Genomic DNA, 69,873 nt, shown 5'->3' on the forward strand with positions numbered 1-69,873 from the left:
CACATTTGGTTTCACCTGGACTTTAGCATCTCACCTGAAGACACTTAACATGTGTCCTGGAAGATTTGAATTAGACCTGAGTTCAGCCTTGGTCTGAGTAAGATCAGAGTAAGGTTTTGGCTAGGACAATTAAAACAAGGCAGTGTTACATAAGAGCCAGTGGCATGTTTGCCTAACAAGAAAACTATTCCTGGTTTGAGCTCAGGCAGAGGCACAGATACCCTAGAGGTTGTAAGAGGAAGAGCATCTGATGTAAAACTGCCACAGCTCCCTGCTGTGGTGAAATCTTGTGAATAGGTGAGCAAGAATGTGATGTCCTCTGATGCTGCTGTATGTTGTCATGCTACATGCTCGATAATCCAGGGTAAGGAAGGTTGGTTCTGTTGTGTTTTTAGTGGGGGAAACTTTTCATCATTTATCCAAGTATCTTGTTTAGTCTAAACTGACTGCATGTTTCCCAGCCTTATAAACAGTTGCATAAAGACCGAAACTAGCCCCACTGCCTAACAATGAGCCATGAGCTCAGTTTCATCATCGTTGTTACGCAAACTGGCAGCATGGTTACCCCAGCGCGGTATTCGTCAAACCTGCAAAACCCTTAAAACATGCTCCAGGCAATCCAGGGAAGAAAAACAACAGCCGCTGGCAAACTTTAAAAATACACTGATGGTACCTTAGGTGTAAGGCGTATAGGAACAGCTGAGACACATTTTTTCAAAACATTGCACCTGTGTGGCTCTAAAACCCCAAAACACGCTACACCAAAGATTGGCCGACCAAAAGGATCCGGCTCGCTCTGCACAAACAGCGGAATATAGTTTTCGGAATATTTGTTTTCTGACAAAAAACATGACGATAACTAAATAAACGAATGCACGAGGACAAAAACTGTGAATAAATGATAAAAATATAATACACGAGATCTAATCAGAACGAATTAAAATGTGTAGAAAAGCAGGACAAATTTGGAAGTCATCCAATCAGAAGAAACCTCGTGCTCTTTGTTTCTCTTTGACAAAATGTCAAAGCTCAGGACAAAGAGAAAAGAAGACATACGGACACATTTCGCATTCAATATTAAGAAGCTTTATAAACTTAGGCGCAACTGTCACCGGTAAACATACATCAGAACTTGCTGTTGACATTAACACTGATATAGTGTACACAGTTAAATGCCACAATGGTGCCATTGGGAAAACCAAACAACCTGGCTAAGCGGTTGGCTCAACACAGAAAAGCTGTCTGGTCAGGCCAGGATTTCACAGTCTAGTTACACCTGAGGCCATGGGACACTCTTTCTGAGGATGCACACTTCCAGGACAAGGAAGAGATTGTTTGAGGGGGGAGTCAAGGGAGGCCATTTATGTGGAAATGAAATAGCCAACGCTGACCCGAAGAGAGAGCCTAAAGGTACATCTTTCACCAACTTACAATGCTACCACTCACAAACTGAAGAGTAGCCATTGATCAACAATCATTAGAGTCTGAATGTTAACAATCATGAAACTGAGCTTGTGGTTCAATATTAGGAAAGAGTGCAAGTTTCTGCCGTTGTGCAACTGTACTGTTTATAAGGGTGGACAAACATACCGTCAGCTGAGACTGAAAATGCTACGTCAAGTGAACAGAATCAGCTTTCTGGGGAGTATATGCAACACCACGTAGATTAAACATTCATGATAGAGGAGATTTATACTGATGAGTTAAATCTACGTCATACGTACATCACAACCAAAAGTTTTAGTTATCGTTATGATGATTTTTATGATCATCTGATGTCTCAATTTTCCCCAAATGTGACACCCAAAATTTCAACTCTGGGTGAAATGTGTCAACATTCAACACAAAAAAAGACCCAAATTTGCCACAAACCTTAATGTTTTCCACCGGATGAGGACAAATGTCACAAATTGTTGCACAAAAAACTTTCACAAATTCACGTCATTTGCAAATTGTTTAAATATGTTACAAAATCTCTCTTCTGACACCACCGTCTGGCCAGTTTATACATTCATCCTATTTTACAATGAGTGTTTTTGTCACAATAAACAGTGCGGCCTCACGGGGTTGTCACTGTGACTCATCAATCTGTAACTATTATTACCTGTCTGCTATTTCTGGAGATACATACACACACACACACACGCATATACATATATATCTATATATATACATATATATAGATATATATATATATATATATATATATATATATAGATAGATATGCAGAAACACACACACTTTAATGCCTAACATTGGCATGAGTCCCCGTGGGTCAGTCCACTCTGGGATCATGAAACACCGGCACAGCAATGTTTTACCAAGGTGTGGCCGCACCGCTTTTAGAGCAAACCACAGGCAGTACCAGCCTCCACCTCCACCTAAACCTCCACCCTCGCCAGTTTTTCCACGTTTCACTCTGCTCTCTCTCTTGGTGACTAAAGTAGAAAGGTGAGGTGCTGTTATCAGTATCACTTGAACAACGTTATAACCACTGTGCGATAAAATTGCTACGGAACAAAACAGCAGCGATCAGATGAGCTGTGGCCCTCCACAGAGAACAAAAGCAGCTGGAAGACAAGTCCAGGGAGGATTCTTTGGTCACATAACAGAAAAGTAGCTTATGTCACACAAAAAAAGGGATCATGTCATCTGCTTCATTCAGTCTTCATCCAACAAACACATGTAACAACAAGCAAATAATAGGATTATGTGTTATTTTTACTGAGCTCAGTCTGCAAGTAGCCGCTGTTTTTCAGGTGTTCACTTGTTTATTTGCTCTGTGAGTCAGCTGGTGGGAGTGCTGTGCTGATGCAGGGTTTATTTTTTGACAGAGAGAGGATAACAGATTAATCAACGCTGAGTGTTTGCAGAGCTTAAAAGAAGAAGAAGAAAAAAACAAACAGACAAAGACAGCCTGACTCACCAAGAACATAATCTGATGGGTTTGTTTGAGGATACAGGGGGGAGGGGGCTACAGTAGTTCTGCAAACTTCTGGCTCCATTCAGTATTTCACACGCTGAAATACTACAAACAACATCAAGAAGACAAGCGAGCTTTTAACGTGTGCCACATTTATTTTTAACGCTTTCTTTCTGGCCGAGTTTTCTCAATAGTGTGTCTTATAGACCATGAAACAGCAGCTACCGTAAGTACAACACTATATCTACACCGATCAGGCAGAACGTTATGACCACTGACAGGTGGAGTGAATAACACTGATTATGTCTTCATCATAGCACCTGTTAGCGGGCAGGATGTATTAGGGAGCAAGTGAACATTTTATCCTCAAGTTGATGTGCTAGAAGCAAGAAAAATAGGCAAGCGTACGGATTTGAGCGAGTTTGACAAGAGCCAAAGTGTAATGGCTAGATGGCTGGGTCAGAGCATTTCCAAAACTGCAGCTCTTATGAGGTGTTTCCAGTCTGCAGTGCTCAATATCTATCAAAAGTCATCCAAGGAAGGAAAAGTGATGAAACAGCGACATGGTCATGGGAGGCCAAGGCTCACTGATATACACTTTGAGCAAAGGCTGGACTGTGGGGTCCAATTCAATAGACGAGACACTTTAATTGACAAAAAAAGTAACACTGGTTCTGATAAAAGGCTGTCAGACTACACAGTGTATGACAGTTTGTTGTTTGGGAGCAGTCAGGGTGCCCATGCTGACCCCTGTGCACCAACTATGGGCACATGAGCAATGAAAGAAGGTGGCCTGGTCTGATGAATCACATTTTTTTTTCTTCTGCATAACGTGATGGTTGGGTGGGTGTGCATTGGTTACCTGGTGAACACCTGGCACCAGGATTCACATGGAGGCAGTGTGATGCTTTGGGCAATGTACTGTTGGGAGACCTTGGGAATGGTTTGAGGAGCACAAACTCAAATGAGTTTGAATATTGACTTGGCCTCCAAATTCCCCAGATCTAAATCCAATCTAGCATCTGTGGGATGTGCTGGACAAACAAGTCTTTGGAGCCCCCACCTCACAACTTACAGGACTTAAAGGATCTCTTGTTAACAGCTTGGTACCAGAAACAACAGTACAGCTTCGGGGGGCTATTGGAGTCAATGCCTCTGGGAGTCAGGGCTGTTTTAGTAGCAAAAAGGGGACCAACACAATATTAGGCAGGTGATGCGTGGTCAGCGTATTACTGTCCGCAATAAATCCCATTCAGTAAGACAGTTTCTCCATGGAGACAGGCAACTTCCTGCTTTGGTTTCCATCAGCTTACTTTTATTGACATAAAGCTATAAAGGCACACAACAAAACACGAGGCTGATTTGGCAACAATGTCTAAAAGTAACTGAGTTATTTAACTCGGTATTAAATGGAATAATATTGCATATTATCATTTCCCCGTGATTAAAAAAAGAAGAATAAAGCAGCTTTTAATTAGTTGAAGAAACAACACCACATCCCAAGCAAAGAAAAGCCAGCATCTCTTTGATTTAATACTGTGTATATTGTGATAGACCAATTTCATTATTCAGGCCTGTAGTGAAATTGCATCATTGCTCCGTCCTTAATATGAGTGCACTGTAATCATCTTGGCTTTTCCCTAACATCCAATCAAGTTGTAAAATTTAATCAGTGTGATGATTTAAGCTGATAACCATTCTGTTAATGAATGCGCTAAATCTGCATCCCAATTCTACAGAGAAGACCTTCATTTAAGAGATTTTGACGCTGTAAACCGCTGGCAAACGTTTATTCATGAGAACCAATCAAAAAGCACACTTATTGGGTTTCTGATAGCGTCCTACTTCTCAATTTCTGCTCCCAGGTCACTAGGTCTTCAGCAAGAGAGGATAGGCAGATGCTACATAGACACTGAGGCCTTTAAAGTTATCTTACGAATCTTTGAACAAATGCATCATCACAAAATCCATGATTTGGACACTCACCACAGTGTCTCATTACAAACAGATCAATATCTGTTTTTAATGTCATCACTTCACACTTGATAAGTACTCAGTGTTTTACTTGTTGTTCAAGGTCTAACCAAAAATAATCCTTAGAGGTTTACAGTACAGCAGGACAGGGATGTTTAATGTTTAACTCTCTAAATGTTATTGTGGAAACAATGCCTGCACGTAATTAAGGAGGAAATGCAGCACCTTGACTAGTGATACAGGTGATACAGGTTTAACTTCTGCTAGCTGCCTTACGCGCACGTGTCTGTGTGTGTGTGTGTGTGTGTGTGTGTGTGTGTGTGTGTGTGTGTGTGTGTGTGTGTGTGTGTGGTTCTCTTCCATCACTGAAGACAGATGGAGGACAGTTGGCAAATCAGGAAGTGAAGAGGATTAATAAGGAGGAAGTGAGGGCAGCTATGAAGAGAATGAAGAGTGGAAAGGCCAGGTGGCATACCTGTGGAGGTATGGAGATATCTAGGGGAGAGCGCAGTGAAGTTTTGAATCAGACTGTTTAACACAGGGAGACGTGTAGGAGCTGCACTGTCTTTGCAAATGAGAGGGAAACAGGTGTAAGGTGGATGAGTTTAAATACCAACAATTCAAAGAAAGACAGCACAAGAGAGCTAAAGAAGAGAGTGCAGGGGGGGTGGAGCAGGTGGAGATGAGTGATGGGTCATTTGTGACAGAAGGGTAGCAGAAACTCATTGTCAGTGTTTACATGTGGACAAGGATATCAACGATTTTGTCTTGGAACATCAAAGGTGTGCACCTTTAACCCCTATTTTGACATCAGACTGTGCTCCATGTCACTGTTTGTTGTTGTTACACCGAGGCTTGTGATTGGTCAGCGGGGTTATATCAGCACTTGCTATTTTTAGCATGCTCTTGACATAATTTTTTGGCGTTTTCATGTGGACAGAGATATTTTTAAAAACATTGCTTTGCGTATGGGACCTTTTTATGAATGTGGAAAATCCCGCTTTTAAAAAATACTCATGTTCGTGTGAATAAAGACTTATTTTTCTTCCATGTTTTGCATTAGTTTTACTTCCTCCTTGTTTGTGTTGATTTTCAAACGTGTCCCATCGATTACTACCCAATCAGTTCTCAGTGTATAAATAGCCCAGCTTGTCTTTGTCAAAGCACCTGTGTATGTTGCTGAATGTGGTTCCTTACAATATTTGTGCTCCGAGTCCTCCGGTTTTATCTGGTTCTCTTTGTTATTGGACTCTATTTAAGTTTTCAACAGTTACTGAAGCTCGCTTTTTAAATTTTAATTTCTATCGTAGTGAAAAACATCAACTTTCTGTCATTTAACTGTTTATCTATTGCTTAATTTCTCCACTTTAGTATGATTGGCCACAGGGGAGGTTTTCAGGAAAAGCTGTAAAACATATGACAATACAGTTAAAAGTCAAAAATCTTTGCCCTCCACATTTTACAAAGCAGTCTAGTGGGCCAGACTGGAGTCTTTGGCGGAACGATTCGAGGCCCCGGTCTGTATATTTGACATTCCTGCTCTACACCATAACCTGATAAACAATTCAAATGTTGTTAAGACATCTCACTGAAAACCACAAATTTTAATCTGTAACTGGTGCTCATGCCATGAGTTCATAATTTTTCCCATGATGACTGTGGCGTGTTGGATCAGTTTTCGAAAATCTACATGACGTAACACCTCCATCAGATTTTGGAGTTCCTGGAGGTGTTACGTCTTCATCAGGACTTTAAAGGAAATCAGTGGGAAAAATTGTGTTTTCATTACAAATCTGTTTAGAAATTCTGTTTTCTCTATATTTCACCGCTTCCATCTTCTCCTGTGCACTGGCTACAGGTAAACATTGCTTGTGCACATTGTTCACATAAACACAAAGAAATGCATTTCTTCACTCGTGTTCTCACGGCCAAAATGCCAATATTGTTCCACACAAAAGACTTGGGCGCACACACACAGGGAGAAAAGACATGCGAGATGATTCACTCGATACAACCACGAGTGCAGGATGACAAATTCTGTTTCACAAGAACTCAATATTTGTGTCACCGCCTACTCGATCGTTGGCAACACTTTCCACGCTTAAAAACAAAAGGACATGCCAACACACATGTAACTGCTGTCACAAAGACAATTTCATACACACATACATGTGTGTTTTAGAGCAGTACCGATAGATTTGTCTCCCACTGTGAAAATCCTTCACATACTCACATAGTTCTTTTCTTTGGGGTTCAGTGGGATGACACACATAGTTTTATCTCAGTCTGAACTATAGAAATAAAGAAAATAAAACATTTAACACAAAAGTAATGGCTGATCTTTTATTTTTCTGGAAACCCTTTCTCAAAAAAAGGGGAAAAAATCAGATAAGAATAACGTTTTGTTTGTTTTTTTCAATAGGGTTCTAAAATTAAAACATTTGTTACCAAACGTTAGTTTCTTTGTTTAGATGTTTGTGTGCCTCTAATGCTTGCTGTGACCGCCACATTTATTCATCGCCCAGTTGTAATTTCCTGGCATTGTGCTTTTAGCATGTATCGGATCATTTCAGGAAAAAAACTATAGAGCAAAAACGTGTCTGGGGAGTGCTTTGATGATAACTTTGGTTTTCTCACTTTGTGGAGGCAGTGCAGAGATGTATCGCAAGTGATTTCATGGGATAGATGTGAAACTGGCAGCGCTGTAGCCTACAGTGACAAAGGATTCAGAGGGGAAAGAAGACCAAAAAGAAAACCATAGAGTGAGAAATTACACTGAGATCTTTTATTCTTCTGATGTGTTATTCATACAGAAAACAAGAAGGCTGGGACGAAAGGAAATTCAAAAATTACACACCTTTGCAATAGCGCCACCAAGTGGAGATAGAGTTTATAACTAGACACTGTTTGAGTGAGAAGATCGTGACAGAATCAAAGTTAGTTCCTTTTAAGCAGTTCACTACAAATATACTGGAATATACCACAATATCCAAATGTCTTCAGCCCTCCTTTGCTTATATTTTGCTTTCAAGGAGCCACACTTGAAATGTTTTAACATGCTCTTGAGCAATAGTTCTCCAGGCCTTCTGAAGGTGTTTGGACATTCCCTGCTTTCTCACTCACTTTTCAGTCCAGTCCAGTGTGCCTGACTATTTTCAGAGGAATGGGCTTTTTTGTTTACTTTTATTTTGTTTATTTGTTAAGTCCCTTAACACTGACCTATAACTCATTCAAGCATAAAAAGGCACCTAATTCTAAACATTAATCACACATAACAGTAAACTTAGCAAAGAAACAATTTGACAGACATAAAATAGCATTTTGGTACCAACAAGGTGATTCCAAACAAGCCATTTACTGAAGACTTTCTATAAATCAGCATGGTAAATGGACTGGTTTTTATATAGCACTTTTCTACTCTGAGTACTCAAAGCATTTTATACAACTTGGCTCATTCACTCATTTATACAAGCACTTTTTTCTGCCTAAGTGGGTTTTTTTTTTTATTTAACATTCACACACATTCATTCTCTGGTGCATCAAAGAGCAACTTGGAGTTAATATCTTGACCAAGGATAGCTTCCAGCTAGGGATCGAACCACCAACCTTCATGGGTGAATAGATGACTTGCCCTGCCTCCTAAGCTACAGCCACTCCAGCATGCAGATTAAGTACATGGTGTCCAGTGTGTCCTTAGAAATCTGACAAAACTGGACAAGTGGAGTACACAAGAAGAAGTGACAGGCCAGAAAATATCTATTAAAAATCTGCTCTTTATGGAATAGTAAAAAAAAGTCAAGAAAACATCTGACACAGGACCTGAGAGATGCATCTGGCTCTTCAGATGATCCATCTACTGTTCACTGGAGCCTCATCAAGAATGTTCAGTTGAAGGGTGGCTGTCAAGAAGCCATTCATAAGGAAAAGAAATCAAAAGAAAAGGCTTAGGTATTCAAAATGACACAAGAACAGAAGTGAAAATCAGTGGCAACGGGTCTGATTGATTGATGAAATATGGAGAAGGTCAGGAGAGATGTGCAAGAGTGAGTTTCTACAGTTTCTACAAAACAAGGTGGAGGTTCTGTCATATTTTGGAGACGCATGTTAGCCATCCTTTTAATCCTTTTGCACAGCAACTCATCTAAGCATGTAAACATGGTCAAGACAGCCTGCTGAAGTTCAAACCAAGCATCAGAATGGGAAAAAGGTGACTGTGAATTTCACAAACTGCAGATCTACTGGGATTTTCCCCAGAGAATGGTCCAGCAGTTATCTGAGTGAAAAATGTCTTGTTTTTGTCAGAGCTCAGAGGAGAATGGCCAGACTATTTTGAGCTTGATAAGTAGTAACTCATATAACCACTTGTTACAACCAAGGTATGCAGAAGAACATCTCTAAACACCTTAAAGCAGTGCTATAGCAGCAGAAGACTACACTCCTGTCAGCAAAGAATAGGAAACTGAGTACCACAATGAGCATCATTTAAAGTCAACACACGAAAACAAACCATGTCACAAATTTCGAATGATCTCAAGCTGGTTTCATGAACACGACAATTAGTTCACTGTAGACAAACGACCTCTACAGTCACCAGATCTCAATACAGTAGGGCAGCTTCTGGATATGAAGGAATTAAGGTAGTTCTGAAGGCAAAAAGGGTTCAACCTGATACTTGCAAAGCGTACCTAATAAAGCAACCGGTGTGTGTGTGTGTGTACATAACACGCAAACTAAACTAATAAGTACAACTGGTTTCTAAGGAAACATCAATGAATGCATGCATGCTGAATCCTACCATGGCAATGTCCTTCTATAAAGTTTCCCCTCAGTTACATTCTGAACTTTACACATTGATAATATTAATAATTCTAATAACACACAAATTCACTGTTTTAATTTGCTCTTACAACACAGCACCTAATCTAACATCCATGGTATTCTGTGATTAAAAAGTACACAGTGTTATGAGAACATCCCAGTAATGGAAAAAGAAAAGTGAGTTTTTAAGAAAGCAAGAAAAAGTAGCCTGATCATAATATTTAGGTGGTCTCTTCTTTTACCCAGAGGAACAAGCAGTTTTTGAAAATGTTGTGTTAATCTTCTGCAGAGCCCCATATGCAAACTTCAGGTTTCTGACTGTGCAGAGTGACTGTAGAGAACAGAGTTACTGTCGAGGAGAAACTATTATTAGGACCAGATCTTACATCAGCAGATGACTGCTACTTGCTACTTAAAAGTGACGCTTTTGTGCTTTTTGTTGCAACATTCCTCATCGCTGGAAGCCTGATTGATGTCTGATTGAAGTCTGATTCGGATGTAAAGGTCTGAAATGAGGCAATCAAAATCTTCTAAACACACACACGAGGGATCAAAACAGAAGCAATGCAAAATAAGTAATGGTAGTAATAAATACTTTTATTTATAGGATTGGTTCAATAAGTGAAAAGGACAGGTGGTTCACATATACAGACTGGAAAATAAACAGCTTTGAAATCCAACAGCTTCATCTGCAGTGACGAATGATGGCTATGCTTCAGTTTTTATAATACTGTCACAAAATACAGGATTGAGGATCCAAACGAGCACAAGCTGAGGAAGGAAACACAAAACACACATTTAACAGAATACACAGAAGAACATAAATCTGTTACACTGAGAGTATAACAAATGTTGTGCCAAAGGAAAGACAGCAATACACACACATACTGTGAGGGATAATAAGGGGAATGGAAACACCTGTGTAGCATAGCACAGCTGACAACAATCCCGACAATGAAGCAAAGGAATTCAAACTAGACATGAAACACAGACGATAACCAGCTGTCAAAATAAAACGGGAACTCAGAGTAACATATTCAAACTTGACAAAGAAGCACAGAAATGGGGTTGAAAACAACACAAAATAACAAACTCAGAGGTTACGACAATCATAATGCATGACACAAAGCTGGGAACAGGTGTAGTCGTTTTGAGGGGAATGTGTCAGTTACAGCTTTACTTTACTTGTAATTACAGAGAAAAATAAAATCCGTAATCACATTATCTTCGGGTTATCTTCTTCTGAGATGGAAGAGAAACAGAAATTAAGCTTATCTTACATTGCAATTACTATTGAAGCAGCTTGTCTGTGCCTAGACTTCCTATATATGGTAAATTTATACTCACCCCCATGATGACAACAATAAAATGCAACAGGCAGAGAGATTAGCAGGTGTATGTGTCTTTAATATTGGTGTTCAGTAGATCCTGGCAGTCAGCAGCTTGCTGATAATCAGTATATGATATGGCTCCGGGACTGAAACCTAAAATGTAAACTCACTGTGGACAAAAACGATGACTGTGAAGAATCCAGCCACAGTGCTACTAATTTGTGGAATTAAAAATATTGACAATTATGCAGTGCTCTAGGTAAACTAAGCTATTCCCCTCCCAAAACAGTGATGAGCAATATTTCTGGTGTCACTCTGTAAAAATCCCTAATGGTCTTCTGTGCATCTTCAAATTGGAGTGACCAGGCAGCCAGCTGCAAACCTTTTCACGTGATAGTATATCTGTACTGTACTGTGGCAAAGTACCAATATATAAACTATATAATGTGCAAACATACATGCTAATGCAGTACACAAATGAACAACAGGAATTCTAGGAAGCTTGAATGTCAATATTTGGTACAACCACCTTTGTTCTTCACCATAGCCTAAAACTCTCTTAGGCAAGCTTTCTTGTAATGTCTTTAAGTAGTCTTCAGGAATAGTTCTCCAGGCTTCTTGAAGGACATTCAAAGCTCTTCTTGTTGGTTGTTGTTGGATGGCGGCTCTCTTTTGTCCTGTTTTCATCTTGATGACCCCACGCTGCTTCAATAATGTTGAGGTCCGGACTCTGGGGAGGCCAGTCCATGAATGGACTGAAAATCACCACCACTCTTGCTGCTATCCTCCTGTCACTCATCTTGACACTCCTCTTGTCACTCATACACCCTGCCTACACTCGCTTCATCACCTCTCTTGTGAGCTGTCTGTTGCATTGGATGATTGAGCCCAAGTGCTTAAACTCATCTACCTCTACTACCTCTGCTCCTTACATCTTCACTGTTGCCTCTAATTACTGTATAATGAAAAGCATTTGCGTGCTGTGCCATAGATGCCGGTGCTGGCAGCACGGTGGCATGGTGGCCAAGAAGGTCCTGAGTTCAATTCCACCATCAGGCCAGAGTCTTTCTGTGTGGAGTTTGCATGTTCTCCCCGTGTTTGCGTGGGTTCTCTCTGGGAACTCCGGCTTCCTCCCACAGTCCAAAGGCATGCACTTAATGGGGATAGGTTAATTAATCAGTCTAAATTGCCCATAGGAGTGAATGTGAGTGCGAATGGTTGTTTATCTCTGTGTGTTAGCCCTGTGACAGACTGGCGACCTGTCCAGGGTGTACCCCGCTTCTCGCCCTAAGACACCTGGGTCAGGCTCCAGCCCTACCGCGACCCTGAGAAAGGATAAGCGGAAGCGAATGGATGGATGGATGCCAACCCAGCTGCATAATCTGTCACGATCAAGCTCATTAGAGGACATAAGGAAGGCGTGAGCTTTTTTAGATTTCTTCCAGCTAAGGCTTTAAGCTTCTACACAAGTTCATATCCGATAATAAAGTCCACATTAACATTGAACCAGCGGCTTTCAGCTTTAAATCAATATGTAATCCAAGGACTTTTAATGTTTACCCCAAAGTTAAGTATTTATTGACTGGTTTAAACTATAATCGTGAGATTTCATCACCAGTTTGGATGCAAGTGCACAACCTGACCACTAGGTGTCGCCCGGAGCCCGCTGATGGAGCCCAGAGCGTGCCCAGAGAACACCAGGTGGCTGGGATTAGCGGGCTTTTAAGATCCAGCAGTGGCGCTGTGTGGCTAAAGCCTGCTGTACTGTATGCGCACTTCAGGCCTGGAAAAAAAAAAGAAAGAAAGAAAGAAATGAAAAAAGGGCCCACACAGAAACTGATCAACAGCTGAGTGCAACTGCAACTGTTTCTGCATAGTTTCCTTCTTCCTGCCACTCACCACCACACAATCCGCTCCAGTTGGCCCGTTCAGTGGATGTTGAGTGTAAACATTCACCGTTTTAACCGCTTCCCACAGTCTGCTGTACACTGAGAGCAGACCATAGTGGCACAGTGAGCACAGAGACAGCGGGGAAATACCCAGCAGCGCGAGGAGTGTGCAGCTGTCAAATATTTGGTAAGTGGGTTTGCCTCAAGTCAGCTTTGTGCAGTTTTGAGGAACAATGGGAGATAAAAACAAAACAGGAAAGGATTTTTTTTTTTTTTAAGCAGCTGGATTCAGAATTAAGGCAGTCATCTCTAGGCTTCAGAGTGGAGAGGTGACTGGGCTTTATCAAAGCAGTGCAGAGGTCAGCTGCTGCTCTGTGTCTGCCTGTCCTCTGGCCCACTTCATACTAAAGCTCATACAGAAGGCCAAGGCTGACCTTAGTGCATAGACTGAGGACTGATATAGCCCAGTGGAAGACATATCCTAGTAATTTACACCACAGCCCAGCTCCTGGTCTGTGCAGACTTGTGTATACGCTCAGACTGGGAGTTGGTAAGCCCCTTCTTCCTCAATGAGCACTCTCACACAGGGAAAGGGAGTGCTGCCGAGGCCTCGATGCACAGCCCAAGTGTGGCTTTTAGGTTTGACTGCACCAGCCATATTCTTATGTCACTGGGTTTTTCAAAGCACATAATCCTTCTTATATAAATGTCCCTCTTTTTTTTTTTTTATACCCTAGATGAGACCAAGAGAGTACAGGAGATGAAGCAGCTGGATCTAAATAAAACAGGAAGAGTCAGTGATGCATGTTGGTATGAAGAGAAGGCAGCAAAGCTACAACTTTCAGTGGACCTCCTAGTGTGGCAAGGAGCCTAGCAGCTTTTTTTGCACGCAGCCACAGTAGACTTAAAAACACAGGATACAAACAGTTGTGGGTGATGAGTCATACTTCATAGGAACGGCTTATCAAGGCCAGAGTTGTTAGACGCTTTCCCGCTCTATTTAATTGCGTCCGGGTCTCATAATGTGGAGTCACTTTAACTTAACCGAGGCAGCAGTGCGAGTTAATATACGTCTCACCTTCCAGAAAGATAACTATTGATCCTCAGGTCTCGAAAGAGAATGATCTGTTATGGCGCTAGTTTTAATTGCGCACACTGATTTTTTTTTCCCCACATAGAGCTCCCATTTAATCCAACTCCTGCTCTACCAGCTTAAATCTCACACACGTTTTTTTGTTTGTTTGTTTTTTAAACACGTAACCTGTACACAATACAAAACCAATTTATTAAAAAAAAAAATGTTTATTGACATCAGAAGCAATTTAATTTTCAACAATAAACAAGGCTTTTTTTTGTCTTATTTTGCTATTACAGTGGTACATAAAGATCAGTAAAACAACTGTGATACGTCAATTTTGATAACATGTAATTTAAAATAAAAACACACAGGTGAAGGAGGAAAAAAAAAAAAAGGAGAAGAAGAAGAAACACTCAGATCTAACTCAGAACATTTTTATGTGCTGTGCACCTCTAGCTAAGGTAAATACTGTAAAGCCCACCCCTTTACACTGTACCAGGCAGGATAGTGGTCTAGTAACTACCACTGGGAAAAAAAATAAGACTGGCAGAAAGATACAGACACGATACTTGTGTAGTGTTAACTATACAAAAAGGAGAAAAAAACTGTACAGCATAAAAACAACTGATATACACAGCCTTTTTTGTCGTTTTATTCATTTTTTTTTATTTTTTACCCCTTGGATACTAATGAATTTTCTTTCAGTAAGTGAAGTGTGTACAAGGGGGTTAAATGCTTTATAAACAAGAAAATGACCACTTTATGTCACCTGCCACCTACTAATCATCATCCTCATCGTCATCATCCTCTTCCTCCTCCTCGTCTTCGTCATCGTCGTCATCATCATCGTCTTTCTTCTCTGCCTTGGCTGGGGCTTTCGCTGGCGCACCGCTGCCTGGTTTGCCCTTTGCGCGATACGCCGCGATGTCCTGCGAGGGAGGAGCGAAAACGTGGTGAACCAGCGTCGAGACACAAAAACAGACAGCTGTCACCGAAGAGCTCCGTCGGCGTTCACATTTTACTCTTACCTTCTCATACTTCTCCTTCAGTTTGGCCGCCTTCTTCTCGTAGGGCTGCTTGTCCTCGGCTGCGGTGCTGTTCCACATCTCGCCCAGCCTCTTGGCGACATCCCCGATTGACAGGCCGGGGCTCTCGCCTTTCACCTTAGGGCGGAACTCTGAGCAGAAGATGAAGAAGGCAGATCTGAGGGGGGAGAAAAAAAAAACAAAAAACAGAAAAACATTTATTTACACGACTCACTCACCATACATCTCAAAAATCCTCAAATGTGGTTTTGCAGTACTTACGGAGGTCTCTTGGGGGCATTAGGGTCCTTGTACTTCTTCTTCTTCTTTCCCCCCCTCGCCGGAACGTAGTTCATCATCTCCCTTTCATAGCGTGCCTTGTCCTGCCTGGCCATGTCCTCAAATTTGCCCTTCTCCTTGGCCGACATTGTCTGAGAACAAAAACAGGCATGTCACCAACTGCACGTTCTGAGGCGTCACCCTCTGTACGCAAGCTTATTTATTTCTTGTTTTGGGCAGTGTTAACCCATTACACAACACCTGCACCTGTTCAGCTAAAGTCAAAAGGTGTAACCAACAACATCCTGCTTCTCATATATCCTTGACCCCTCAGCAGGAATACAAATTCACTTTCAAAAAAAAAAAAAAAAAAAAGACAACCCAAAACAAAACCTCAAGCTGAACTCTACTACCTTCCATCGCTCGGAGCACTTCTTGGAAAACTCTGCAAAGTTAACCGAAGCCTCGGGGTGTTTCTTCTTGTGCTCCTCCCGACAGGTCTGCACAAAATATGCATAGGAGGACATCTTCCCCCTCGGCTTGGTTGGATCCTTCCCCATCCTGGTGACAGTATCTAAAAACAATTTACAAAAATAATAAAATAAAGTATATCAACTATTTAATGACGCAGTATTCAAAATTAAATGTTACTATCAGCTGCAATATAATATTAAAATTTAATAAATAATGCTATGTGTCATTTAAATTATTAACTATATTAAGAAAATCATAAATAAAAGCGACCTACAATGTTTGTCCAACCCACACAATCATGTCTCTCTACTGACCACACGCACTATACAAGTCACCCGCCCTCCCCGCTGTCAAACTGCACTAAGTTAATATCACTTAAAGCAGTCCTGAGAAATAACACCGCCCAACACGGACGGAGCTGATGTAAAAAAAGAAAAAAGAAAAAAAAGTGTTTTATTGATATTGATATCATTTATTTATTTATTACAGTGGCCTTAACATAAAATCCGCGGTCAGCTCCTCATTATGGTGTTTCACCAAATGACTAAACACCGCTGCGTATTAAAGAAGGAAATCCCATCATCGCAGCCAGCAGCGATCATTAATGTGCGTTTGGTTTGCAGAGATAAATGTCCCGGAATCGCTCTCAAACGCCGAACTGCAAAAGTTCAACTGCATGGTATAAACCTGAACCATCCGTGGGGCTATATGAGTGGATTGGGCGTTAAAAAAAAACAAACAATATTTTTCCTTGCCCCCCTTCTTCTTCTTCTTTTTGCAACATAAATATCCTCAAACCCTAACCTGCAGCAGTAATAAATCACCCGAAAACCCTTCGTTTTACTCGTGTTCGTGTTTTTAATCGAAAGAAATAACTTTGACACAAAGAGACACAAATTGGAGAAAAACACGTATTTATTGCAAATAAAACACTCCAAACTGCGCTTCCGTGACATAAACACTCATCTCTCATAACTCTTCTTTGTCTCTTATTCGGGAAATAATGTGAAAAGCTTTCGAAAAATGTTTAAAAAACTGTTATTTTTCTCCCCCTCCCCTTTACATTTTCCTATTAAATGCTACTGTAAGTCCCAAGTAAGCTGCGTCGAGCGAAGTAGTAATGGCGCAAAGGCTCTCGTTGAGGAAAAGGAGGTCAACAACGACAGCAATATTTCTTCTTCCATTTTGTGAGAATGCCTTCTTCATGAAAGAAAGTCCCCCTCAAATGTCTCCTCCCGCCTCCCAGTTCGCTTTGCTACGCGACAAATATGTCTAGAAAGCCGGCGATCTTGACTAAATATTTCCCCGATTGATTCCTATTGCACTAGCCGCCTTGTATAGTAATACATTGGGTCTGTACTGTGTCTATGAGCGGGCTGTGCTACTGACTTGGTTTCTATGAGCTCCTAATGGCCGCTCGTCTTCATCCACTAACATGGAGAATATGGCTCCTTCTCTTTGTGTCAACGCTCAGCCATTGCACTGCACGCAATAGAGGGCAGAGCGACCGCGGCCACCACTTCATTTCAAGCCCCGATTTAAACGTTTTCCGAGCATCGGAAAAATCTCTCCTTGGTGTCGTTCGAATCACGAAAGATTGAATTTTCTTTTGCCGTCGTCACATCTCATAGTTACGAGTTTGTTTCTCGAGAAAACACGGTTAGAAAAAGTTGAACTGAACTGCGCCCCTGTCACTGGCTTCCCATTTGCCTCGCTGCCTTGTTTCCTATGCGAATACAGTCAGCCATTACAGTAAAGCGCAGATCGTGAGGTAATTTTTTTCGTTGTCTTCTCGGGTGAAGTGTGGCAAACAAACATTTGCCCGGGTGTATTTTGAAATGCTCTCTCTTTTTCTTAGGTTTTTATAAATTTTGATGCTCGTCTCCAGACTCCGCACGCTCCTCCGGTCTTCGCATGACAGCCGTTCAGCTTTGCAATGCACTGCAATGCCAATGGCTAGCTAACGGTGAGTCTTCTACCATTGTCGCTAACCGTGTTGTCCGCTAGACATTCCTGATTTTTTTCGCGATAACTACCATTTGATTCGACTCCATTTTGCGAAAACGACACGATTGTATTATACAAAATTATTCGTATTTAACGAAATCGACGTTTTGCGTCGAATTTCGTCAAGGTTAATTTTCAATTCTTCTTTTTTACTGAGCGTCTGGTCCTCACTCCCAGGCAGAGTAATGTAACGTTACCTGCTTAGCACCGGCAATTTTGTTGTTTTTTTAAGGGTTCCCCGCAATAAAATTATTTGCAACCAGTAAAAGGCTTCGCGTTTAACCGTGGCAGACATATAAGTAAGATATTTTTGAATGTTACCGTCATTTTCATCCTTACGGACACTTAAAATGTTCGTGTGTGTGATACTTACCCAGTGACTATCGCTGGATCTCAATGGTCTGCAATGGCTGTGTATGAGGGAGCACAGGCGATACGCAGTGTCTTCAGTCTTCAGCTCTCTAACATTACTCTCGGCGGGGCTCGCACGCCATTGGACAGCGCCCAGTCTGGCGCCCCTGCGATTGGTCGAAGGCTTTTCATTGTCCTAATAGAAGACGAGGTTCCATTGGTTGTCTTTTGTGAAACGTCACCGAAGTTTTGTGAGGCGCGTGGATACAAAAATATTTCTGTCCGAGCATGCTGGAGCTGGTAGTAGTGTAGTGTGTTTGCCATAGTATTGAATTCACTACGTTGAGCTCAGTGTACAGTAGGCAAGCTAAATGAATGAGACATCGAGGAGCGCTTGTAGCCAGCGAACGAGGCGGCCGTAAAATGTTGTCAGATTGTGTTGGATGGGTTGTACGTCTCCTTATCAACAGGCTCCATTGTGCATTCTGCACAATACACGTGAGCTTATTTGCAAATTATATCTTTAAAAATGTATAGGTAGAACATCGCAAATTCCTGTGTAAGAGGCATAAAGAGCGATTACCCGTCCCATGCGTGATAGTTACGTCCAGATATGAAATTTAAAAAAAAGATTTAGCTCTTAGTATGAATGAAAACCATAGGAATTCAATGACTGGCCTCCCTTGTGATCAGTGTAATAACCATGATTATCATTTAGGCCCATGATCGACAGAAGGTCCCTGCACTGACTCTACTAAACAGTGTTTTCTTATTCTCTCTGACAAGTATCCATAATTATTAGTTTTGTAAGCACTCATTCTGTGCTTTTGACTATGTTTACTTACGACCCAATATTAATAGTAGGATAAAAATGGAGCTGGAGATAATAAATTATGGTAAATATATTTAATGGGAAATTAATATGCAGATCTGTCTGTTAATGTTTTTCTACACAGTATGTTTTTTATCCTGATATTTTGAGGTCTCATTACCTGATTAGAAGATGGTCATGTGCTTATTGTTAATTAAGACTTATGAAGATCAAAGGGGGGCTGCTCAGTTTAAAGCAAAGGCAGTAAATGTGTATTTTTGACTGACTTTATTCATTCAATTATTTATTTATTTTTGCCCTAAAAGATAGTGAGCTTTTACTTGGAATTTTAGATATAGTCCAACAGGTCTGTATGATAGCCTCATAGCAGAGGGCTTCTTACTCCCAACACTTGGCGCATTGTTATAATAAACATAATACAATTGTCATAGACTCAAATTCCAGTACATCCAAAATGGGGAAAAAACAAACAAACAATCCCAGGAGTCTGTTTATTTTGTCTATTCATGAGTGCTTTTCAGTCTAACCCACTCTACACAGCAGGTATAGTACATATAGTGCATATGCATGTACAGTGTATATATATTTTCTATATTAATTTTGCAAGCTGTTTTGTTCAAGATTATCCAATATTGTACTGACAGTACATTCCTAATTTATCATTTATTACTGATTGCCTTACAAAATATAGCATATAACTTATTGTATATGAGGTTTTAAAGGTTTTTGTCACTTTTCCCTGTACAATATGCATCTGTTACACATTTTCTTTGTACTACTCTTATGCAGCTGAGTAATGTGGCTGATTAGTAAAGCCAAGAGGTGACACAAATACATTTGCTTGTGTGTCTGATTAACAGACTGGGAAATATTAGTTTCTGAACGCAGTGTGCATGGGGTAACCTAATGAGTTTTAGTGCCAAGTGGTGTTGCTCTACCACTACCATCAGATGAGGAGTAGATTAATTTATTGAGTGTGCCTGTTTAGCATGGCCTGCCTTATAACATATACAGACATGAAAATTGCTATTATCCTTGATAATAAAATATAATATGCAGTTATACTGCATTATATTCAGTATAACAGTGTGTAACTTAGAGTTATAAATAATTACCCATTACACTACCAGCACAGAATAACTGCGCAGAAGAATGAGCTGTATAGATTCAGATCTATAAAATGCACATTTTTCCACTTTGGGACCTCAGCTCTAGCGCCACCATTAGGCAGAGTTATATGGAAAGTTATATGGAAATAAAGACAAAAAGAGCCTCCACTGAATAGAAAAGACATTCCAGGAGTGTGATCTTAGTCTGTGACAGAGGCCCTTCCTAAAACGACTTGTTTTGCACTGAGTGGATTCAAGCCAGTAATGTAATTTGACTTGAAAGGTTTGTTTGTGTGTTTGAATGTGGCTGGTGAAGGGGGGGAGGGGGGGGGGGTGCTTAAATAAAGAACGTGCCCACAGTCTCTCATGATTTCAAATATAACCACATCCCTACAGTAAATATTCCTTTAATTGCGCATGTTTAAAAATGAATGAATTGTTTCTTTATACGTTTAAAGAGAATAAATAAACGGCTCTTTTTCTTAGCAGCTAACATAGAAACAAAGAAAAATGGCTGACAGAGTTTATTCTTATCCTTGAATTAAGAACAGGAAGGGTGAAGTGATTCCAAATGCCAATCACAACCCAGACTCAGGCCACATGTCTGCCAGTGATGCTGCCTGTCTGTGTCTCATTTTGCATCAGGAGATGCCACGGCGGAAAGCTATAGCCTGCTCGTGAGGCTAGGAGGCGGCCGGTTTATGCATTCTAATGAACGCTCCCTGGGAAAAATATGCAAATTCATTTTGTCATCAAGAGGAAAATAGAGGACAGGAGAGCAGCAGATACAGGAGGGGCTTAAAGGGTGGGGTGGGGGGGGGCACATGCTATGCAAGAGGCGGGATTGGGTGGAGGGAGGTGTGTGTGCATATGTGTGTGGGTGGGTTGGGCGTCTGTGTGTGTATTGGGGGGGGGGGGGGGGGGGGGGTACAGGAGCCTGCAAGGGCTGGTATTATGAACTGAAATGGGGGACATATGTAAAATCCATCCCACCCCCACCCAATAATCAGCAAAATTCAGCATAAAGTGGGCTGGCAAAAAAACAAATCACCAGAGAAATAGTCGCCCTTATTTACAAAATATGCTAAGTGAAAAAAGAGGGGTCAATAAAGGCTGTTTTTTCAAATCAGCAGATATTTTATCTGCTTAAAATAGTCAGTTCTGTTGATTATGGTTAATTCAGACAAGAAAAACCCACTTTGTGTGTGTGTGTGTGTGTGTGTTCAGATAGAGTGAAGGGGAATGACAGAATAAAATAATAAAAATAACAAAGTGCTGTTTAAGAACAACTAAAACAACAGCACATATTCTTCCCTTCCTTGATGATAACTAGGCAACTTTTTTTGGAGGTGAGCAAACGGAGCTCTCGGTGTGTCTTTATCCTATCCTGGGCGTCCCTGGTTACTCACTCAGTAAGTATTTCAGTATTTTGGCGGGTAACAATTTAAAATAAATGTATAAATAATAGTAACATAATAACAGAAAAGAAAGAGAAGATATCACTGTTATCATTGTATTGATTACTGTGATAATAATATTAATTACAGTGAACAGTAATAACAGTAAATAAATAAATACACTGTGAAATAGACATCCCCTATCTCATCCTACCAAAATAATATACGTAAATAAAATATTATTAGTATCATTAGTCGCGCAGTGTTGGTGATAGTATTGTGTCAATCTAACTTCAGCCCAAGTTATTGCTGTTCACTTGAACAGCCGAGTGGCGGCCGGCGGAACCATCAGTGATAGAGGGGGGGAAGACAAAGGCCGCTGCACAAACCGGCGGTTGGGAAAACGTTTGTAACACGAATCGATAGAAAGATGCACATGGACTCATTACACCGGCGGGACTTAAAAACTACAGCATAATGTGCACCGACTTCAGTGTAACAGCAAATATAATTTAACATCTGTTTGGGTACGTATGATTTTTTTTTTTTTTACTAAAAATATTTTTTAGCCGCGAGTTAAGCGGTTGCCCGGCCTTAGGCTAAGCGTTTAGCATGCTAGCTTCCAGGCTCAAGCTGTCTGATAGTTCAGTCAGGGCATGCAGACTGGTTAACAGAACTGATTTTAACTTATTTTTTTAATTTCCCAAATTATATCGGTATATCCTTACAGCATTAACAAGGTAATGGTAACTAAGCATTTTATTACAGAAGTGTTTTTTAAGTGAGGTTTCTTTTTTGGCTTGCTTATGTTAGTGCTAAATAGCTATCAAAGCTAGTTTTGCTGGGAAACTAATTGGTTCCTGGTTTGTGTCGTGTACTATTATTGATCTAAATACCTTTGGAGAAAAATGTGGAGAAAACATGTGGGCAACCTGGGTAAAGCCTTGCCAATTAAGGTGTATACTTTATATACTGTACCCTGTGAATGTTCAAGAAAGATGAATGAGACGCTCATAATGAATACATTTAACTAATTTGGAAACTAATATATTGACTTTAGGTGTAAACACAAGCATGCTGCAGTCATTGCCGTGACCATCTTAGAAAAGTAGAGTCCTTTATTGTAGTTAGAACCTCGTGGGGGTTCTTTTATAAATTTCAGAGAAGATCAATCTTTATACACTGTTGGTTTGGTCAATTAAATGTGAAGTATATATTTAAAAATGTATCCAAACCCTCTGTAAGAACTTATAGGAAAGAAGGGCAGCTTTCTTATCTGTTTGAAAGATAAGTTCTGAATTAATTTAAATTCCACTCAGTGATCATCATCTGTGCTCAAGAGTCTATTGTTCTGCCTTCAGGCTGGCTGTAGATTGACAAAGATTAAGCGTAAACATTAGGCCAGTGAAAAGATTAAAGAGTCACATTTGAGCATTTGCAAGATTTTTCTTTTTTGGGGGTGTTTTAATGTATTTATTGTGTACATTTATTCCTTTAGTAGGGATGCCGCAGTATCGTGCCTGAACATCGTTATCTGCTAATATCATCCTTGTTGACTGCCATCGTCCTATTGGTAAATACAGATGGCAGTAGTTGATGTTTTTCCTTTGTCAAATCATTTTGTTTCAGGTAAATGTTTAAATATGGTTGAAGTAACGTAAAATAGTTGAACTATATTTTTTTATGAGTACGCTATTTCCCTGCATAAGAATAAATAAATAACATAGTATACTGATGGTGAGCAAATTCCTGTTTAAATTCCTGATTAAACACAGATTAATGTACCTCTAATGTTATGCATTAGCATCACTGTTTCAAGCCTATGAGATATAAAGTGATCTTTTTTTTTCTCTTTTTTTTTTGCAACACAACCAAATTTATTAAAAGGAACAAAACCACTTTCAAAGCAACCTGTACCTTGATAACTTCATAACATACCTGTTTTCTTTTTCTTCCTTAGTGTCCTCGGAGGTGAGAGAGTTTGTGGTGACATGGTTATATATTGTGGATGGCACCGGACAGCCATGGACCTGAATAGCCGCAGCAGCTGTTTGCCAATAACTGGTGAAGACACTGGTTTGGAGGCTTTGGCCTCACCACTGGCGGGGTATTTGGGAAAAGTCAGTAGAGCTCTTGTTCTCCTCTCATTGTCACTTGCGCAAAGCTGAATTGTATTTGAAACTGGACTGTGACTGGACAGTACCAAAGCAAATTCAAAAAGCAAACAAAAACGGAAATCTTTGGTTGTAAAAGGCGAAAGTTGGTACGTTACTTGTCTTGACAGGCTTGAAATTGGTAAATCTGTCATACTGTAACATGGGAAACTGTGTACTACTTATGATTTTATTACAAGTATGCATCTGCTTTCAAGCACTTGACTCCCCCTGTCCTGCCTCACTTGAACTGCTCCTCACTACAAGCATTAAAACATAAATCTTGATCGGTCTTGTAAGGTAAATCAAGTAAAGTATTTCAAGTTTTGATTCATGTGTACATAATGTGTAAATATATAAAAGTAAGGCTGCTGACAGATAAAAGAAATGGTTGATTTAAAAAAAAAAAAAAAAGTAATCAGTTGAAAATATAAGCAGTCTAAAATCTAAAATGTTAATGAATGTCATCAGTTAGATCTTTTTCTAGATTTGTGTTTTCTTTTAAGCTGTTGTCTTCAGTTCACCTGTGAACTTGGTAAACTTGGTAGACATCTGGGGCTTTAACATACACCATGTTTTGTCCCCAGGTGCAGGGAAGAGCTGCTTCACTGGACTATTGCCCTTGGTGTACATCGAAGGGGCTGAGCTATGCTCTACGCTCGTACCGAATCAGCCTCCAGGATTCGATCACTGTCTGCACAAACCCACAGGTAAGTCCAACCACTCAAGTCACAGTTTCATGTATTTGTTTTGCCGTCATCTTCGGTAACCTCTTTGTATCCATTCCCTCACAGTGCCTTTTCCCACTGGTCAGCCGCTCCTTGGAGGATGTTTTGGCTAGCTTGGATGCTGTGGAGCCAGTTGTTGGGAACAAAAGAAAAAATGCCTCCACACAGGAAAAGGAAGAGTTGATTAAACCTTCATTCAAACGTCTTCGATCAAGTGAATTTGGCGGTCTCGAGCCACAAGGTGTAACTGCCACACCTGTTAGCCCAGCAGAGGATGGTGCTGTAAACACTGTCAGAAGTGACCAATATGCAGAACCCACGACAGATGAGGAAAAGCTGAATGGATACCACAGGGATTATCGAGTTGCAGAAGTGACAAATAGGGAATCTGTGGAAGAAAATGATCCAGACTGTGCTGCTTATGCAGATGGTCTTGCCCCCTCTATACTCTCAGCCTCAGCTGAAAGCTCCCTGCAACTTTCTTTGACTACTGATGAAAATGAGGCTGTGCTCAGTTCTCATTGCAGTGCCCACGGTATATCAGGGATTGAGTTAAACCACGAGAGGAGTCTTCCTGGGATCCAAAACGGCTTTAAACAGGAAATTCATTTAAATGAAATCGATATTTCACAGAGTCCTCAAAGTGAGCAGACAATGTGTACAGAAATATCATGGACTGAAATCTGTAAGAATACAGAGGGCGTTAAGTCAGAGAGTGAGGATCTGTCTGGTTCACCATTAAAGGAGTCAGAAGATCTTGTACCTATTCCAGATCAGCTTCTCTGGAGGAACAGTGACAACCTGTGTTGGCTGGACTCGCTGCTTGCTGCTCTGTTCAACTGTAAGAGTTTGCAAAGGTGTAAACCTAAAGACGAATCTCAGCAGTCATCTCTGTGGCAGCTCTTAAAAGGATATGAAGACATATGTGCGGCCATTCAAGTCCACCAACAGACTGGCAGTGGTAAGTTGAAGTGAATTTCAATCTTTGCACGAGTGTGATGTCTAACTTTTATTCATTAATGTCTGTTTTCATCTGTTGATTGTTACAGTGAACAACAGGCTAATAAGATGCATTAGTATTTATAGCTGTTGTCTAAGGAAAACAAAGTTCTTAACAGAAAGTGGCTGTGACTTTAGCTCCATAGACCTCCATGAATAGACTTGTGGAAACCCAGCATTTGTTGTATTTGTTTTGCTTATCTGAAAATTGTTTCTGACTAGATGGCATTGTGCGGGTTCCAAGTCATGTGCTGCAAAAGGCCACTGCAGACCTTCAGAGTCTAAGAATGTCAGTCTTCAGACTACTGCAACCCAAACTGCACTGCAAACTCGGTAAGCTCAAGAGTTTTACACTTACTGAAGGTTCATGACAGGTTGGTAAGTGTTTTCAGGCAGTCTTAAGTCATGTCTTTAAGAGACAAGTTTTTCAGGGAATGCTATTTAAAAGTGTAAGCAAAGTGGTGTTTATCAGCATCTCTATGTTCAGTGAGAACATTGAAAATAAAGGTGCAGCTGTGCTGAGATCCCCATGAGGAATTTCTGTCTCTAAGGAATGTTGTCCTGTTTCTGTGTATTACTGCTACTGGTTTAATCCACACACATTATCTGCTCAGTCACACTAAAACCAGAGTCAGCCAAAGGCTTAATTATAAGGCAACTAGTGCTGGAGGGGTCGCGTTTGCCCAAACAGTACAGGAAGTAGGGTGGGGCAACTAACCAGATTTTATTTTCATTTATGAGTTTGACATTCAGAGATTATGTAAACAAGATAATAGAGATAAAGCAATTATTGTATTTGTTTCACTTTCACTGCTTCTTTTTGTCTGGTGTTATAAAATCCAACATTCATTAACAATGCCAGGTTTTTCTGGTTAGTGCTGTTGCCTTACAACAAGAAGGTCCTGGGACTGAATCTACCAACTGGCCGAGCATTTCTGTGCAGAGTTCTCCCTGTTTCCGTGTGGCTTCTCTCCGGCTTTCTCCCACAGTCCAAAGACATGCGCTTAGTTGGATTAGGTTAATTGGTGATTCTAAATTACACCATAGGTGTGAAAGTGAGTATGAATGTCTGTGTTAATCCTTCGACAGACTGGCAACCTGTCCAGTATGTACCCTGTCTCATACCTTATGGCAGCTGGGATGTGCTTCCCGCCCCCGAATTGGATAAGTGGAAGAGATGACAGATTTTTCTCTTTTCTTAATAGACCACCCTCTGCCACTGTGTGTTATATTTTGTTCAGTTCAGCCAAGAAAAAGTTCAGTAAATGTGTCTTGTCTCTGATGTCAGACTTGTTCTTAATATTGACCAAAATAGTCATTGTAATAGTTTTTGTCATAATTGAGCAGCCTGGTGGGAAGGTCATTCTATAAAAATCTGCATTTGTTTTCAGTGAATGCATGCAAAAAATTGCCTTCATAATATGAAAACTGTGCTATTTGCAGAATTTTTAAATGCACAGGTGTTGCTTGATATTTAGCACTTATAATTTACATTGTTCCTGGGCTGATGAACGCATTAAAACGTAATCTATTTTACACCCAGTCCAAGCGTCACAATCTAAAGCCAAAATCTTTTGTTCAGCACAATCTGTGATCAATTTTGAGCACCAATATCAAGGTATACATATCATTGCTTCAGTATCAACACTGGCCCAATTTAATGTCTGTTATGTAGAGTAAGCGAAACAGTCAGTGGTATCCTCAATGTTTATCTTTTTGTGTGTGTGTTTGTTTTTGTGAACAGATAAGAGTGTATTTTGGGTAAACTTACAAGGTTCATATCACCATTTGGGAAGAGGGCCTGTAAGAGCCACAGTCTTAAGAAGATTTAGTTTAAATTTTGCGCAGACTTCAAAGTTAATTTCTAATTTTTGCATAAGAAAGGCGTAATGTATAAAGATAAGTGCATGTGCATTTGATTGTTAATGTTGCTGTCTTTATAATAATGAGTGACAGCGTACAGTGGAGTCAGACAGGGAGCTTCATTAGGTATCGTGGGTGTAGTTTTTATACCGTGTGACACTATTTTAATAATATAAAGTAAACATCTTAAATCAGAATTACGTGTCCTGTCGCACGCCTCAGACCTAAGTTACAGCTCATTAGTGTCTTGTTTAGATACTCTGAAGCAATATCATTACATCGGCCGTTCAAAACAACTTGTAGCATCTGAAAGGTCTTTTTACTAGAGGTGGGAATCACTGGACATCCTACGATATGTTATTACAGTACTTCACCCACAATACAGTATTATTGGAATGTGTTTATTTATTTATTATCAGATTTTGCAATATGCTTTTATTGTTGTTGTAATAGTTATTAGTTTAGAATTATTGCATCAAATGTGAGTTCTCAGCGCCAAGTTATTTCCTTAATATTAGACTTTGTCAATATCTGTTTTAGCCAATAAGATGAAGTTATCTCATTTCAGTTTTTCATTTTTATTTTTTGCTTCCAAAGGAGATGTCAAGCACAGCAACGCCGTCACTAAAATCTGCCATAAATGTTACCACAACACGAGAGTCGGCCTGTGATTGAATGTGGTCATACTGTTTTTGATAATATGGGAATACATTTTATGATACATTTTAAAAACCACATATAAAACGCACATTTTAAATACAACATTTCTAAACTGAGATTTTATAGAATAGGAACCATCAACCTGATTTTAGGTATTTGTTAAAAACGACTTCAGATTTCAGATAACCTTCATATTATACTCAAACTCCTGGACCACCAGGAATTGAGCAGCCAAACTTGAAGCACAACTGGATCTTGGGTCCCTGAAGGTTCTTATCTATATCAGATAAAATGATGTCGTTATTTTGCCTAGCAACCACCTAGCAACGGGCTAAAATGTCCCATTTATAGCATATAAACATCATCTGCCATGTTTGGGGGTTGTTGGTTTTTTTTGTTTTTGTTTTTTCCCCATCCTCCACCTCTCCACAAGGTTTCATGATCTTGCTGACAGACATGACACTGAACATGAACTAGCAGAAGAAAAGCTGCATGTTTGTTTATAAATACATGTATTTTATGACCAGGGGTGTTTTCTTTAAGTGTAGTTTTAAATAAATACATTGAGCTCAAAGCATGCATTAGGTAACGGAGATGGGCTCCAACTACCAACCTGTCCAGGAAATGTTGCCTTTACCATTATTATTTGAGAAAATGCTGATAATTAAAGATTTTTTCAGTCTCTTTGGTGCAACAAGTAAAGTCCTCAGTGTGACTCAGCCTTTAGTCTTCAGCCATTCAAGTCTTAATAGGTCATATACCAGACAGGTCTTGCTGCCCAGTTCTGCATGTCTGGTTCTTGTTTGTTCAGGATTTAGCTTGTTGCAGCACATTTTAGCTGACAAAGACTAAACTTTTGCATTAGGAGATGATAGAATTGCTCAAATATATACGTTTAAAGAAAAAAACAGGGCGCAATTAATTCTGTTCTGCAATTAAATCTTTGGGGAAAAAAGGGGGGGGGGGGGGCAGTTGGTAAACACTTGTTCCTTGGCTTTTTGAGGGTTTTTTGCTAGCCATCTTTGCCATAGCTTTGTCTGTACATTTGCCAAGTAATTTTTTCCCACATACTCCCTAAATTCAGAAAGTTTAGTTGGACCACATGCAGGGTAAAAAAAAAAAAAAAAACAAGACTCCTAGCGTGGACTGCTGATATAATCTTAACTTGTTTATTTTAAAGTATTGATAAGAAAGTCAAATGTTTTCTGGACTGCATTTCTGAATCCACCAGCAGTTATAGGAAACCAGTGTTAGGTCAGAAACAATATGCAAATCTCGCCACGCTACTATGAGCAAGGAAGAGATGTCTGAGCGAATGCAAACTCAACCGCACAAGGCTCGTGGGGCCCCTCAAGCCCTCGGTTCTTGAATATTAATTTTCAACATAGCCTAGTTCTACAGTTTTTTCCAGGATATCAGTGACAAAAGAAGTATTTAAAGAAGCAGTTGGTTCTGTTCTGGCAAGTTCCTTCTGTAAAATGTAAACGCGTACAGTAGTTTACACACTATGTGAAACGCCCCATCTGAGAACTTCAAAAAAATAAAATACTTACTTTAAAATTGTTCTTATTTTTACTTTGTTATGTGTAAAATCCTTTATATATTTGGCGTTTCACAAGAAAATACCACATACCACAATGCGGTATTCAGTACCAGTCACTCTTTTGTGTAGACTTAATCTTAAACCCTTCAAAACAGTCATTATCACCTGATGGTATCAGAAAGACACAGGTCCGGGCAGGCAAACCTTGGATTTTGTTCAGCTTGTTGGAGCCAAATTATTACAATATACAAAATCTGGAAAATGCATGATCTAAGTGCAAAGGGATGGATGGGAATAATGAAGATGAAAGCCAAGCAGGCGATGGCTATCCTGATGTGATATCTAAAGTTTATCTTAATCCCCATCCACAGATTATGTTTTTAAAAATCACCTGGAATAGGAGCGTGTATCTGAGTGTGTCACAGTGTTCGAACTCTGACATGTTTTTACTTTTCAGGTCAGAGGGAAACTCCAGTATTTGCTATGCCACTGCTGCTCGTGATGGATTCTTGGGTAGAGTGTCTCTTCCAGGCAACCTTTTACTGGGAGATCAAGTGCAGCGAATGTAAAACACCTGTGAGAAAAAGGTAGGTTCATCTATTTTTAACCAGCTGAGGTGTACAAAATACTGCATTACACTTTATTCCATAAAATTTGATCTTAGTGTAAGCACAGCACAGAATAACTATACTGCTGGGAGCAGATGCATTGTTTATTATAAGAATTGGAAGAGGCCCAACTCTGCTTTGGGCGTCTCTCAAGAGGGCAAAGGGAAAATATGAAATATTAAGTAATTGAAGGCAAATTTCTATAAATTCCTCAGCTGCATTTCTGCCAGAAATGTTATCAGATACATAAGCTTTGAAAGCTTAGCTGATGAAAGTCAACATCTCAAATAAATGTTATGCCAGCTAGTGCTGGGCGATATGGAAAAAATATTTATCACGATATGAATTATTTTATATCACGATAACGATATATATCACGATATACCACCTGACCTGTGGTCATCTGGAAAGTATGCAGTCTGTAAACAGCGAGTGGAGAGGTTGCAGTTGTTTTGTTACCATAAAGCATGTTGCAAATCCGGGTGCACGTAAAGCAGTACCATGTCGCAAAACCACAAGACAGTTTCTTTGCGAAAAATATCATTTTTTTATACTTTATTTTCTCTTGCATAAAGTTAAGAGTATGTATAGTGAGAAGACAACATTAATATATTTGCACAGGCTATTTAACCCTTTAAGACCTACCATAGAACCAAGTCCGCCAGAGTTTATCTTTACATTTTACATGCTGTAGTGCCATTTGTGGGAGCATTTCAAGTTGCTATACATCAATACAACCGTTCTAGCCCAAAGTTTAATAATATGTATGTATTAAGTCCATAGTAACTACATAAATTGCAAAAAAGTGCAATAAACTACAAAAAAATTGAAAATCTTTTTTTTTTTACATATATTTCTAGTTAGAGAAATTTAAGAGGCTTATCCCTCAAAACTGTAAATACAAAAAAGTTGCACAAAATAGTTTCCAACCATGAGAAATTTATTTTGAGTGTCTTCATAGTTTTATTTTTGAGATACACAAATTTTTATATACCACAGGAAAAATGAAAATAAATAAATGCAAATTTGCAAAAACACAGCATGTGCATCAAAATAAACTATTTCCAACAGTGTAATTTGACTTCTAAGCATCCCGGAAACGATACAGAAGAGCATAAAGTCAAACATGACTTTTAAAAACACCAACATAGGCTTTGAAGCTAAAAAACTATATTTTCCGCGAAATGACGTCACTTCCGGTTTCGGACAGCTAATGGCGGACATGCGATAGTTCGCGCTGACTTATATTCCAACTAGTAAGTGTTATGAACAGCTGATCGGATCGGCAAAGCGTGTTTCTGGAATATTATGTTTTTGTTGCTGGAAGTACTTTTTATGCAATTTTTGCAAAGCTATATGTGGAAGGAAACCGTGACCTAGGGCAAGCTAATGGAATAAGATGTAAGTACAACGCCTACGTTTTCATATGCAAAAGAAATTATTGCGCTACCTCACGTGGTTCCAGTACTACAGGGATTTAAAAATAGTTAGGGAAAACGGAGTGTGCCTGCTCCGACCGGTTGTAAAGGGTTAATGATCTTTTTTATGTAATAATTTATAAAATTCGGGTTAGAAACGATAGAAGACAAATGGCACGATAGACACTTTTCTATCGTCCACACGATATATATCGTCATATCGCCCAGCACTAATGCCAGCAATACATTACAAAAAACTTGATAGTGGCATTTTTTTAACTAGTTGGTTGCACTTCTCATCATCACTGTATTGTTTTGTCTGAATCCTAAATACATTTTATGCTGTAATTTTTCAGGGTTATGAAGACTCTTCCTACCTTCACAAATATTGTACCTGATTGGCACCCACTAAAAGCAGCACACTTGGGCCCCTGCAATGTGTGTCGTAAGAAGAATGAGAAGAGGACTATGGTGCTTGAAAGGTAGGAATCAAAAGAATCAAAGTGTTGTGGGGTTGTTGTTGGGTTTTTTTTTTGTTTGTTTGTTTTGGTTTTTTGGATTTTGGGGTGTATGAACATAAATTAGCATCTTGTTGAATTGTTTTAGTCCAGTGTCTTCAAACCACAGAGGTTGGTGGAAATTACTGTATCCAGTCATGGAAGGGATTAATAACTACTTAATGAACACATTAATAGAAGTAAAAGATCAATAAATCTAATCATCACGATTACCAATAAACCCACGGGACACCTTATTAACTACCTTGCTAGCATAAATCCCCACACCATTACCCCATCATCATCAGTCTGAACTGTTGACACACCACAGATTGTAGATCTGTGCTGCTATGTTTTTTTACACCAAATTCTGACCCTTCAGTCTGAATTTTACTGAAGATATTAAAACTCATCAGTTTTGTTAAGCCCGTGTGAATTGTAGGACCCATTTGTTTTGCTTAGCTGACAGGAGCATGAGCCAGTGAAGTCTTAGGCATCAAGGTTCAAACTGCTCTTCATTCAGAGTTGTTTTTCTTCATACCTTGCTTCTAATAAGTGGTTATTTGAGCTACAGTTGCCTAGCTTAGCGATCAGCTTAAAACAGTCTGGCTATTCCTCTGTGACCCCTGCCATCGAAAAGACATTTTAACCCAGAAAACTGCTGCTCGCTGGATATTTTCTCTCTTTCAGACCATTCTCTCTGAAACCTAGAGAGTAAATGAGCAGGTTTTGAAAAACAGACCAACCTCTCTGACGCTGACAGTCATGCCAGTTGAAAGTCACTTAAGTCTGCTTTCTTCCTCATTGTGATGCTTACTTTGAACTTCAGCAGATGCTCAGTTCGTACGAGCATCTGCACCACCTGATATCATGGTCTTAAATGCAGTGACTTTTTGCCATGTGATTGGCTGATTGGATATTTCCTTTAACGAGCAGTTAATTGTCCAGTGAGTGTATATGTTATGCAGATTTTTTTTTCTGCTTAAATATAAATGGAAATACAATTTGACAAAAAAAAATTGAAGTGGGTCATCTGTAGCAGTGGTATCCTTATGAATATACTGTGAGAGTAATAAAGAGAGTGCAGCTCAGAGTTGAGTTATTGCAGGGTATATTTTTCTTTGCAAAACTAATGCACGGAGTGGTTAAAATAAATAAGATTTTTTTTAAAAAACCAGACAAATACATTTTTAAAGTCTGTCTGGATTTTCACTTTTTTATACCTCTAACCACTTTTTGCTTTTTTTTGCCTTGCTTTGTGTTTTATAGTCTGCCTCCAGTGTTTGCACTGCACTTTGTGGAGGGGCTTCCTAACAACGATGTCAGTACATACACCTTCAACTTCAAGGGCAGAAACTACTCCGTCACCACTGTCATACAGTACAAAAGTCACCTGAAGCACTTTGTCACCTGGACTTGCAGCGCTGATGGTACGTATTTGTGTGTGAAATGTGAACAGACGACAGAATTATTTAATGTTATGCAAATAAGAGAGTATCGAATGTTGAAACTGAGAAATATATATTTATTTATTTAAAAATATGCCGATTTCAAATGAATCAGAAGCATTTCAAAAACGGTAGGACGGGGCATGTTTACCACTATGTTGCATCAGTTCTCCTTTTAACGACAGCGCGTCACTGTAGATCAAAAATAAAGTTTTTTCCATTCTCGCTTGATTTTAGATGTTCAGTAGATGCTGTGTACAGACATGTAGTCTTCGTCTAAGAGTGCTCAACATCATCTCTCTTTGTGTCTGAAACAGTTTCTGTGGGATAAATGGTTTCTTTATTGTTACACAACCTTTTCAGCCTTTTGTTGCCCCTGTCCCAACTCTTTGATGCATATAGTTTTTCATAAAATCATAAATAAGCATTTCAAAACAAAAGCAATTCTCACTTTTAACATTTGATATGTCATCTTTGTAATGCATTTTTTTCCTTATACAAGTTGAATTTGATTAAGTAGATATTTTGAAGTTGTTAGTGCAGTATTTTTACACAAATGAGGTTAATAAATAAATTAGGTTTTTTGTTGTTGTTTGTTTTTGTTTGTTTTTTTTTAATTAAACTGGAAGTTACATTTAAGTGCTTTTCTTTGTGGTTGAATCACTTAATGGTTGAGTATGATTTGACTCTGCCATAGTTTGCCAACAGCACATTCTGCTGGACAGTTCATGCAAGAGAAGATCCCTATTTGCTGTCTATTTCACTGTCATTTAATAATTAGATTTATTTAATAATTATATTGAATAATTAGATTTTATTTTGTATCTAGCTTACCGATTTTGCAAATGTAATGTTATTGTGATGTGTAGTTATTGCTTTCACAAGTTAGATAATTAATTAGTCTGCAGTATGCTTTGAATAGATTAGATATATGGCAGACTGTTGCGCAGAGTTGCTCTTGGAAGAGACCGGAATTCTGCATTATTTATTTTATTATTTTATTTTATGTTATTTAAGTTCTTCTTATTCATTAGTCACATAAAACAAACCCTTGATATAGACGACCAAGTTGAACCTGCAGCATTTTGCTGTAACCATTTGTTGTGCTTTTTTTTTTTTTTAATTTACAGGCTCGTGGCTGGAATATGATGATTTAAAATACCCCAACTGTAAGACCCACCAGAAGCTTCAGGTCCCTGCTAATGAGATGCATATCGTCTTCTGGGAGGTGGAAGACGACAAAGAGCTTCACATCTGTTCTTCCTCCTCCACATCTGCCCTCTCTGACAATGAGAGAAACAACAGTTTAAATGAAGGTTCGGTAGCGGATGAGGTGTTGGTTCGCAGTCCAGATCAGTCTCTTCTTATTCCTCATAACGACACCGACATCATCTGCGCTCTCACCGAAGACACCAGCAGCATCATGGACACAACAATCATGGCAGGCGTTGATACTTCCATAGGTGCCACCACTTTGCTCGACACCTTTGAGGGCCTAACCCACGGTGACATCATTACGCTCACATTGGTTGAAGTAAAACCCGATGTAGAAATGCAGTCTTTAAACAACAACCACAAAACTGCAGATCTGAGCACCGCTAGTAAGAATGAGACTCTTGACTCCACACCAGACAGCTCTTCTGCTGCCGAAGGTAATGAACTGCATCACTGTCCCAGTGTTGACCTTCCCTCCACCTCAAGTGATCCCGACTCAGGGGACGGCTCGTCCAGCGATCCAACATTTGTGCCCGGTGCCAGGAGAGGACGAGGGAAAGGAATCAGCAGGGGGAACACCGTCAGCAGAGCAAAAGGTAAAAAGGTAGCTTCATCAAAAGCAGCTTTGCATACTTCACCATCGACATCTTCAGAGCCCTGTGGAGTAAACTGTGAACAGCCTGTGGTCCCTGATACTCAGGATAAGAGTCCATTTACTGAAATTACACAACAGGGTTTCCACATGTCTTCTACTGATAACCCACCCCTCTCTGCCAATCAGAGCGATCCCACATCAGCGTCACTACTAGATCAGAATGCTCGCTGGTCCTTCCTGCTTAGCAAACATCCGCTAAACCAAGTTCAGAAGTCCACTGCAAAGTTTGCCCCTGCCTCAGTCACACAATTAAAGCCCCCCCCTCCTCCTCCTCCTGTTCACTCTACCCCCAACCCTGTGAAGAGACCGCATCTTCCAATGGCGCGCTACCCAAAACCACAACTCCAGACAGAGGACAGCAAAGATCTGCCAGTGAAAGCTGCAGACATGTATGGGGCATTTCGTGCTAAGAGCTTAAACAACCAGAGACCCCTCCTATCACCTACTGTGCAGTCACAACCGGTCACTTCTAACCATCTAACCAACCCTACAGTGATGTCTAGTATGTCCCTGATTACACCTGGAGCAAAGGCACTCCTTAAAGCCTCTCTAAGGAGACATGGCAGCCATTCCTCAGAGGTTCCTGTAGGCCTCGGCACCACAGAAGCCCTCAGATACAAACTGCTAAAGCAACTCAAATCAAAGAAAAAGCAGCGTGCTAGAATCGACAAGATGTTGGATAAGCTACAGCTCCGACCGGACAGCACTGACTTGGACTCTCCCAGCACCGTCACCTCAAGCACGTACGATGGCGCCACCAGTGACGACTTCCTGTCGGACTTGCTCTCGCCAGCGACGACAGCCAGCAACCTTTCACCAGACAGCACGGGCTTCTTTGAGATGTTCGCCAATGGGCCTGACGGAGCCGAGCGCGTGGTCGGAGCTGCTGGGAGACCATCAGAGATGAATGGCGGAACAAACGGGCAACACGACGAAAACTTCCTTGACGAGTTCCTCTCTCAGGCTGTGAGTCATACCCCGACTGACATGGAGACCGAGGCACTCAGCGCACTTGACCTTTTCATTTAAGCTATGATGTTTACCATTATGTCAAGTTGTTTAACAGCTATACCTTGTCTTTTTTAGTTCAGATTAAAGAAGATAGAACTCCTCAATGTGTATTTATGCTTCTGTTAATGAAGGTTTGTAGGTGTGTCAGTCATGTTGGAGACATGTTAAATAGCAGCTGAAATTTGTAAACCACATTGTTTGGGGGGTGTTTTTTTTGTTTGTTTGTTTGTTTGGGTTTTGTTTTTGCAATTTTGGCACTTTGAATTAAGGAACTGGCCATTTGAAGCCAATGAAATTTTGTTTCTGTTTTGTGTTGATGTATTACTTAAAGTTATAACTGTCTTTTAGTGTAAATAATAAATTATTTATATGATTCTTGTACTTGTCAAAATGTCAGTTATTATGAAAAGGAAGGGGCAGGACATAACTATTACTTCCACCTAGCTTCCTGTTTGAGAAATAAAATATTTATGTTCAGATTTTTCAACTTTGGTTACTTAAAACTTTAATATTAAATGTAAAATGGACTGGTTTCAGGTCGTTCAAGTACCCAGTTATTTGAGTTGAGTACCATACTGCACACTTGTTGTGTTTTTAACAATAAACAATTTAATGATATAGCATATTCGCAAGAGAATCTCAGGAAATGCTGGTTGGTAGCAGGTAAATTTGCTACCAACCACAAATAATTCAGAATTTACATTTGGTGGCTGCAGCTTTGTTTCAGAACTGTTTATTGGGTGCATGTTTCACACAGCCAGGTGATAAGCTTTAAATAAGATACGGCATTAGCATTGGCAACCTAGACTTCTGAGTTGTGTCATTTATTGGTGAGGAAATTTAAAATTAAGAACTTAATAAAGGAAAGCTGTCTGTGTGGTTGGTCCTGTGGGTGGTATCGTTTTGTAGGGTGATGTTTTTATATAAAGCACCCTGAGTCAGCTTGGGTGACGATATATAAAAGAGAATAAACCTCGAGGAAAAAAGGGCGTTCCCATACCGGGAGTCGAACCCGGGCCGCCTGGGTGAAAACCAGGAATCCTAACCGCTAGACCATATGGGATATGCGGCCAAATGTCGTCATCATATATATATGACATGGATGAAGACAACGAATCAGGAACTGATAGGATGATAATGGTACTTTTCGTGGCGCCATGACGTTCCTAAAATAACTTTAACGTTAGCGATTCGTTCCCCGAAAGCTGACACCGAACAGCATGTTTTAAACTAGCTCCTTAGTCCAGCTTATCTTCACTGGTGTTTGTAAACCAAAGACATTATAAACATGTTCGGTGTTACGCTGTAGGTAGGTGTTAGGAAAAGGTGTGCAAAAACATTTTTTTAAATTAAGAACGACATTTCTGGATATCTTTGGGTTTGGGGGCTTTGTAGGGCGGAGGACGTCTTTATTTGGATTTAGTCGATACGAGAGTGCATCAAAGTCGTTCAATATAAAGTTTGAAAAGAGATTTAAAAAACATCAGCGAGGACGTTGCATTTCCTTTGAAAGGCGCACGCAGGTGCTATTTGACTGTAAGTGGGTCAAACCAGAATAAGAATAAGCCAGCTCTATCTTACTGTACTTAACCCCTATTCACAGCAGACTGGTGAAGAATAGACATCTAAAAGTAGGACACTGATAACTATGAACATGAATACCTACTCTACTTTTACTTTTGTAGGATAATAAATGATTACATTGTTTCTGGGGGGGGTGCCTTCTTTTTAAAGGCATGTTGTGTGGTACAGTATGCTGTAATTTACATTTTTCTAGGAAACTAGAAAATAGGTCGGCAATTAATTGAAACATCTGCAAACATACTCGGATTTATTATATATAAGGCAAAAAAGAGTTTGTACAATTCCAACAAACTTGAGAGTCAAGTTTTGGTGTGACCACCTTTATTCTTCAACACATCCTGAACTCTTTTCGACAAACTTTTTTATAATTTCTTAAAGTAGCCTTCAGATATAACTCAGAAGTCTTCCTGAAGGACATTCAAAGCTCTTGTGTGTTGTTATTGCCATGTCTTGACAGCCTCCCTTCCATTAAAACCATTTCTGATGAACCTTCAGTGAAGACAATGGGTCGTGAATGGATCATGAAGGGCTAAATGCATCTCTCTGTGCTGTGTCAGGTGGATTTTTCTTCTTTTTTTTGACAAAGTTTCACATACTGTTCACCTGTTGTAACTCTTTTGTCCTCTACTTGCACACTGTGCTGAAAAATGCTAAGTTTTCAGCTAACAGCTCCTTGGGAATCACCTTCTTGGTACAAAAATAAAATTTTATGTATGCCAAACTGTGTTATCTTTTACATGTTTCATACATTTAACTAAAGAAATTGGAACAAATGACAAAGTACCAAAATATACCATTTTAAAATAATATAAATAATTAAAAAATGTATATAGAAAGTCTGGCTCTTTTGAGGCAAAATATAAAGAAATGGGGGTTAAATCAAACCTTTTGCACTGTGTTGTATATGTTGACACATTCTCATGCATGATCTTGATTATTTTTTTGCCAGAAATACTTCAAGTGTCTGTTTTTAACACTACTCATGTATATAATTACTGGGGATAATGAGAGGTGACACATAGCGTAATAGTGATGCAAAATAATTTTGCAAAACATCAAGTTAGGCCTTTACATGCAATCCGGTCTTACACAAGCACACAGAGGAAGTAGCAGAAAAGTTGTTTGCGGCCCTCTGTATTAAGCCAGAGCATCATTTACATAAAGGGGAAGCCACAAACAAGTGTGTATGTGGGATGGAGGTGGGATGGGGACAACATGATGTCACAAAGGGAGAGATCAGGTTTATGATTTGCTACTGACTTTAAATACGCCCGTTTGGATGTGAAAGACAGTCTTTGTCTCTTTCAGCCCAGCAAACACCTGCTCCTAAAGCTCACACGATAATCATGGACTCTAACAAAGTGGTGGAAAACATATACCTCCTGGTCATCGTCACTCTTGTCAGCGTGCTTCAGAATGGTGAGAAACTCTAACCCAGTGACTGAAAATGTACCGCTCACATCGCAAATGCTTAATCTTGACTCTCTGTTTTTAAGCTTTTTTCGCACAGAAGGTGGAGAGGGAATGCAAGAACCATAATACCCGCACATCAGCTTTTGAGCGAGTGTCTTGTGCCAAGTGAGTGCTCTTTCTTCAACAATTCATTCTCTATTGCAACATCAATACCAGCGAAATGAAACAATGTCACATTTGTTTCCTAATAGGCTTTCCATTCAGCCTCATAATCCACCAAATATTAACTCTATCCAGAGGCAGTCCTCATTTGCTTGAACCCTCCCAGGTTGGGGAAAGAGCTGGCTGGCGCTGACCGTATTTGAATACTTGATGGTGAAATAACAATGATGTGTTAGAGAATTTGCTGTACGCATGCACACACATAACGATACTTAATACCCCACACATGTTATCAATTAAATACGTTTGATAAGCATGCCACAGCTAGAAATTTAACCTCTAATATTTATTATAACTGAAAGAACGGCTCGAATCTTAAGCAACGGTTCATTGACTGTCTATAAAAGGAAATACCTGAGCTACTTCCTGCATTTAAGGTCAACCTCTCATATATCTGTTCCATCTATACAGTTGCAATGACATGTCAAGAAGTTTGTTTGATTGATCATCAACATGCTAATTCATTCCTTAAATGCTACAACTTTCCACTGCAATCTCCATGCCCCTTTTCCCTGTGAAGATACCTCCGGGGAATATAATCATTATGCAGCCGCCCACACATTTAGGTAAAGCACTGTGGACTTCTCACACTAGAACTCTGGATGACCATTGATTATTGTTATTCATGCATGTTTTTTTACAGTTTTTTTTTAAAGTTACATTTTGTATTACATGTGCAGTGCTTCACACACAGTGTAAAGATTATCCCACATTAACAGTGTTGATAATTACAAAATTGCAAACATTTGTTGTTGTTTACATTTCTGTTATTATTAATCCACCAGTAGCCCCAAGCTTTCAGTCAAAATTGTATTTTTAATGCTAAAATATTCTTGTTAGTGTTATCTGTGAATTTTCCAATGTACTGTTTTACAAAGAAGCAGAAAAAATAGTAAAGCAAATTGTTATTTTTAATCAACTGTGCTTCAACCTTTGTGAAGTACTTGGTAATTTGGAAACCATCATTTCAAAGTGTCTTCCACAACAATTACAACAAAAACCTCACAAAATGCTAGATTTTGTGACTCAGGCGTTTCAGTTTTTCTGCCTTTAACTAATCTGCCATTGCTTCATAGTTTCTTCACACTTGCCTTGAAATGTGCTAATAACAGCTTTTGTTTAAACTTCTTCTCTAGTCGCAACTGCATGGATGCTTACCCCACTTTCTTGGCAGTAATGTGGTGTGCTGGTCTGTGTCTCAGTCAAGGTAATCATTCATGAATGTAAAGGAGGCTGTAAACAGTGCACACCCACACAGAAACAAAAGCAAACATTTAGAAAAGTGTTTGTTCTCTCCTTGTACAATACAATACAACACAACACAATCCAATATGCCTGAAACACTGCTGTTTTTCAAAGGTAGAAGGTCAGATCTGCACATGACTTTACTGACATTAACCTTCTGTGGCCACAAGAGTGTGGATCATGCTGCTACAATTTAAGGACAAGCTTTAGGCCAAACCGATAAAATAAAATAAAGCATAAGCACAAGTGCTGACATAAAATGCAGTTCCTCTAGTGGCCACTTGAGGCTGGATCCAAAAGTAAGTTAGTCTCCATATATTCCCATGTTGGCAGACTGGGAGCTTAAAATACCAACCTGTGGTTCAAGCCAGAGTTGTGGTCCAGAGTTTACATCAACTCATCATGGGAATGAATGTCATGCTAATTTGGGGCTTTTAATGATTTCTTTCAACTGTTCTTTTTTCTGTGTGTAGTGATTTGTTTGAATTTATTTTGGATTCTTTGTAATCCACACATGGTCAAAAGTTTAGATACAGGCTCCAATATATACCCCACTAAAATTTAGCTAAATGTCCCTTAGTAATTTGGACCTCAACCAGATGCTTTTGGTAGCCATCAAGAACCTTCTGGAATAACTCTGGTTGGATATTTGACAAGTCTTGTTGGAAGTATTGGTAGATTGCATTTAAATTGGCTGATTTTCTGGCACCGTCCTGGCTTAGCGTATAGGGTTGAGGTCAGGGCTTTGGGATGTTAGCCTGTTCAATGTTAGCCTGTTAGCAAACACACATCGAAATCAGTTTCGATTTGTGTTTGGGATTATTGTCCTGTTCAAACACCCAACAGTTTTTCAACAACTGTGTTTCAACAAGTTTTAACCGTCTGGCTGCTGATTTAAGATGATGTTCAAGAATTTGGATGTAATCCTTCTTTTTCATTATTCCATCCACTTTGTGAAATATACCAGTACTACTGGAGGCAAAACACCCTCAGAGCGTGATGCTACCACCACCATGTTTGACCTTTTGCCATTGCGAGCAAATAGCTTAATTTTTCTCTCGTCTGACCACTAAACTTTTCTCTTCACTTGTTGGCCTGTTTCTCTGTATTACCTGACCTTACCTAAAATACCTTAAAATTAGTGCTGTCAGCATTAATCTTGTTAAAATGACGTTAACGCCATAACCGCATTAACACCGCAAATCTCCGTTAGCGAGTTAGCGTGGCTCGCCCCGTGCGAGGGGCTGCACGGCGCTAATGCGTTAACGACCTTGCTAACGCGTTGACGTTGTGCAGCGCTCGCACGGGGCGATCCACGCTAACGGAGATTTGCGGTGTTAATGCGGTTATGGCGTTAACGTCATTTTAACAAGATTAATGCTGACAGCACTACTTATACTATAAAGCACCCTGAGGAGACCGCTCTCATGATTTTGTGCTATATAAATAAAACTGAATCGAATTCCTTTTCATTCTTTTTCGGTATTCACGTTCATGATGATATTCTACTTCTGACCACAACTGTATATAAACACTTATGTAAGAAACTTTACATAACAGTTACAACATTCAGTAGTATAGGATTGGATAACTGGATTTTTCCTCATAAACAGTGCGTGCAGTGTGAGTTGGTCAGGGTGTTTTGTACTTATGAGCTCTCTCCAGTAAAATGCAAAATGGGCCTACGCTCTGTTTGGGTGCAGATGTCACAAGAATGAAGCACACTATTAGCTGAAATATTACTGTTTGTGCCACAGAGTTGAGGTTGACTAAGTGGAAAAAGACCTAAACCATATAAGACCCACAGCGTATTATGAAACCACATACAGAATCTTTTTCTGTCCTCTGTTTGAAGCTCCCGCTGCTTTCGCTGGGATCATCTATCTCGTCGTCAGGCAGAAGTACTTTGTTGGATACTTGGGACAAACCTCTCAAAGGTAAATTCCTACAGACCCAGTAGCATGTATTCTATGTGTTTAGAAGCAGTATCGCACTAATTTTTCACATCTGTACAGCACCCCAGGTTACCTGTTTGGAAAACGGGTCATCACCTTCCTTTCCCTGATGTGTGTCATTGGCATTGCCAACTACCTGCTGGTGCGCTTCTACGGCAGCGACTATAAAGAATACGTGGAAACCATCACTAACGCTGCAACTGCTCTTCTGCTTATCCCTTAAATGAGTTTGTGTCATTTAACCTTTCCACATGAATAATTTAGCTCCTGGATTTCTGTTGCATTAAAAAACACTGTTTAAAAGATTCATTGCATTTTTTGGAAAAATAATAAAATAATTCTCACAAACAAATATTGATTTGACATTACAAAATCTGTAAACATTTTATTTTGCAGCAGCACAAATTTGATCACCATAAAACCCCTCAAACAGTACAACAATTAAAAATCATGTAAAAACAAATATTTACACACACAAAACAATCTTTATGACATTCAGAAAGTCTTTTCAGTCCTTGTCAGTAGCTTCCACCCACTGAACAGACAGAAAATCTGGACTCAGATCCTAAAATCTCCAGAGGTAGGAGAGCCGTCGGTCTGGCAGGATAATATTTTAACCATTCATCTATTTTACTGAAGAAGCAAAAACAAACTCCAGTTAAAGTGAACAGTTAAACTCAACTTCGCATCATTCTTCATCCTCAGCTGGCTCATGTCATTCTCAACTGTAATAAGAAGAGATGCAAGAAAAGCAAAGTTAGAAAACACCTGCAACTAAAGAGACTCAAAAACATGGATTTAGTTTAAGATCTGATAAGAACAATTCGAGACGCACCTTAAATGTTCTTTTGCTGAAGCCAAGCCAGTGTGGAAAGTCAAATAGAGCATCAGAATAATATTTGAGGGTGAAGGAGGCGTCTCTCCACACAGGCTTGACCTTCATGAGGTCGTCAGATATGAGGTTTTTTGCTGCCCAGCTCTCCATTTCTTCAGTCAGGTCAATCTGAAATGAAGGGAAAGGTAACATTTAAGTGATTCTGAATAAAAGAGGCTCATGCAGCAGAAACCCCATGAAGTCCTGCTCACATCCACTCTGTAGCTTTCTCCAGCAACAGAAGAGATGGTCCCATCCATGCCTCTCTCCAGCTGCCACTTGATGAACGGCTCGTTTCCGTCGATGCACACCACATACCGCTTCACCACTGAAACGCAGTTGGGAGAAATACATGAGGGAAACAGAAAAAAGGTCAGAAAAGGAGAGAGTTTGCGCAGAAACATGGTGTAAGAAGCATGCTTTCACTGTAATGTGAACTCCACCCAAATCTGGAGACCTGCATGAGTCAGCTGTGCCAGCGAGCAGAACACAGCTGTAACATACTGACTGGCTCTATAACTGACAACACAAGAGTTATTTTCACCACTGTCAGCTCTTTGTACTGTGTGTAATTACGGTTAGATGACAGCTTGTGTGTAGGGAGACACTTACCGCTGAGTTCTCTGGCTGCCTTTTTGTTGCTCACTGAGGATTGTTCTTCGCAGGCTGAAATCAGCAGATAGATCTCCTTGCACAGCAGACTCTTCCTCATGCTGCTGTATTCCCACAAGTTGTGCATTTTGACTTTTCTGTGGCCAAAAGCAAAACAGAAAGAGTTTCATATTCATTGCTTGTGCACATGAACGCATAAATAAATAAATATACATTTGGGTGTGCATTTCTGTCTTTTCTCACCTTCCCAGCGAGTTGTGGAAAACGATCTTCTTCCCGTAGGACTGGAAGTCGTCGATGAGCACCAGGCTCTTCTCCTCGTTGCAGCGGACTCGGTAACCCGATCCAAGAGTCTCCACAGAGAAACCTGGCGGTGGATTTCTCACAAACTCCTCCACTTCTGTCACTCTCATCCTGCTGCCCGACTGCTTGTTTACCGGCATGCTGTCACGTTTTCTTCTCTCACCTCCTGCCGACGTTTATGCGGTCTAGTTGATGGACTTCCGAGCCTTTAGTAACGCCCACCGACTGCCAAGTCTGAAGAGATGAACTGATATGATTTCCGCTCACTTTGAGCCAGAATAAAAGCCTTTAGTTACCGCGCTATGGAGGTGATCCATAGCTGCTTGATCAGGTGATTCAACCTTTTAACTCATCCTATTTAAAGACGCCAGCGGCCGATTCCAGCTTCTCAGAAGGAAAGATCGAAGAAGAAGGAAGATTTTTGCATAATTGCAGCTGAAATGTATCATAAAAATGCAGTGTCTGTACACGATTAAATAAATATGATTATACGTCTATCTGTGAATGTTTAGAGGGAATAACGTGGTTTGAACTGTTGGCCAAATAAAACATGGTGATGACGTCGCGCTTGAAATTAATTTGATCCGTTTTCATTAGAATTGTTTTCTAATTTTTTTTTGTTAAATAGGTCAAGCAATTAATCATAGCCCATAGGCAAGGGGTGTCAAACATAGAGCACTGGGGCCAGAATTGCCCGGCAAAAAACGAATCTGGCCCACTGAACAGCTTTGGAAAATGTATTTCTGGTTTTTCACTATCTAAAGTAAAAATGCGTGTGATTTTTTCATAGTGGGCCCACAGTAACAAAAAAAACCCTCATATTTTTTTTAATTACAGGACATTCTGATCAGTGTGCAATCTCTCCTGTATTTTACAAACCTATTACTTATACTTTATGAGAGTCATGTGGACAAATTTATTCCATTTACTACAGCAGCATTTTTTCAACGTGTAGAAAAACTGAAACTTACTTTTGAAGTTGTACTTTTTATTTTATTAAAAGATATCTGGGGGATTCAGTGTGTAGTTAAACTTCGGTACACTGACAGAAACGGGAGTTTCATTGTGGTCTGGCCGTCATATACAGGTTAACTGAGAAAATATGAGTCCTTGGTGCTGTTATTTTGAATTCACTTTTGTTTACTTTGAATTTAGTAGAGTAGAGCATGATGGATCAGCTTTTATCAAATGACCTACATATATATGCACGTGTAAGCCTGCACAAACAGAGACACAATGACAACGCAGAGCATTTTAAAACATTGCTGGTTAATGAATAACCTAACCTGTGTTTCTGCTTCATTCCAACAGTCTGCCCCACTTATGGGAATTTCTGATCACGTTGCAGGCCCTGTGCTCAAGCTTATCTCTATGAGCAAGTGGTTATATTGTTGTTTTATTTAACTTCAGATCACATTTACAAATCACATATCGCTCATGTTTTGCCATTCCTGCACAGGCTCCAGTCTCTGTTCAAAATTGAGCCAGCTTAGAAATAACTAGTTACGCTAACATGCATTGAGAGAGTCACAGTGCTGACCACCTCACCGCTATGCTGCCAATGGAGCAGCATATCGATTTTGATTTACCTGGTAAGGTGGGGAGGCGAACTCTGAGCGGGCTCTCACTGCTGGGGTCGAGTGCACCTACTGGGGGACAGTGTGAGGCAGACTGGTGTCCTAAGGCGAGCTGGACACCAGCCAGCTCGCCTTAGGACAATATCTTCCGTGGATCAGAACACTCACTTGATCTTGATAAATTCAGGAGTTTAAAGCAATTTTGGCAAGTGATTTTTTTTGTCTCTGTTTGAAAGGAAGCAGAAATCGGTTCATCTCTTTCTATTGCTGTTAACTGATTATTTGTATTAAACTGTTCATTAAAAAAATCAGAATATCTGACAGCGGTGTTTTGGAAATAGGTTTTCATTATTTTTTATTTTTTCCATTGCATTCTGTAGACAAAACATTTACCCAGCAAAGTGAGAGCCCAGTTAGTTCAGTGCATTAAATGATCAAATGTGGTTCTGTAGGTGAGACTTTAACACTCCAGAGGCTTATAAAAGAAATCTAATAGAAGAGGAAATGGAAAAAGAAACACCAAAATCAAAGTAAAAATATATGATCAGAGACAAGAAACACACAAAAATGTTACAATTCTTCATAAAAGCAAAAAAAAATAAACACATGCACATACAGCACATACAGTGCTGGTAGAAGAAATAAGGACTTTCCATCATCATGCAGAAAATGTGAAGTCTCTGAGACAGCACGTATAGTTATCAAATTCATCTGTAATGAACACAGTGAATAGTTACAGTATGACAATAATACCTGATGTTCCACACATCATCCATTACATGAGTTTTCACAGGTACGCTACAGCAGACACAAAGTTACCTCTAATATTTCTAACTCACCTAATGGCTCATGTCTGCTTTCTGCGTCACAGAGGCAGACATGAGAGTCACACCTGGCCAATATTGCCCTGTGGTAGCTGGGATAGGCTCCAGCCCCGTCCCCTGATGAGGATAAATAGAGGGAATGGATGGATAATGGCTCAATCTTGAATGAAAAGACAAAAAATAGGGGAAAAAATCAGCCTGTCATCTACACTTTATTTCATTTGCCCGAACATTTTCTATCATGTACGACAGAAAAGCCAACAGATCTCATGTTTCACAAGCAAGAAATGTATATTTTGTTAAATGATTGCAACTAATTGCATCTAAATAATCATTGATAAGACCCCTAAATGGTGCTACTCCCTTCATAACCTCTTTTCAAAGGCTATGGATCAAGTGACCTGGTGACCAGTTGGTTTGAGTACATATCACAGGCTACAGTGCACATATTGTTGGGGATAAGTGAACAACATTTGCACTACTTTAGCTAAATTCATAGTAAAGGCAAACACGGAAAAAGGTTTGTGAAATTCTCTGAAGTACAGCGTCAACCATACAGGGATATGCTCATCTCTGATGGTATAATATCCCTGTTGTCTTTTTGTTTTTGTTTTTTTTTTTAACAAGAAATGAGTGTACTGAAGGAAACTATAAGTAAGACAGAAAACATAAATAACGTATCTTGTGAAGTATGTGTTTTTTACACAAGACCGACTTTGTCAAATGTGCTTTATTGTTTACTACAATGTATTAAGAGAGTGTTGTCAGCATTTCCTGACTTTCCTTCTCATCTTTGCTCCTCAAACACTTAAAAAGTTTCAGGCACTCAGAAATCTGCATGCTTTGTTGTTGTCATAGCCACTTCAGCTCTGCTGTCTGTAAATGATCTGTGATTGTTTCCTAGGCTCTGGTCGCAGGTGACCTCAAAATATGCTAATAACAGCTTGTGTTTACGCTTGTTCTGGTCGCAGTTGCATGGATGCTTATCACACTTTCTTAGTATTAATGTCATGTCTGACTCATAAATGAATGTAAAGGAGAGTCTAAACATTGCACACCCACACAGAGAATTTAATTTATGATATAAAGGCAAACAGATGAGAGCAGCGTTTGCTCTCTGCTTGTAGATCACAGCATGTTTCTGAGAAGAACAAAATCACACCTGCTTCTGAATTTAGTGGTGCTTACATTATATGTCGAAAGGTGTGTGGACACACATTATATTCATATGTAAAAAGGTTAGAGAAATTATTTCAAACGATAGACAAGATAAATATGTTACTACAACCTGTGGCTGAAAAGCAAAGCCAGCAAAGAAGTGCAAAAACCTGTAGTTCCTGGAGTGGAGTCAATACCCATAGGCTCCCATCTTAAAAGCCTCAATTGGCTATTTTTGGCTGCTCCTTTATTCACCAGGGGTCACCACATTGTTTAGATCTACATCTTTAATTTGGCAGATACTTTACACTGGATTCACTTCCCGATGCAAGAGAATCTGTAAACCAATATATCTACGACTGTTGTTGTGATTTAGTGACATAATTAAAATTGCAACCTTATCGCACATGTTTACAACCTGATACAAAGAGTTTTATCTCTAAGGGTAGTTTTCCCCTATTTAGGAATTATGGGTGGAGATCAATTGAAGCCTTAACCGTAGCTTTGTTTCATAAGCTGCTGTAGCTGATCGGTGCCTCCTAGGCCTCACTTTCACAAACTAGCCCACAGATGTCAAACTCCAGGCCTCGAGGGCCGGTGTCCTGCAGGTTTTAGATGTGTCCTTGATCCAACATAGCTGATTTAAAAGGCTAAATGACCTCCTCAACATGTCTTGAAGTTATCCAGAGGCCTGGTAATGAACTAATCATTTGATTCAGGTGTGTTGACCCAGGGTGAGATCTAAAGCCTGCAGGACACCGGCCCTCGAGGCCTGGAGTTTGACACCCCTGAACTAGCCCCTCTGACCTGGACCTCTCACTCATCCTGTTGGTACCTTATCGCGCTTTAGGTGAAATTAGTTGTACAACTTTTTTTACACAGTCTACAGCAAAAACCTGAGCCCCTCCTATAATGTTGATATCGCAGGTCCAACATGGCAGAACAATAAGTTCAGGTGGATGTCGGAAGAATTTACTAATGTAAAGCTGCAACACTTCCGATTGCATTGGATTGAGGTCAAAATAGATGCAATCTAAATTTTTGTAGACATGCTGTACTGATATTAGAGGGGTTGATTAGAAAATGCTTTCCCGCTGGAGAGAGAATTTGTGTTTTTAGAGATCAAAATGCTAATTTTTAGCAGCTGCAACTTTTGCAGTGGAAAAAGCAACTGACTGTCGCCAGAGACCTTTAGAGACAAAGCAATAACTCTAAGTCTTACAACACTAAAATAGCACATCAAACACATTCCTGTTTACGTCAACTCTCTGCCAAAAAAAAAAGTAAAATACAACTACATTTCGTTTGGGTCCCATTGTCACAAGAAGCACACCATTACCTGGAATATCATTGTTCACAGACCCGAACCATAAAATACAGACCCAAAGTGAATTCTTCATTATGCACTGAAACACGAGATTCTTTGTTTTTAAAGCATTTATTGCTTTTTTTAAGAAAAAAAAAAAAGCAATTCTCATGAACAAATATCTTTTCTTAGTGCAAAAGTACGAGCATTCCATTTTGCAGCAGCACAGATTTGACTACTTTAAACCCCTCTTACAGTACATACAGTAGTTAAAAATCATGTAAAGAATTAATATTTACAGGCACACAAAAAAAGTTTTATACACATATTGTGTTAAAACAATCTTTATGACATTCAGAAAGTCTTTTTCAGTCCTTGTCAGTAGCTTCCACCCACTGAACAGACAGAAAATCTGGACTCAGATCCTAAAATCTCCAGAGGTAGGAGAGCCCTCAGTCTGGCAGGATAATATTTTAACCATTCATCTATTTTACTGAAGAAGCAAAAACAAACTCCAGTTAAAGTGAACAGTTAAACTCAACTTCGCATCATTCTTCATCCTCAGCTGGCTCATGTCATTCTCAACTGTAATGGGAAGAGATACAAGAAAAGCACAAGTTAGACTAAAAAACCTGCAACTAAAGAGACTCAAAAACATGGATTTAGTTTAAGATCTGATAAGAACAATTCGAGACGCACCTTAAATGTTCTTTTGCTGAAGCCAAGCCAGTGTGGAAAGTCAAACAGAGCATCAGAATAATATTTGAGAGTGAAGGAGGCGTCTCTCCACACGGGCTTGACCTTCATGAGGTCGTCAGATATGAGGTTTTTTGCAGCCCAGCTCTCCATGTCTTCAGTCAGGTCAATCTGAAATGAAGGGAAAGGTAACATTTAAGTGATTCTGAATAAAAGAGGCTCATGCAGCAGAAACGCCATGAAGTCCTGCTCACATCCACTCTGTAGCTTTCTCCAGCAACAGAAGAGATGGTCCCATCCATGCCTCTCTCCAGCTGCCACTTGATGAACGGCTCGTTGCCGTCGATACACACCACATACCGCTTCACCACTGAAACGCAGTTGGGAGAAATTCATGAGGGAAACAGTAAAAAGGTCAGAAAATGAGAAAGTTTGCGCAGAAACATGGTGTAAGAAGCATGCTTTCACTGTAATGTGAACTCCACCCAAATCTGGAGGCCTGCATGAGTCAGCTGTGCCAGCGAGCAGCCCACAGCTGTAACATACTGAGTTGTTTTCACCACTGTCAGCTCTTTGTACTGTGTGTAATTACTGTTAGATGACAGCTTGTGTGTAGGGAGACACTTACCGCTGAGTTCTCTGGCTGCCTTTTTGTTGCTCACTGAGGATTGTTCTTCACAGGCTGAAATCAGCAGATAGATCTCCTTGCACAGCAGACTCTTCCTCATGCTGCTGTATTCCCACAAGTTGTGCATTTTGACTTTTCTGTGGCCAAAAGCAAAACAGAAAGAGTTTCATATTCATTGCTTGTGCATATGAACGCATAAATAAATAAATATACATTTGGGTGCGCATTTCTGTCTTTTCTCACCTTCCCAGCGAGTTGTGGAAAACGATCTTCTTCCCGTAGGACTGGAAGTCGTCGATGAGCACCAGGCTCTTCTCCTCGTTGCAGCGGACTCGGTAACCCGATCCGAGAGTCTCCACAGAGAAACCTGGCGGTGGATTTCTCACAAACTCCTCCACTTCTGTCACTCTCATCCTGCTGCCCGACTGCGTGTTTACCGGCATGCTGTCACGTTTTCTTCTCTCACCTCCTGCCGACGTTTATGTGGTCTAGTTGATGGACTTCCGAGCCTTTAGTAACGCCCACCGACCGCCAAGTCTGAAGAGATGAACTGATATGATTTCCGCTCACTTTGAGCCAGAATAAAAGCCTTTAGTTACCGCGGTATGGAGGTGATTCATAGCTGCAGTTGTTAGTTGATGAAATGGAGAAATAAGAAATGCAAAAATATTATTTTTTTTAAAAACCCTCAAACTGTGCTACCTTGTCAAAAGAAAAGAACCGCTTTTCCCTCATTTATATCGTCGTAATAATCCATTTGAGCATTCACAAGTCAATAATATTAAAACCTAAATTAAATTAGAATGTAATGTTATGCAAATGTAATTAAATTATATATTATATCACATTACATTTATGTAAATAAATACATAAAGAACAAGAGAACAGCAGAAACTTCCCTCTTCCAAAGGTAATCATGCTATTATTTTGAAGGAACGCGTCTTCTCTTTAATTTTGATTGATATGAGATCATTTCAAAGCCAAACTTTATCAGCTGACCTGCTCACAAAGAGACTAAGCCTCTGACAATGTGAGACACAAGCAGACATTAGATAAAAGCTCATCTTCCCAGAAGAGGTGGCGGTGACCATCTGACGGTGACACAGATCTAATCTTCCTAAAGTACTGTGCAACAGTCTGGAGCCACTCATCATTTACTTTTAATTTGCTTCCAAGGAGCCAGACGTTTATTAATTTATTTTTATTTATTTTAACTCTTTATTTCTTAATGTCATTTTTTTTAAAGTCGTCTTGAGCAGTCCTTCTCTGGGCTTTATGGTTGTAAGGAGATCGTTCAAGCACAAAAAATTGCAACTTTTAATTGGTATCTTTTGACACTTTGTTTCAGGTGTCTATTCCCGATGTATTTAGTTGAATGAATTAAAAATTCCAAAGATAACATAATTTGACAATGTAACAGCTAAAGACCTATTAGCTGAAAACTTGGCATATCTCAGTTTGGTGTCCTATCAAAAAGCCATTCTTAAGGAAGTGAAACAGTGAGAAAAGGCTAAGGTATGCCAAATTACACAAGAACTAGACTGCAAACCAGAGGCAAAAGGTCTTATGGAGTGATTAAACTTGACATTTAAAATTGTCATCAACACGCACAGAAGAGATCAGGAGAGAGGTAAACTGTAAGAGTCTACAATCATCTGTAAAACACAGTGGAGGCTCTGTCATGTATTGGCCTCCAGAGCCCGGACCTCAACATTATTGAAGCAGTGTGGGATCATCTGGACAGAGAACACAACAAAAGGCATCCAACATTCATAGTAGAGTTTTGAATGTACTTTAAGAAACCTGCAGAACTATTCCTGAAGGCTATTAAAGAAATTACAAGAAAGCTTGGCTAAGAGAATTCAGGCTGTGCTGAAGAATAAAGGTGATTATACAAACTCTTGTGTTTCAAGACCTGTTTTTGGTTCATATAGTATCTTATTTCCATGTATGCTGGCACATGTTTCAATAAACCGCTGCGCTATTTTCCCTTTTTTTTTTTGCAAAATATAAAGAGACGGTGGCCCAAAACCTTTGCACAATACTGTACATAATAAATACAGGTGAGAATGAGGGATGTCACAGAGCTGTTACTTATGTTGACCTCTATAAATGCACGAAGGCATGTAAAACAGCATTTGTTCTGTTTGAAATTAACCTCAGGTGGACTATTGAACTGAGAAAGAAGCTATAAACACTTGAAGCTAGTCACGTACGAGCCTTTGCTGCACACTAACACCATTACTGTGCAGCATTTTTGTTCCTCTTACATGAATTTCTGGTCACATTGCCATGTTTTCTCATCAACAGGCCTAATGTGTGCTGTGGTGTACTTTGTGAACAAAAGGGCTTAGTATTACTTTATCTAACTTCAAACACACTCACACATGACATAGTTCATGCTTTATTGCTGTCTGTGAGTAACAATGTGACACATTATACAGCCTATCCCTGTGAATAAACAATGCTTAGGTCTGCAGTTCCTGGATTCTTTAAAGCTTTCTCCCACTTTGGATTTCTTTCTTTTTCTTTTTTTTACAGTTCACTCCATCTGCAAAACAATGTGAGCACTCTGAAGTGCTGTTTCACAACAGAACCAGCCTACTTTAATGTTTGTGGCCCAGCAGTTCACTTTTAGCCTCTGTGGTCAGGAGCCCGTTGACTCATTTGTTCTGGATGTCTCCACCAGTCTGCGTGTGCTTCCACAGAAAAAGTACTGTCAGCCTGTTTTCTCCACACGTCCTCAGACGAGACTTTAAACAATCCTATCATACTCTGGAAAATAAAAGTGGTTTGACCTACATTCCAGTTGTAATGCTCACCGAACCTTCCTTTTGTTTTAGATTGTATCTGTTTATTATCTAGGTGCAGCTAAACTTTGTCTTCCCTGTGTAGGACAGGTAGAGGCATTGCCTATTCCAAGTGTGGAAACTTCAGTCTTATTTATTCATACTTCATTCTTATAATAATGGTAGATATCTAATCAGCCAATCACATGTCAGCAACTTATTTAGGCATGTAGAAATGGTCAAGAAGACCTGCTGAAGTTGAAGCAAGCTCATTTAAGTGACTTTGAATGTGGCATGGTTTTTGGTGCCATGCTATGCCATGATGGGCTGGTCTGAGTATTTCAGAAACTGCTGATCTGCTGGGATTTCCCCACAGAACAATCTCCAGGGTTTACAGAGAATGATCTAAAAAGGGGAAAATACCCAGTCAGCGGCAGAAAAGGCCTTGCTGATGTCAGAGGTCAGAGGAGAATGGCAAGACTGCTTTGAGCTCATAAGAAGGCAACAGTAACTCAAATGACCACTCATTACAACCAAAGTATGTAGATATGCATCTCTGAATGCACAACATGTGGAACCTTGAAAAAGATGTGAGCTACACCAGCAGAAGACCACACTGTCACTCCTGTCAGCTAAGAATAGGAAACAAAGGCAAAGTCACACAGGATCACCCAAAACAAGTGATTAGTCTCAATTTCTGCCTCGAGAAATCAAATCATGGATCCATCCTACCTTGCATTAACAGTTCAGGCCAGTGGTGGTGCTGCATTTAACAAAATGGTCAGTGAGTGAATATAAAACATGAATTTTTACTATATTTTTTAACATGTGGTGGTTCTCACATTAGCTGAGAAATATCAATATATCAATGTGCAGCAGGTACAACTCTGATCTCTGAAAACAGAAGGTATGACTTCCTCTATGAGCATTTTTTTTAATTATTGATTTTGAGTGCATAATTTTGTGGCATACAGCAAGTAATAGAAAAATTGTGGTGTAATCTTTTATATAATTTAATCATGCAGCTCATATGTCTCGCTCATCTACTGTTGATGAGACATAGAAACTCAATTCAAGCAAAACTACACTGGCATTATTAAATGGGGCAGGATTTACAGTCCCAGTGCAGAAACTGTTCATAATTGCCCATCATAAATGCCTTGAAGCTTATCACTTTTTACCATCAATGCTGGCATGTTTTCTTGACAGTTGGTGGTTGCAAAATAATGTCAACAAACTCAGTGCAGAGGCATTTGTTGTGCATCTTATCCTATTTTATGTTCCTCTGACTCAGAGTAATAAAAAAAACTTTGCTAATGCTAAACCCCTCCCAAAAACAAACAGGGCCAATCTACTCATTTACAAACACGAGAAGCCATAATGGCAATGGTATTAATTAAAATTAAAACTAAACTGATTCGGTACACTTTTTCAGTCATTCTGTTTTAGATTTGCTGCTGTGTTTGGGATCATTGTCCTGCCATAAGAAGCAGTTTTAGCCAACCTTGCACTCTCAGACAGACAGGCTCACATTTAGCTCAAGGATTCTTTGGTATACAGAGGAGTGCATGGTCGACACAATGACTACAGGCTATCCAGGTCCCGCGGCTGCAAAACAAGCCAAAATCATCACCCCTCCACCACTGTGCTCACAGCTGGTATGAGGTTTGTGCTGATATGCTGTGTTTGTTTGTTTTTTCCAAACGAGGTGCTGTCCATTATGGCCACACATCTCCACTTTGGCTTGTGTAACATTATTCCAGAGATCCTGTGAATTGTTCAGATGCATCGTTGCAAATCTAAGCTGTGCTGCCATATTCTTTTTTTTAGAAAGACATAAGAGACTTTTTCCTGGTAGCACTTCCAAACAAGCCATACCTGTTCAGTCTTTTCTTAACTGTACTGTCATGAACTTTATTATTTAACATGCTAACTGAGGCCTGTGAAGTCGGAGGTGTATATCGTGGTTTCCTTGCAGTTTCCTTTCCTTTCATTCACCTTGGGGGGAACTGGCTGGGTTGTCCACTCCTGAGAAGACTGTCAAATTTCTTGAATATTTTCCACGCGAATAATAATAATAATATTAACCTCCTAGGACCCGAACTCTTCCACAGCATGCATTTTTAATTTCTATTTGATGTTTGGGCATATTGGGGCCCAATGAATGTAAAAACAAAGAATTACCAGATTTTTTTTTTTACCTGATTTTTGTTTCTAAGAAAAATGAGAGCCACAAATGAGGATATTCATTTAAAATTTTGATAGAACAGTAGCAGTATAATGTCCTCGTAAGTGGATATCAGGCCCTTGTAGAGCAAAATTGAGTATTTTGGTCTAAATAACCCAAAATGTGATGTCCTAGGATGATAATAATAATAATAATGGTAATAATAAAAATAATAATACAGCGTAATATACCATCTGCTGTTGTTAATCTGAATCAGTATTTACCCAATTTTAAAACCTGCTGATTTTTTAAAAGTAAATCTTAGATTGAAGGAGGGCACACGTTTTTTTCGTGAATCTAGAAGACACCTTTATTGCCATGAATAGTACAAAAATTTAGGTTGAATTCCTATTTACTGTGACCAGAGAAGATTATTTATATGATTTATATCCCGTTTCTGTAACAAACCGATCCAATACCAGACTTCGAAAACCAAACTAGTCATTTGCTGTCCGCTAGAGGTCGCTACAGCTCCGCACTAACTCGCACTACATGAAAGCTCACGCCTCCGGTACAGAGATGTAGCAAACCGATTTCTCCAGTTCGCCATGGAAACACGGTGATTGAACCAGTAGCACTAGGAGTCATGTCACACCGTGATGTGTTTTACGGATGCAGACTGGTCGCTGTGCTTCTCATTTGTCTCGGTAAGTGAAGCGAAACGTCTGCAGATCCGAGGCAGGGGTGCAGTTAGCTTACCCGCTACACAAAGCTGGACACACTGCGTCAGCAGCCGGAAGTGGCTTTAAGTTGTTCTTTGAAGTTAGTGAAATATAACATTGTTTAACTCTGCATTAAATATTATGAACCAAGGTCATTTTTAACCTTGTCAAATTTTAACGTAAAGTCATAATGACATTTGTTCTGTTTTTGTCTTTCTAAAGAAAGTGAGAGATATAGTGCATGGTTTTATTTTTAAAATCAAAAGAGGAAATGGTGCTAATGGGCAGCTATTGTTATCGTCCGCTGTGGTTGCTGACAGGTCTGTCGAAGCGTGGGGGGCTGCAAATGAAGCTGAAGGTGTCTTAAAAAATAGGCTGATACATGCTGATAAGTTCTACACTTTATAATTGTTCTCTTTTGTTATCAGAAAATTAAGTCGTTTTAGTTTAGTTGTATACAACTATTGTAAAGAAAGTGCACAGTTAAACAGCCAAGAAAAACCCCGACAAAAAGCAAAACAAACACTGCATTTAGTGAGTACTAGAGTTTAATCATTTACAATGTTGATATGCTAATTTATACTTAATATTGCGAAACACTTTTATTAATGGGCTCAGATTTGTTTTATTAGGTTAAAATGATTCAAAATGGGTCTTTTTTGGGTCAGAAAATGTTGCGGACCTCTGGTATACATAGCAATATACCTGTGTTGGGTTGGATGGTGTAATAATCTTCAAGATATTTGAAAGTTTTGTTAAGTTAAGAAATGAGATGAAATACACACATCCATCACAAAGTCCTTGTGATATTGTACAGGGTTTTCTGAGTGGCGGCAGTGCACAATGTCACGAGAAAGAGCTCAAAGCGTCAGCCCACTTCAACGACAATATTGAAAACAGAATGGATCCATGCTTTCATGTACGTTTGTGACAAATTCAGCCCCTACCATCCAAATGTCATAGTAAAAATCAAGACCCGTCAAACCAGGCAACAGTTTTCTAATCTTCTCTTGTCTGGTTTTACTGAGCCCGTGTTTAATTGGAGCCTCAGTTTCTTGTTCTTAGCTGACAACAGAGTCACTCGGTGCGGTCTTCTGCTGCTGCCGCCCATCTGCTTCAAGGTTGTGTGTTCAGAAAAGCTCTTGTGCATACCTCGATAGTAACAGGTTACGTAAGTTACCCTTACCTTTCTATCAGCTCAAAGCAGTCTGGCCATTCTCCTCTGACCTCTGACATGACTTGCTGACTGGATATTTATGCTGAGAAACAGTTGAACAGGTGCACCTAATGAAGTGGCCATTGAGTGTAGGTACTGGTTTGATTTAAACTGAAAAATCAAAAAAAGATATTTTTTTGTCTGCTCACAAATAACTGTTCAGTTGTCTTTTCTTTCCATACCAAGACGCCTTTGCTGGAGACAAACACACAGGGCCTGATCATGTAAGTGCTGCTTTTTAGTTTCTTGTTGTAATTAATGCTTCGTCACGTGCCTCAGCAATGTGTTTATGTCAATCTCTCTGACTGTCCACAGGCAGCAGAGCACAGGAAACACTCTGTCGGTGAGTGAGAGGGCGATATAACATTTTGTACAACTATTTGGGAAATAAACAAGTTCTATAGCACATGTTATAATAATTTGTCTGTCATATCACTCTTTTTTTACGTGTGGCCTGAAATTTTCAGAGGAATGAGAAACTCATTACAATAATGAAATCTAATTTAAGGAGGGCTAAGAGCGTACTTTGAAATATTGTAAACGAGTTTAAATTTGAACATGAAAGGATCAGATTAGCGCTTTCTCTTTGTTTTCTTAACCAGTCATCAGGATACAAATTCCATGCATGTCTTTTCACAGAGCTGGAGGATGTAGTGATAGTGATCCAGAGCCAGAGGAACTCCTACCATGCCCGTCGCAGTGGTCAAAGGAAAGTGGAGATTCTGCAGCAGGCAGCCCGACTTGGGCAGGTAACATCTACCATGCTTTGTTATGATCTTCCTATTTTCCTGTACACGCTCATACATGTATTGTACAGAAGGCACGCTGAGTACAGTCTCCATAAGAAAATGTCAACATTCTTCTTATGTTATAAAAATCTGCTATAATCGTTTATGCGAATTCATTTACAGTAGTAATGAATAAAGGAAGTTAACCATTTGAAGTCATTTGCAATCATAAGGTGAAGTAATGAGGAGCTACAAGCAGGCTCTACTCATGATAGTGTGATTGTCAGAGTGCTTGCTTTGATTGGAACCTCTTAGAAGATTAAAAAGAAGACGACTGGACTTCTTTAAGCTTGTGAAGATGTCACTGCTCATCCAAGAGGTTTCTGCAGGTGTTAGAACTACAGAAGAAGCCTCTTGGATGAGTGTCTAAGAGGGGCAGTGAACACACAGGCTATCTCCCATTACAAAAGCTCTCATCAACCATCAGCCATCTTGAGCTGGTATCAGATGTTGTGGCTTTCTTCAGTTTTTTGGGCTCTTGGCTCGTATTCTAAAGGAACTAACTTCCTGATGTTACTGAAAATCAGCAGCAGCCGACCTCAGAGGGAAATGAATCTCCGTGCCATCATCCTGTATCAACCATCTTCCCAGTACAGAATGAGTTTGACAGCCAAGATGTGTTTTTTTTCCTTATGCTTACATTTCTCTACAAGTGATTTATTGAAACATGTGCGAGCATACATGGAGATACAGTAGATAAGTCAAAAATAGAGTTTGTATGATTCTAATGAACTTGAAAGTCAATATTTGGTATGACCATTTTTGGTTCGGGGTCACATCTGTTCACAGGGGGGTTGATAGTGATGGTTGTGTGTCCTTGTGTCATTGCGTGTGTGTGGTCTGTGTGTGTCTGTGTATATGTGTAGGTGTGTTTATGTATGGCTCAGCCTGGGTGACCCTTGGCCCCTGTGGGACATGGTTGAGGAGGGTGGCCTTGCCCCTCCCCGGGATGTGGGTACTTTTGGTTCCAGGGTGCATGGCTTGATGTTTTGGCGTACTTGTTGGCCCGCTCCTTTGGAGGTTGTGGTCCAGGGTGGCCTCTTCAGTGCAGTTGGGGGCTCTGCTGAGAGTTGAGCGGTTCTCAGGCATCTGAGGCCCTGTTCTTGTCTTTGGTGGCGTGGGCTGCCTGTCGTCTCTGGGTCTCTGGGGGTCTTGCTCTTTGGCTCTAAGGGCTCCATCTGGGGCCCACTTCCTTCTTCTGCTGCTATGTGCACGAAGTTGTCATCGAGATGTAGTCTCGGGTCTTCAGTATTCTGTGGGAGCAGCAGATGCGTGGGTCTCCTGGGTCTTTCTCTGTCTGCGGGGGCCGTTATTACAAAAATTGTTGGTTTGTGTATCCATCCATCCAGGTGCTACTTTTTTTGTATGTTTATTCATACAGGTGCAGCACTTGGAGGCCCAGCATGCCTTTTCACTTGTGCTCTGTCCTCTTGTCCTTTTCATTTAATCTATTTCCCCTCCCTTTTTTTTCTTGCTCTAGCAATGCTGTATTAGACATTCACTCATGTGAATAATAGTAGAAATGAATAAAGAAAGAAAGAAAAGACAAACACAAACAAAAGGGGGCCTAAAGACTCCAGAGCTCGTCTTGGAAAAGCAAATATGTTTGGCACAACAGTCAATTTAGATCCTGATTCTGATTGCAAAAGCTGCCAGACATCAAGACAGGCTAAAAACAACCTCCAGCCTGAACTCTCTTAGCCAAGCTTTCTTGTAATTTCTTTAAGTAGTCTACAGGAATAGTTCTCCAGGCTTCTTAAAGGACATAGAAAGCTGTTCTTTGGATGTGGTGATTCATTAAATCATTAACCTAATTAATTAATTAACTAATTAATTAATTAAGTGATTTTAAAATTTAGATTCATCACCCCATCAGATCTGTCACCACTGATTTTCAAGTCAGATTTGCGTAATTTGGCACACCTCAGCCTTTTCTCCCTGTTTCCCTTTTTTAAAAATGGCTTCTTGGCAGCCACCCTTCCACTCAGACCATTTCTGTAGAGGCTTCAGTGAACAGTGGATGGATCAAATTGTTTTGCTAAGTTGTTTGTTATGTATAGACACAAAACTGTTACATCCCTTCACTTGGGTGCTTTTTTATGCTTGTGTGCAGTATTGAATGACTCAACAAGAAGAAACAAACATTCCTGTGAAAATGGTCAGGTACAAGGTCTGCATTGAAAATGTGTGAAAAAGCAGCCAATGTCCAAAGAAAGAAAAGCTGGAGAACTATTACTCAAGTCAATTTAAAAGATTACAGGAATTTCCTCCTAGTTAGATGCTTGTTTTGAAATTTGGGGGCAGGTTCTTACATAAACGTGTCTTGAAAGTCTTCAGGTCAACCTCTAATTAAAAATTGCAATAGTGTATTTTAACTAAAAAGGCAAATAAGGTGGAAAAAGCACATTACTGCATATGGCATAAAGAGACGCCAGCATGAAAACACCGTCACGTTGACGCAGTACAGCAGAGAGAGCATCATCAGTTAGGGCTGCTTTGCTGTTTCTGGGCCTTGGTGATTCAGGTGGACAATTACTCCAAACAAAGTAAACCTAAACACACACACAGACCTCATTCAACTGCAGATGCTGATGTATTGACTCCATTATGGCTGAGCTTAAGCAGTTCTGTAAAACGCAACAGTCCTCCTGAGCATCGTGCAGGTCTAATCCGCAGATAATTGAAACACAATTTGGAGGTTATTGCTGCCATAGGCGGTCATTAAATCCAATGGTTCATTTACTCTTTACACCATCTAAAGCTCTAATGGGTGAATTTTGTCTAATTAGAATACAATTTATATCTCAGTTTGTTTTTGTGTTGATAAGCATCACTGATATTAATGGACAAAACATAAAACCACCTCCACACTTGCTTAGTTTAAAGCCCATAAGTGAGCTCCTTTAGTTTCTATGGTGGATTTTTATGGCTGATTCTTATGCCTGTTTTATGATTGCACTTTACTGTGTCAGCAGGACAGGACAGCAATCCGTTAAGTACTTTAGCTTTTATTAGGTGTCAAAAAATTTTAAAACTGATTTATGCTTTGTTGTGGTATTAAGCTGGCACCAATAGATGTCCTCCTTTCCACAGAGCCTCTGAAGGAAGCCAGGCTCACTGTTTTCATGCAGTAAGTGTTTAATGGTACCTGCCTGCAGGGTGTTTCTCAGAAGTGATTTGTTACCAGTGAAATGAGATGACAGGTTTATGGATGTGATGGGGTGCAGTAGACGTAGATGTTTATTTTCCTTTGAGATGAATTGGTACTGTGAAATATGAGTCTGATGTTTTCTCTTTACCTGCAGTTTAAGTTGAGGAAAAACTGCCTGATTGCAAGAAATGGCAAAAAATTCAAGCAGCAGGGGCTCTGTGAAAAGATTTCTAAAGCTAAATCGTAAAATCTTCACTTTCACCCTTTTTTAAAGAGCAGTTGGTGATCGAAAACTGTAGTGAAGGCATAAAATAGAAAAGGGCGATGAATCTTGGTGAGTTACTAATGAAATCAATGTTTAAAAACCCCCCAGAAAAATATGTTTTACTTTTACTTTTAGTTTTTGGCAAAATAGTGGTGCAGTTGTGAGGAAGAGCCTTCTGAGTTTCAGCATTGTGATTGGCTGGAGCCATTCTATGTAACATTTAAACATGTTATCCTTTCCCTCGCTCCTGGTACTCCGGCTTCCTCCCAGGTTGATTGGTGATTCTAAATTGGCTGTAAGACGTTTGGCCTTTGTGCTGCTTTAACAAGTGAATTTCCTCAGTGCGGCATTAATAAAGTCTCTATCTCTGTCCTCCTTCACTACATCAGTAAATCTTCTTTCTGGCCTTCCTCTTTTCCTACTGCTTGGCACCTCTATCTTTAATGTCTTTGTCCAGTATATATGTGCTATCCCTCAGCTGCACAGGTCCAAACTAGCTCTACCTATTCGCTCCAACTTTGTCTCCATGTGCTGTACACAAAAACCGTCTCCCTTTTGTAGACAGTTTCGTTTCGTAGGTGGGAGAACACACAGGTCCTTAGAAAGGCTTTTCAAGCGTTGTGCATCTCTATAATGTTTCGTCTAAGGTTCAGTGAAAATAGTTGGAAATGAGACTTGTGTCTGGGTTCCCTGTTTGACGGATATGGATGCAGCACCATGCTTGTAGGAATCTTGTTAATCTGATGAATTTTCATGGATATAATGTCATTTCTTCACAAAAGCTGGAAGGGTGTGATTGGAACTGAAAGCTTTTGATTTGACGCGTATTGCAGCATAAAGACCTTAAATTAAAGCGGTTGCGTAATCCTTGTTTAAGGTGACTTTTCTAAAATAAAATATCACTAAAATATCATCAATAGCATCTCAGGTTTAATTTAGGGGGGGGATCTGGACCCATTTCAATTTAACTTTTCATTAAGCCAAAAAATGCAGCTGCTTCTGAGTGAAAAACACAGTAATTTCGTTTTAAAGGAACCGATTCATAGCATCATGAGACATCAAAAAGAAATAAAATCCTCAAAATATTCATTCTCTGTCAAGTTTTTCCTAAATGTTGACATAAGAAACCCCTACAAAGGAGGGTTGTGCAACTTCTTCTGCTATCTATGACATCTAGCTAAATCTCTTGCTGTAAAGGGCATCTCTGATCTGCTGGCTTTGTGTCATGGTGCAGCTGCTGTGATGGGCTGATTGAGAGGAGCAGACACACTCTTCATAGAAAAGATCACCCCTAACCTGACCGTCATTCACATGGTGTCAGTACCATTATTTACATACAGGTTAGATGCTGTAGTACACGTTATAGAACCAAACATTTAACACATTTATTTCACTAGCTGGGGCCACATACTCATTTAGGTTTGACAGCATTTCTAGTAGATAATGGCAGAATGGCTTTAGCATGAATTAAGGCTGTGGTTTGGGGAAACTCATGCTGAAGGTGGGGTCGTATGTAGACAGAGAACTGGAAAGAGCGGGTATAGTGGTGTGGTCCTGCTTCTGAAATTCAGATAAATTGTCTCCAATAAATCTCAATTTTGAAGGTTTGCTGTTGATTTCAGAGGTTTTTTTTTCCTCTGGAGTTTTGCAGATGTGGGTAAAAACAGCAGAGATGGATCAGAATCTGCTGTAGTGGAATAATTATTTAATATTTTTTTAATTGACAGCATTTTGTCCTTTTGTGCTGTTAAATATTGAAATTAAATGGCACAGCTGAGATCTAATTCTGTTATGTCAAACCATTTGTATTGTTAAAATTGCTCAACAATAATGATCATACTCAAAATGCAGACTTTTAAGTTATTTGATAACATGTAAATTGTCCATGTGAGTTTGTTACATAAGTACAATGTGAAATCTTAAATTTATTGAAATCTGATCAAATGAAATTGATTTGATTGGTGTGCATTCAGTTTATACTAAATATGTTTTCCTCAATGATTAATTATTTGAATAAATAAACCTTTTATTTTATGAATTTCATCTGCATTTTACTCAAAATTATTCCTTATATTTATGAGGGAGAATAATGGTACAATTGTTTCTGGGGTTAAAAAATTGCACCCAGTGTGTGTATACCTCATTTCTTGTTTTTTGGTCCTTGTCTTTTTTGCCCGCTGCCTTTTTCGATTGAATAATTGGATTTTGGACTTTTACTCTGCCTCGTAGTTCTTATTTGCTTTGTTTTAATTCACCAGAAAACAGCGCTTCAACTTACAAGTGTGAAAGTTCTTTCCTAAAACACACAGCCCACTTGTACGTGGAGCAACATGTCTGAGTGACCTTTATAACAGTTTTGGAAAAGTGTTGTGTCCTTTTTTAGTCAAGAGTGAAATGAGGAGGTGGTTAGCGCTGTCATATGCTCTTTCAGTCTGAAGCCAGCGTTGTATGATTGTACAAAATAAAGGAGAGAGGGAATCATCAAACCAAGCTTCGTAAATGGAACATCAGATAATGGCTTTATTCAATATACTGGCAAAGAACATCGGTGCAGTCGAACATAAATTTACACCGAGTGAAGCATTTTATTTTGGTCATAGGTCATGCGTAGGTGCATAAATCAATTTGCGCACTTGACGTAAATGTGATATTTGAGGCTTGCACACCTCTCTTGCTGCCAGACAGTTAAAGGCCTTTTAGTCTCCTGGTTCTGTAACAACATATGTAATGTAACGACGGGCTTAATCTCTGCACCAGCTTTCACTTCAGTTGACTGGTCCATACATCAGTTATTCCTCTCAATTGCTTCTTTACAACCAATTTAAATAGCTACATGAAAAAGACTTATGTCTGTACGAGTCCTCTATTTTCTAGTCTCATTCTGAGCTTGTAATCACCCAGACTATAGGCTCTATATGAAGTAGCACAAATCCCATTATACTGAAACCTGCTGCAGTTCACTTAGAGGGTGTTTGCAAGATATTTCTCAGTGAAGAAGAGTTCAGGAAACAAAGTTACTGAAGTAATGATTTTTAGGGGGGGAAAGCATTTTTTGTCTAAAAAGTGTTTTAATTATCAGAAATTAAGTGTTGATTATATGTCTGAATTTAAATGAAACCATACTAACTTTTTTTTATTTGAAAAATGGACGCAGATTAAATACTTAAGGATTAACTACATAATGTACTCTTGATGGCACTCTACCAAAGCTACAACAGATGTTAGGAGTTCAGTAAAATCAAAACCAGAACCAGTTTATGAATCTGAATAAGAAGCAGCTTCTTCTGGTTGTTGAAATTGACTTACATCACATGGTAGCTCCCCCAAATTCTCTACTATGGCTCTTTTGAAGCATGGAATAAAACTGGCAAATCCCATAAAGTGACTGTGATGTCCTAAACACTTATGGAAAGCCATTTTATTGCACTCAAAATCCTGTCAAAACCTATAAATGGAGCTTGCTGTTACCTCTCTTCAGGTCAAGTTCTGCCTCTTGTCATATTTCAGATGTCTGTGTTCCCAGATGGTGGAATTTGAGTTACATTTTAATGTCATGAAACATTTTGGCAGGCAGGACTCGGGAATGAGGGATAAAATAAAAGGCAGCTTTATTACTGAGCTTATGAAAACTGTGCACAAAATGCAAAAAACTCAAAATTAGCAAGATACACACAGGATAACGAGAGGCGAGGGAACAAGCGAGAGCCCAGCTGGGACTAATTACAGATGACAAGACAGGAAGTAGAATTAGGCACAAGATAAAAGAAGAAGAACAGACACCAGAATAAAAGAAGAAGAAACAGAATACCAGCTTGACACAAATACAGACGCAGGACGCAGAGAGACCAAACCGACACAAGGACACGGCTCTGGAAACAGAAAGGGATAACAAAAGATAAGACACATGGACTCAACCAGAGAAGAAGAACGTAGAATACAAACAGACTGCTGGAGGATATGATGATGACAAAGGAAAAATAGGAATCTTACAAACATTACAAAAGAGCCAAAGTAAGAAACAAATGAGACACAAAACAAAACCAAATCCTAACTCAAAAAATAACATTTAAGGTAAATATATCAGAGAAACATCCAAAAACGAATTTAATTTATTATAGTGGACTTCGTCCCCCTGGTGGACTCCAACAGAACTGCAGGGTAGGTCATTAGACCTTTTCCAATAAATAAATAAAAAGTTTAAATATCCATTCTGTAACAGAAGTTTGAAGTTGACATACAGTACGGATGAATCACTATGTTTTAAAGAAAAATGATAGCTAATATAACAAAGCAATGGGCTTCAACGTATTATTCTTGATTGTTTTAAATCTGCATTCATTAAAGTTTAGGTGTTTGAAATAGAAATTTAGTCCACATTTGCATTTATTAACACCTTTGAAGTTCTGGTGTTTTGCCTGTTTGTCTGTTGTAAGACTACGGTCATCATATGTATGTGAAATATGTTATATGATGTATTGGTACTATCCGTACTTGTCATGACCCGGTGCCTTTTCGGCTGACTCTGTATGGCTACAAGTGTTTTTGTTGTGGTTGCGTCTCTCTCTCCCCTCCAGCGCACTGCGCTCTACCGGGGCGGAGTCATGACGACTCCAGCCCCTGGCTCGGACACCTGCAAGCAATCATCTCGTCACCACGCTCACTTCTTAAGGCGGCTGCTGAGAGTGCTTCTTCGCTGGATTATTGTGTAACACTCGTCAGTGTCATTGCAAGTCTGAGCTGTTTCCCAAGTTTCTTTCGTGCTGCAACTTACCTGTTCTTCCTCCCTGTGCCAGATTTCTCGCCAGCCTGAGGACCGCCGTTTGGTGAGCTAAAAGCCGGAGTCCGAGCTAACCTGAGCTTCAGCGAAGGATTGTGTACATAGCCCGTTCCCTTCCCGTGCCTGTATTCCCCGGAGACCCTCTTCCTGTGCCCCCTCACTTGTATATATCCGCACTTGGTGTCTGTGTGTAAATAAATTGTGAACTTTAGTGACGGTCTGCCTCCGAGTCTCTCCTGAGCCTGACAGTACTAGTAAACTATGGGACATAGTGGGGACATAACAAATACTCAGGCAAACACATGCACAGATGCTTATGCAGAGAAACTGAAATCATCATAAATGAATCATTAAAATGCTTCTGTAGGGGTTCAGCACTGTGTTTTTCATGTGACTGCAGGATGATTCAGCTCTTATGTGTCATGCAGGGAGTTCCAGTGGTTGTTCTTCTCCATGAGCTGTCACAGTATGAAGGGGACTGGAGTATCCTCCCCGCACTTCCTCGGTGAGTGTTGAGCACTCAAATGAAGATGAGTAACTTATTAAAATTAAGTTGCATGCTAGTTTATTTAACCTTAATGGTTTGGTGTTGTTAAGCTGTCGATCTTCTCAGGCTCTTTGCCAAATATGGACATTCAGCTTCCTGGTTGTTCTTCATAGAGGAGGAAACCAAAGTCACGCTGTCTGCTCTGCTGGAGGTCCTCAACAGATATCCAGCTGAAGAGGTGACACACACACACACACACATACACAAGCACCTCAATAACAGTAGTGACTGTGTACTCGATTGCTATGAATAAAATGATGATCATGGTGATCTTTTTGCAATACAGGAGTGGTTTTTGGGCAAGCGTCTCCATGACAACGAGGCCTCCATCATCCACCACTATGCCTTCTCTGAGGACCCCAGTTCCTTCAGTTACCCTGACACCACAGCAGGCTGGGCTCTCAGTGCGCCGCTGCTCAAGAGGTGAGCGTGAAGATTAAAGTGAGTCACTGTGTTGCTCTCCTCTCTGCTTTTACACATTTAGCAGACCTTTATAAGCTTTCTAATAAGACATCTGTTAATTGTAAAGACTAAGCTAAATTCAGCCAATAAAAATAAGGACCTACAAGAGTGAGGGAGACAGTTTACAGTAACAAAAACAAAAAAATAAAAGATGAGAAAGAAAAGGTGCCGCTAAAAATAAATCTTTTAAAAAAGAAATGTTCCCAGAATAACTTTTAATGCAGCACTTATTTTTGCCCCACTGACAAAATCGTTATCAGCTGCAATCTTAACCATTACCTGTTGCTTCACTCACAGTGTAAAATACATCTTATATATTTTATATTAGGATTTGTTGCAGGCCCTTACTTTGTTCACCGTCTCTTTCTACCTTTAAAATCACCTACCCTTCAAGCTTGACTTCTGATTGGCTGCTTTCCTGCAAAATAATAACTGAGTAACTTTCAGTCATTGTTGTTAATTTCATTATACAATATGGGAAACTGCTCGTTTCATCTGTGCTTCCTTACCTTCTTTCTTCAACCTTCATGTGTTTCAGACTCACAGAGCGGATACGGTCTGAGAATCTTAAGTCAGATTTTACAATCGACCTGAAGCATGAGGTACTTTGTCACGTTCTTGGAGCTTTTAAATCAATTATAACGAAACAAAAACTGGTTCAGTTCAACTTTGTGCTTTTACAACTTCTGTGAAAATTGAAATCAGTGTCTTTCAGTCTACAAGCTCAGCTAAAGTACACTATAACAGCATTTCCTCCCCGTAGCTTTCGATCTGCAGCTTTGGTAGATCGTTCATTATTTTTCAACGCATCACTGGCGCAGTTAGCATTTACAGTCCTGTGAAAAACTTAAGTACACCCCTACTGCTTCCATAGGAATTAAGAGGGTAAGTAGCAACCAGGTGCAGCTGAAATGCACTTTATTTTATAATCATCAGCAAGTTTGAGCACCTCTAAAAAAGCAAACGTTTTGGTAGTTTGCTGCTCTTAGCTTAATATCTGAGACCAGACTGGAATTTATCTTTACTGTTTCCTTATTTAACATTTTCTTTCACGCCTTTTTACTTTTTTGTCAAGTTCACTAATTTGAATATAGTGACAAAACACTTTAACCTTTGAATTTGTCTTCATGCATGTTCTGTTTTTCTAGATTGCTTTGTTTATTTGGGAGGAAGGACATGGCCCAAAGCTGACAGCAGTTCCAGAGTTTTGCACAGAGCCGAGAGACGGCTGTGCTACCACGTTTACAACCTACCTGCCCGACTGCGTATGTAACAGCTTCACTCTGTCTAGTTATTCTAGATATAACTTGCATTTCAGTTCTTCTCATTTTGTGTGAACTTTGGTGTAAAACCAAATCTATTATGAGAGCTACCTGTAGATTTTTTTTTCTAAGTCAACAATAGTTATTTTTGACTCACATATGCGGCAAGACTGTGTTTTATTATCGCTAACATCTTGGAAATAATACGTAACGTTCATTGTTTACTCACCAAACTCAATGAAATCGTGAGATATTCTTATTTAGTTTAAATTGTCGAATATGAGCACAGGAAAAACTGGCTAAACGTGTTAGACCTTTTTCCAGTGTGCAGTAATCCATCACTTTAAGTCACAACAAATTACAGCTGAGCTGTCCATATTAGTTAGACTGAAGTCAGCCCTTTATGCCACTGCCAAAGTCTGCTGTACGGGAATGCAAACAGAAAAGTTCTGTGAGCAAGTGAGCTGATTTAATCTGAAGGTTCAATGGAAATCAAGTGCACAGCTATCTGCAATGAATGCTTTAAAAACAATTTGAACAGATCGAGTATAAATATCTGCTACATGATTTTTATACATCTGAAACATAAGACGAGTCGAGCATATGCAATATTATGTAGACATTACATGTATTGCTGATATGAAACACATATTCTGAAACACGTTTGTTTACCCATTGATGGCTACAGTGCTTTTTTTCCCCATTGAAGGCAGACGCTTTTTCTCTTTCTCTCTTATTTTAGGGGGATCCAGTGTCGAAGAATGATGTATTTGTTGCTGTGAAAACTTGCCAAAAGTTCCACTCAGATCGAGGTGTGTGTACAATTTCAGACAAATTAACAATACTTTGTTCTGCAGAGCTGTAAGTAGGTATCAAGATCCATCATTTCAGTAAGCACATCGATACTAATTCAAAATTTGTTAATCTAAATTAATTATTTAACATTCAATACATTTGGTTATCTAAAATATATCTTCTAGCTACAGCTCTAGCCATCTCAAATAATAGAAAGTGCCTTAAAGTATAAGTATACTTAAATATACCT

At 39.6% G+C, this 69,873-nt stretch overlaps 6 protein-coding genes and 1 non-coding gene across 21 annotated transcripts in view; 3 read left to right on the forward strand and 4 right to left on the reverse strand.

Moving 5' to 3' along the window:
- Nucleotides 1–14,223: 14,223 nt before the first annotated feature.
- LOC134636293 (high mobility group protein B1-like) lies at nt 14,224–18,288 on the reverse strand. The gene is made up of 5 exons (XM_063486216.1): nt 18,172–18,288; nt 15,731–15,891; nt 15,321–15,469; nt 15,042–15,216; nt 14,224–14,942 (listed from the first exon to the last, which is right to left on the reverse strand). The coding sequence occupies exons 2-5, from the start codon at nt 15,875–15,877 to the stop codon at nt 14,793–14,795; spliced, it is 621 nt and encodes a 206-aa protein (XP_063342286.1). The 5' UTR covers nt 15,878–15,891; nt 18,172–18,288; the 3' UTR covers nt 14,224–14,792.
- alox5ap (arachidonate 5-lipoxygenase-activating protein) lies at nt 15,971–43,000 on the forward strand. Its single transcript, XM_063486217.1, has 7 exons — nt 15,971–17,562; nt 17,650–17,757; nt 39,178–39,288; nt 39,366–39,447; nt 40,641–40,711; nt 42,605–42,686; nt 42,765–43,000. The coding sequence occupies exons 2-7, from the start codon at nt 17,706–17,708 to the stop codon at nt 42,925–42,927; spliced, it is 561 nt and encodes a 186-aa protein (XP_063342287.1). The 5' UTR covers nt 15,971–17,562; nt 17,650–17,705; the 3' UTR covers nt 42,928–43,000.
- uspl1 (ubiquitin specific peptidase like 1) lies at nt 21,858–36,651 on the forward strand. 3 transcript variants are annotated; one of them, XM_063486080.1, is made up of 10 exons: nt 21,858–22,014; nt 22,986–23,060; nt 23,448–23,607; nt 24,228–24,350; nt 24,435–25,329; nt 25,590–25,700; nt 29,891–30,020; nt 31,816–31,941; nt 33,226–33,386; nt 34,535–36,651. In XM_063486080.1, the coding sequence occupies exons 3-10, from the start codon at nt 23,479–23,481 to the stop codon at nt 36,301–36,303; spliced, it is 3,444 nt and encodes a 1,147-aa protein (XP_063342150.1). In that variant the 5' UTR covers nt 21,858–22,014; nt 22,986–23,060; nt 23,448–23,478; the 3' UTR covers nt 36,304–36,651. The 3 variants fall into 3 exon arrangements, with proteins under 3 accessions (XP_063342150.1, XP_063342151.1, XP_063342152.1); XM_063486081.1 differs by having other exon boundaries at nt 22,989–23,060; XM_063486082.1 differs by lacking the exon at nt 22,986–23,060.
- trnae-uuc (transfer RNA glutamic acid (anticodon UUC)) lies at nt 37,277–37,348 on the reverse strand. Its single transcript has one exon. It is a non-coding gene; the product is annotated as a tRNA-Glu (tRNA).
- Nucleotides 43,001–43,102: 102 nt separating the features above from the next.
- On the reverse strand, nt 43,103–44,708 carry LOC134637201 (mesenteric estrogen-dependent adipogenesis protein-like). The gene is made up of 5 exons (XM_063487564.1): nt 44,434–44,708; nt 44,191–44,327; nt 43,791–43,906; nt 43,540–43,707; nt 43,103–43,429 (listed from the first exon to the last, which is right to left on the reverse strand). The coding sequence occupies exons 1-5, from the start codon at nt 44,631–44,633 to the stop codon at nt 43,415–43,417; spliced, it is 636 nt and encodes a 211-aa protein (XP_063343634.1). The 5' UTR covers nt 44,634–44,708; the 3' UTR covers nt 43,103–43,414.
- Nucleotides 44,709–49,527: 4,819 nt separating this feature from the next.
- LOC134637330 (mesenteric estrogen-dependent adipogenesis protein-like) lies at nt 49,528–51,167 on the reverse strand. The gene is made up of 5 exons (XM_063487734.1): nt 50,926–51,167; nt 50,683–50,819; nt 50,309–50,424; nt 50,058–50,225; nt 49,528–49,943 (listed from the first exon to the last, which is right to left on the reverse strand). Exons 1-5 carry the CDS (start codon nt 51,123–51,125, stop codon nt 49,929–49,931), a joined length of 636 nt encoding a protein of 211 aa, XP_063343804.1. The 5' UTR covers nt 51,126–51,167; the 3' UTR covers nt 49,528–49,928.
- A 5,005-nt stretch (nt 51,168–56,172) lies between these two features.
- Nucleotides 56,173–69,873, forward strand: part of b3glctb (beta 3-glucosyltransferase b) — a 29,055-nt gene continuing 15,354 nt past the window's right edge. For 5 of the 13 annotated variants that reach the window (XM_063486891.1, XM_063486892.1, XM_063486894.1 and 2 more), the window contains exons 1-11: nt 56,173–56,345; nt 57,763–57,800; nt 57,892–57,919; nt 58,216–58,325; nt 66,574–66,603; nt 66,986–67,062; nt 67,171–67,282; nt 67,391–67,527; nt 68,105–68,168; nt 68,715–68,831; nt 69,571–69,640. In XM_063486891.1, coding sequence (XP_063342961.1) covers nt 56,285–56,345; nt 57,763–57,800; nt 57,892–57,919; nt 58,216–58,325; nt 66,574–66,603; nt 66,986–67,062; nt 67,171–67,282; nt 67,391–67,527; nt 68,105–68,168; nt 68,715–68,831; nt 69,571–69,640 — 844 coding nt within the window. In that variant the 5' untranslated portion in view covers nt 56,173–56,284. Of the gene's footprint in view, nt 56,346–57,123; nt 57,670–57,762; nt 57,801–57,891; nt 57,920–58,215; nt 58,326–66,408; nt 66,495–66,573; nt 67,063–67,154; nt 67,283–67,390; nt 67,528–68,104; nt 68,169–68,714; nt 68,832–69,570; nt 69,641–69,873 lie in introns of those variants that run through there. The other 8 variants (XM_063486893.1, XM_063486896.1, XM_063486895.1 and 5 more) reach the window with 7 other exon arrangements.

This window comes from Pelmatolapia mariae, linkage group LG10_11 (genome assembly GCF_036321145.2).
Source record: "Pelmatolapia mariae isolate MD_Pm_ZW linkage group LG10_11, Pm_UMD_F_2, whole genome shotgun sequence".
Taxonomy (NCBI): domain Eukaryota; kingdom Metazoa; phylum Chordata; class Actinopteri; order Cichliformes; family Cichlidae; genus Pelmatolapia; species Pelmatolapia mariae.

What these genes read in the sequence shown, in the direction of transcription:
- LOC134636293 (XM_063486216.1), bottom strand. Translation starts at nt 15,877, where the DNA reads ATGGGGAAGGATCCAACCAAGCCGAGGGGGAAGATGTCCTCCTATGCA. An exon ending in AGTGCTCCGAGCGATGGAAG is followed by an intron (nt 15,470 to 15,730) that starts GTAGTAGAGTTC and finishes TTTTGTTCTCAG; the next exon opens with ACAATGTCGGCCAAGGAGAA. An exon ending in AATGCCCCCAAGAGACCTCC is followed by an intron (nt 15,217 to 15,320) that starts GTAAGTACTGCA and finishes CTCCCCCCTCAG; the next exon opens with ATCTGCCTTCTTCATCTTCT.
- alox5ap (XM_063486217.1), top strand. Translation starts at nt 17,706, where the DNA reads ATGACAGCCGTTCAGCTTTGCAATGCACTGCAATGCCAATGGCTAGCT. An exon ending in TGGTCTGTGTCTCAGTCAAG is followed by an intron (nt 40,712 to 42,604) that starts GTAATCATTCAT and finishes CTCTGTTTGAAG; the next exon opens with CTCCCGCTGCTTTCGCTGGG. An exon ending in TTGGGACAAACCTCTCAAAG is followed by an intron (nt 42,687 to 42,764) that starts GTAAATTCCTAC and finishes ACATCTGTACAG; the next exon opens with CACCCCAGGTTACCTGTTTG.
- uspl1 (XM_063486080.1), top strand. Translation starts at nt 23,479, where the DNA reads ATGGTTATATATTGTGGATGGCACCGGACAGCCATGGACCTGAATAGC. An exon ending in CCACCAACAGACTGGCAGTG is followed by an intron (nt 25,330 to 25,589) that starts GTAAGTTGAAGT and finishes GTTTCTGACTAG; the next exon opens with ATGGCATTGTGCGGGTTCCA. An exon ending in AAAACACCTGTGAGAAAAAG is followed by an intron (nt 30,021 to 31,815) that starts GTAGGTTCATCT and finishes GTAATTTTTCAG; the next exon opens with GGTTATGAAGACTCTTCCTA.
- LOC134637201 (XM_063487564.1), bottom strand. Translation starts at nt 44,633, where the DNA reads ATGCCGGTAAACAAGCAGTCGGGCAGCAGGATGAGAGTGACAGAAGTG. An exon ending in TTCCACAACTCGCTGGGAAG is followed by an intron (nt 44,328 to 44,433) that starts GTGAGAAAAGAC and finishes TTTTGGCCACAG; the next exon opens with AAAAGTCAAAATGCACAACT. An exon ending in GAGAAAGCTACAGAGTGGAT is followed by an intron (nt 43,708 to 43,790) that starts GTGAGCAGGACT and finishes CCTTCATTTCAG; the next exon opens with ATTGACCTGACTGAAGAAAT.
- LOC134637330 (XM_063487734.1), bottom strand. Translation starts at nt 51,125, where the DNA reads ATGCCGGTAAACACGCAGTCGGGCAGCAGGATGAGAGTGACAGAAGTG. An exon ending in TTCCACAACTCGCTGGGAAG is followed by an intron (nt 50,820 to 50,925) that starts GTGAGAAAAGAC and finishes TTTTGGCCACAG; the next exon opens with AAAAGTCAAAATGCACAACT. An exon ending in GGCAGCCAGAGAACTCAGCG is followed by an intron (nt 50,425 to 50,682) that starts GTAAGTGTCTCC and finishes ACTGCGTTTCAG; the next exon opens with TGGTGAAGCGGTATGTGGTG.